The sequence below is a fragment of the Xenia sp. Carnegie-2017 genome, unplaced genomic scaffold, assembly GCF_021976095.1.
Source record: "Xenia sp. Carnegie-2017 unplaced genomic scaffold, XeniaSp_v1 HiC_scaffold_24, whole genome shotgun sequence".
Lineage (NCBI taxonomy): Eukaryota > Metazoa > Cnidaria > Anthozoa > Malacalcyonacea > Xeniidae > Xenia > Xenia sp. Carnegie-2017.
In genome coordinates this window covers 2,579,458-2,651,546 of record NW_025813487.1, presented here as the reverse complement: position 1 = coordinate 2,651,546, position 72,089 = coordinate 2,579,458, and the positions used below count along the sequence as shown (strand labels likewise).

Below are 72,089 nucleotides of genomic sequence, written 5' to 3'. Positions count from 1 at the left end.
GATTCTTGTAATTTTCGATGAAGTTCGTGGTGTCGTTTTGTTCTATATGCGGATGTTGCTTTTTTGATGGCTTCATTAATGGATTTGGCGTCTGATTGTGTCGTGTATGTTGTTACGGTTTCTCGATGTTCTTGTAGTTTATGACGGCAAAACATACCCACGGAAACAACCACACATTCGACTGGACAGAAACTAAAGTACTCGGACGCGCACAGACTAAACACGCACGCGAATTTAAAGAAGCTTGGTACAGTGAAGACAACGACACAATAAACTGACATATCGACATACCCATCATATACTCACAACTAAAGAAAAAGGACAAAAAAACTACAAACAACACCAAAACTAAAACACTACACTCTAATATTACTAACACCAATCATATTAACAACACACCAAAACCCATGGCAACGCATTTCACCCCATCCAATCACATTAATCCACCCACTAATCCAATTAGACGCTCTAAACGTCTCCAAGCTAAAAGCACGTGTAAATAAATATCCTCATTCTGATGAAGGCTCGAAGCAACGAGTCGAAAGCTCAATAAAAAATCAATTAAAATCCGGAGAAACTGTTATCTTTTATGTATTCAATGCCTGGATTACAAATTTTCAAACTTATAAAATCGACATATGGGATAGATATTCTCAGAAGAACAAGAAAATGGGAATTATTCGCACGTAAAGAGTCATCAACATTGGAGCAGCTTCACTTCCTACACAAATGTAAACAACAACGAATCCTACCAAACAGCATCAACTACCGACCACCATTAAAAACAACTCACGCCCAACAAATTGCACAATCAAACGGCCGCCGTATATTAAACGTCCTCATATCAGATGCCCACAACCGCTTACGAATCTACCGTCATAAACTACAAGAACATCGAGAAACCGTAACAACATACACGACACAATCAGACGCCAAATCCATTAATGAAGCCATCAAAAAAGCAACATCCGCATATAGAACAAAACGACACCACGAACTTCATCGAAAATTAAAAGAATCCAGATCTTACAAACAGCTCCATCCCAACACAAACGAATTTGTCACAAACATCTCGAACAAACCACTAACCGAACAGCAAACTAAAATTTTAAACAAAGGATTAAATTACAACTTTAAAGACGCGAACAAACTTGACTACGTTGCCGACCTGGAATCCGCTTTAAAATACACCAACTTAACAGACCAAACGAAAGAAGACATTCGTCACAAAATCACAAATAACCTCTGCCACAAACCACCTGTCACCCTAAACTACGAAGAACTACGAGCAATTAAAAACCTACAAAACGACGACCAGACTGTTCGAAGCAATACATAGGACAAACATCTAAGAAAATTGAAACAAGACTAACAGAACACAAAAACGCCATAAAACGACGAGATCCGAACTCACTACCGGCAGAACATACCCACGGAAACAACCACACATTCGACTGGACAGAAACTAAAGTACTCGGATGCGCACAGACTAAACACGCACGCGAATTTAAAGAAGCTTGGTACAGTGAAGACAACGACACAATAAACAGACATATCGACATACTCATCATATACTCACAACTAAAGAAAAAGGACAAAAAAACTACAAACAACACCAAAACTAAAACACTACACTCTAATATTACTAACACCAATCATATTAACAACACACCAAAACCCATGGCAACGCATTTCACCCCATCCAATCACATTAATCCACCCACTAATCCAATTAGACGCTCTAAACGTCTCCAAGCTAAAAAGCACGTGTAAATAAATATCCTCATTCTGATGAAGGCTCGAAGCAACGAGTCGAAAGCTCAATAAAAAATCAATTAAAATCCGGAGAAACTGTTATCTTTTATGTATTCAATGCCTGGATTACAAATTTTCAAACTTATATATATATATATATACAAACCGTACGTCCTGTGTCCCAAGTGCAGGAGTCACCATTTTAATATGGTGATAGCCGTGATGGCACATTGTATATACACTTTGTTTATATACAAACTATGTATATATATGTACAATTAACTGGCAACTTGTAACTATGTCATTTTTCTAATGATGTTTTAAATAAAACCAAAATATTGCCGCGTAATTGTTTGTTTTATAACTTTGTGGTTACATTATGAGTTACACTAGGTTACACTATTTGAGGTTACAAGATGCCTTTTACGGATTATGCTTATTTTTAACTTTTTGGTTCTAATCAGTTTTATATTTCTCTTTCAACTATTTTATCATATATATAGTTGTCCAAACTCTTAGGCTCCATATTCAGGTCATTTATGTCTTAAGAGTTGGAGCTGCTAGTACCAACATATTTAGTGTTTGTATTCGATAAAAATGGCACAGGTTTTAGCCACACTAACTTTTTCGTCTTCTCTTAGCTTATGGACAGACCTTTTGTGTTCACTATTCAATAAAAACAAGATTCAATTAGCAAAATTTTCATTTTGTGGCAACTTATTAAAGTGCCATAGTCACGTTTGCTGCTGTGGAGGTTTCAAATTGACGTAAGTTTCTAAGGAGGAAACAAATGTTTCCACTCGGTGTACTTTCCAAGATTTGCAGATGTTCAATTAAGAAATAAAAGATGTTTCTTGTGGAAATATTAACACCAAGGAGACCTTAGGAGTACTCGAAAGCAGATCAGGCAAAAACGTCTTTATATTTCTTTTATAAAATAACAATAATGTAAAAAAATAAATTCAAAGCAAAGGTTTTAATATTTCCTATAACATGTATTCATGATTGATTAGCAAATACTCTTTGATGGATTTAATTGATGAGGCTCAGCTATCAACCAATCAACGCAGGCGTTTTATTGTTTTTATTTTATATAATGCAAATTGAAGTTGTCAGTTGTCATTCGGGGAAGAAAAGAATACGAACTTCATTTATTTCTTCCACTATTATATTAAAGTGAAATGAATAAGGAGTGTTTCGAGGAGAACACACTGAAAACTAAGATGGAAATTATTTTGACGTAATTTCTTATTATAGAATATAAGATTTTTAGATGAATTTTCAGGCTTGCGATAGCTATTTCTTGTGGAAACGACCGCATGTAGTGATCCTGACATTACGAATAATTTATCTATGTAAAAGTTTTATCGTAACTTGACAATCATCACTTAGAGACTATTAGAGAGGACATAAATTCGAGAGCTTAGATCAAATGGGTGAACTACAAATGTAAAAACAGCTGCCCATTTACTGAAATTCACTGTTTTTAATTAAAAAAAATTCTTGCATGGTAGCAACAGTTGGTGTTAGCATAACTAATCATTTGCCATTAAATAAGATTCGTTCAATTTCATCAACATTCTTTCTATCTTAGCAACCTCCAGTGTTTGGCTGCGACTCTACGTCTGTTACGATAAGGAGCTTCACAAATTCTAAAAGCAATCGCATTGAAACAGATAGCATCACCTTTCTCGAGAATTTTTACGGTATATTGGCAAATTTCTGATTTGAGCAAACTCTTCACTCCTCTCGACACAGGTATGCCTGATTTAAACGAATTTTGCTATATATAAGTAGAGAAGTTTGTTCAAAGAACAAATTTTTTTAATTGTTTGAATTCAGATGTCTGATAAAATGAGTAACAAAGCGTTCAAAAATATACTGGCGATATTGCAAAAGTGGTTCTTGTTGCTCTTATGATAGCTACTAAGTTCGTCTATTCTCCCAGGATATGATTCGCACCATTTTAAATGTCACTATTTTATAGTGACATAGGATTTCTAGAGAAAAACTGCAGTGATGTGAGTCATAACAGGTCCCTGTTAGTGTTATATATTTTCTATCAACCGAAACTTGTACTTAACCTTCTAAGGGCCATATGTAGTGAAATACATCATAATATAACTACTCCATGCGGTCTACGTTAAAGAACTCGAGATTGACAAACTTTTAGGCGGACACACATAATGTGTGTAGCATCGTTTTATGACTCTCTTGTGGCCAGATGTTTTCTCAATTAAGTTTCGTTTCGTAGTTATTGCTCGCGCAAGTAATGGCCTTTAAAGATAGTTTTTCATTACGGTAGCTTCGCCCACGAGTGTGAAATCTGTTTTATGAGAGCGTTTGCCGCCCGCTGGATTTTATTTCCATTATTTTCGCCAGAGACGGAGGGAAATTTAAGCAAAACATGGCGGCTCTAAATAATCGACGACGACTTTTTCTGCTAATTCTTTTAAGACGAAGATTAAGAAAACAAAAATACAAGAAAAGATTTTGGGTAAGGAATATAATACAAAAAAGGAAAGAAAAAGGAGAATACCATACTCTAGTTGAAGAAGCTATGCTATATGACAAAGAATTTTTTTCGTTTGTTTCGTATGACTCTTTTCAAGTTTGAAGAATTACTGACCTTGGTTGCACCAAAAATATCACGCTGGCATGCAAGAAGAGAAGCTATTGGACCTGCAGAAAGGCTTTGCGTCACTTTAAAATATTTGGAGACGCCTTTAGAACTATTGCAGCAATTTATCGTTTAAGTGATACTGTTGTGGGACGAATTATAGGGGAGACTTGTAAAGCTTTGTGGAATGTTATGGCAGAAAATGGTTTTTTATCTGTTCCGAGTTCGTCTAAAGAATAGCTAGATATAAGTCAAGACTTTGAGAGAAGGTGGAATTTCCCGAACTGCGTTGGAGCGATTGACGGTAAGCATATCATTATCCAGTGTCCTTCACGAGCAGGATCTATGTTTTTTAACTACAAGAAGTTCCACAGTGTTGTCCTGATGGCATTTGTGAATAAAAAATATCAATTTACGATAGTTGATGTAGGCGACTATGGACGTCTAAGTGACGGTAGCGTTTTTCAAGTAGCCAACTTGGTATTGCTCTGGAACAGAACAAATGAAACCTTCCACACTCAAGACTGCTACCTGGGACCAATCTTAGTGTATCATATGACGTTGCTTTCCCTCTTAAAAATTATTTAATGAATTCCTATCATAGGTAGAGATCCAGTTCCCCGAGGGAATTGCAAATTACTGGTTCTCCCATGCAAGAAGAATTGTAGAAAATGCCTTTGGCATTGCCACCTCGCGATTCAGACTTTTCAGACGAGCAATTACGGCAGATGTTGACGTTGCAGTGCAAGCTACAAAAGCAATTGTAGCTCTTCATAACTATCTTATGGCTGACAGTTGTATTCCAAGTAATCCATATTGTTCACCTGACTTTATTGACCGTGACTGCAATGGCTCACTTAGACTAGATGGGTGGAGAAGAGAGAATGTCAATAATGGCGGAATTCAGGATGTAACACATATTTGATCCAATGACTATTCAATGCCATCAAAAAATATCAGAGACTGTTTTAGAGAACATTTCAACTCAACAATAGGTTCTGTGCCATGGCAAGTATGGGAAACTATTGAAAACTTGAGGGCAGTTCAATGAAGAAGATTAATATCATGATGAACATCGACATTTAAAAGTTCTTTTGCGTTTGAGATTAACTGCAGAACAGCCTCTTCAAGCTCGAATACTTCAGCAAATCGCAACGTAGTATGGTAAAGAGAATCAATACGAAAACGCAAAATCCCGATCTGGACTTCCTTCGAGGTCAGCAATACAACCCAAAATAGAGTTGCGAAGGATTCTTACAAAGTATAACCTGTCTGCCATGTTTTAGGGTTGTAGACTTGTAGGTAAAACAACTGGTTTATTTTGTTTTCATTATTAACGCATCAAGAAAATAAATTATGAACAAATTATAATGTGATTGAGTAAAATTTGATGTTTTGCGAATCACTAATAATGTTACGTCATCATAATGGAATGTTCAACAACAAAATGAGTTTTAACAGAAACTGTACAGGAAAAAAATTCGATTATGAAATTCCAGAATGGAATATGATCAAGACAAAATGCACATTGCAAAGGACAAAATGCGCATTAGTAATTGAAAATATAGCAATTAATTTTGGGGAGATCACCCTCCATAAGTTTGTGATAGAGCTTTTTGTTATCTTATCTTTATAAAAACAAGTCCTGTCCAAGTTTCCACATCATTGCCTAGAAGTCAATCAAATTTAGAAAATGAGTTGATGTAACTAAATTTCTCACGCACAATTCACCACGACACGATGTCCTTTGGCGTAATTTTTTTTATTATAATTATCCGACAGCCGATAAATTTATATATAAAGCCGTCAATGTGTCTGTGAAAATGCAAAGCCATACGACTTCAGTTTATCTTACCAGGTGTATTTAGGGCGTGGATTCAATTACTTTCTTCTTATTAGTCTGTTTGCTCGTCGTGGTCTCGTTGCTTCAAGGTCGATTTCTTTGAGCATAGTTTGAAAAGCCAAATAACGTACTAGCACGTTATACTTAGATTGCAAAAGCTTCCAAGTAGCTCTATGTGCAAGCATAATACCGCATTCATTAAGTTCTCGTAAAATATATTGTCTGATACGATCTTCATTAACAGCATTCCTGCGTCAACGCAACACGTACAGTTTCAACGAATTTAAAAGAGCACTACTTGAATTAGAAATGCTTTGGAATTTATCGTGTAAACTCAAAATAGTTTACTTCTGGTTGCGTTCATGTATTTCTGTTTGTGTTTTGCTTCCCTGCATGCACAAATTAATCTTTTATAAAGTTAAGTAATGGAAGCTGTTGTTTTTATGCAGTAAACGACCGTAGAATGTTGAAATTTAGCAAACATGGAAGGACGTTTGAAAACGTGAGACCTTATCGTTAGAGATTAGACTTTAAATTGGTATTGGTGAAACACAGTGTGTCTTTGTCGTAGACTCGTAGTGCAACACTTTCTTACTAACCAATGCTAACTTACGGTTACGTATTAGCAACAATGAGATGGATGTTAGTAACGTTAGTAACGTCAAGTTTTGAAAAAGTAACAAATGTTTAATTTATGCACGCCGCATGATCAATTACAAACGTGTAATGAATGAGTTAGTGGTCAAGAACTACTTGTAAAAGAGTTTGTATGCACTTCGTTTACCAGAAGTTATCTCAACTTGAAGGTGTACAATGACCACGACAAACAACATGGTACATGGGACAATTCTTTAATCCGGAACGAAAATCCTAAAATCGACACCCCACTAAAATTGCAATGTCAACATAGTTCTAACTTTCAAAACCAAAAAGAAATAACTTTTCTAAAGTTCTTGACATGTTTAGAAGGTTCGCTTTAGGGTGGTCATAGGAGAAAAACTTTGCATAACATCAATATTTACTGAGAAAATTACTATGTTCCATCTCTGGTGTTACATGATAATCCATAATCATGTAAATTATACTTATTATTGTCATATACTTAAATATATTATTAGTTAACTAGTTAGTGCTCTTTGTAAAATGCCTTACTCATACATGCATGTGTATGATAACCACAATAACAGGAAAAGCTTACGTATAGGACTCGGTCAACCTTCTGACCACAGACAACGTACAGGACGTGGTTAATCAACTGACCACAGTTTACGTCATTGTACGATCACTTATAAGTGATGAAACGAAAGCTGTAGTTATGTTGGTGCTTAGTAGAAGTCCACATCAGAAGAAAGCCTCATGTCAAAGAAAACGAACTATTTACGAAAACAACCAAAGAATCCAGATATATATCCAATCCATCAACGAAAGTGTCACTGAAAGCAGTTGTCTTATATAAGTTTGAACATTTAAACATTTATATTATAACGTTTATATCAAAATTATTAGTATATTAAATAAATATCTTAAGAATTGAGAACAACTTCTCCACAAGGTTTTACTCCTTTTGTTACGAGCAATTGAACCAAAAGCGGCCATTTTATTATTAGTCGGGACGTTCGTAACACAGAACAGTTATTTCCACAGTTATAATATACAGTAAATGAAGTTAACTTTGGGGAAAAAGGAAAACTGATCAAAATGAAACCTTGTAAGGGGGTTCGTTTTACAGTCAATTAAGGAATAAAGTAATTGAGGAGCATTCTTGATGTTTCTTATGTGGCCACAACACCTGACTTGTCAATTGTCACAATGACTGTAGACAACATACAGGGCCAAATTTAATGTCCTCTTAGGGGGCGCAACAAGGCCTAAAAACGTATAGTTTTTTGCCTATTTTAATCAATTTTGTAAGCTTTCTCCCACAGACAGGAATCGTTACTGGCATTGCATCTTATTATTAATCAAAGCTTAATGATATTTCTTTGTGGGTAGCCTGCTCACAGGCTAACCAAAATGTTATACTAAAAAATGTCCAGATGTCCAGGTGCTAGGATGGCGATTCACGAATTGACAAGACTACATGGCCATGATGCGTTACGGAAAATATTTGAAAGTATGAAATTAAGGAAATTCGTAAAATTTTACTGGCAATAGTTGAAATAAACATCTCAAAATATCATACAGGTATACTAAAAGTTAGTATAAATACTGAACAATCATCTACAATTCAAGACCTCCCGTAGGATTAAAAATAAAAATATAATTGTACAAAATTCTGTTGTGAAGATTTTTCATTGAAGCGGAAAAAAAATTAATTTTTTGTTAAAATTTTTGTTAAAATACTTAGCAGGTTTATTGAATCATTGACTGAAGCCTGTCTCTCAAGCAGACGTCAGCCTTGTTTCAGTCGTTTAAGTCAGTCGGCCATAGAGGGCGAGGTAATAAACTAATAAGGCGGACTCTTAGTTGGTGGTAATTGGAGAAAAATTATCATTTTTGTTGATAAATGATCTATAATATTTTGGTTATCATTACAAAAAATGACCGTCTGACTTCTCTTGTGATTTCTCATGTAGTTAATTAAATGTTGGTCATTTACGCTCTTCGCGTACCTATTTTTAATTTTCTAGTGGTTGCGCAGTCATCGGTAGAGTGTAATCAAAATGCAAAGGCTAACATAAAGTATTGAGACTCAATAATACTGTGACATGTGCTGCAATATTCGTTAGTTCAAAGGTGAAGGGGGCGCAAAATTGGCTTTAGCCCCCGCAGTCAAAATTGCACCACCACGCTACTGTTTATAATATAGGTTGTCGCATAATTTTGATTATAACTATCCGACAGCCGATAAATTTGAATATAAAGCCGTCGATTTGTCTGTGAAATGTAAAGTCATACGGCTTCAGTTTATCTTACCAGGTGTATTTAAGGCGTGGATTCAAATACTTTCTTCTTATTAGTCTGTTTGCTCGTCGAGGTCTCGTTGCTTCAAGGTCGATTTCTTTGAGCATAGTTTGAATAGCTAAATAACGTACTAGCACGTTATACTTAGATTGCAAAAGCTTCCAAGTAGCTCTATGTGCAAGCATAATACCGCATTCATTGAGTTCTCGTAAAATATATTGTCTGATACGATCTTCATTAACAACATTCCTGCGTCAACGCAGAACGTACAGTTTCAACTTATTTAAAAGAGCACTACTTGAATTAGAAATGCTTTGGAATTTATCGTGTAAACTCAAAATAGTTTACTTCTGGTTGCGTTCATGTATTTCTGTTTGTGTTTTGCTTCTGTGCATGCACAAATTAACCTTTTATAAGGTTAAGCATTGGAAGCTGTTGTTTTTATGCAGTAAACGACCGTAGCATGTTGAAGTTTAGCAAATATGGAAGGACGTTTGAAAACGTAAGACTCTATCGTTAGAGATTAGACTTTAAATTGGTATTGGTGAAACATAGTGTGTCTTTGTCGTAGACTCGTAGTACAACACTTTGTTACTAACCAATGCTAACTCACGGTTACGTATTAGCAACAATGAGATGGATGTTAGTAACGTTAGTAACGTCAAGTTTTGAAAAAGTAACAAATGTTTAATTTATGCACGCCGCATGATCAATTACTAACGTGTAATGAATGAGTTAGTGGTCAAGAACTACTTGTATAAGAGTTTGTATGCACTTCGTTTACCAGAAGTAATTTCAACTTGAAGGTGTAAAATGACCACGACAAACAACATGATACATGTGCCAATCCTTCAATCAAGGACGAAAATCCTAAAATGGACACCCCACTAAAATTGCAATGTCAACATAGTTCTAACTTTCAAAAACAAAAAGAAATGACTTTTCTGAAGTTCTTGACATGTTTAGAAGGTTCACTTTAGGGGTGGTCATGGGAGGAAAAACTTTGCATAACATCAATATTTACTGAGAAAATTACTATGTACCATCTCAAGTCAAATATAAAGTTTGCATAAACTAACCAATATTCCAGTGATGCCACTCCATTGAGTTTTTCGTGCCACGCATATCTTATTACGCATGTGATTACCATATTTGCAGCCTTTAAATTTCATTGTGTGAAAAATAGGATTGACAATATGGCAAACGGCAGCCAGTAAACTAACAGCCTGTTCACATGAACCCTGTAACAGGGACTCAGCGAGGCGTAAATGATTTTAAGTCATTAAAAAGAGTTAAAGCTTTAAGCGCAAAGGAAGAATAGCGTGGTTGTATTTTCTACATTAAGGACGCTGAATTTTTTTTATAAATTATAATTGCGTGCAGTTGATGTTTGCCATGTATTTATAATTTACAATGGTTTATTCAATAACAAAGGTTTTTTATAATAAGAACTAACTTATGAAATGAAAATTCATTTAGAGTATCAAAAATTGTGTCGTAATCATTGACATTCAAGTCCTGTCTTAGATAGGTGATTTTCTATTCCTGAGTTATAACTTGTAAAACTTTCTAAGATATAGCAGCAGTCCTTTGGAATTTGACTAATCTCAATGTTATTATGTACTCTGCATGAGGTTCTTATTTATGTATTTTTATTTCTATAACACTTGTTTTTGTCAGTGATGTATATTTAGTTATAGAATACTACTGTTTGTTAAAGAAGATCCTGACTAACTCTTCATCTTCGTTCGTTATTTAAATGTGTTTATGTAACAAAACTCATATGGATAAAAAGTTGATTTTTCAATAATGTATGAATTAATTATGATCACCATTTTTTAACTGATATGTATGTGGTCGCGTTTTTTATATTAAATTTCTCATCTTTTGTTAGGTACGTAACATGTAAAGAACTAAAGCAAGCATAATTTTGTCCACACGATCGTCGTATATGAAGTCTTATTTTTAAAACGAAGGTAATTTTACGTAAGTTAACCGAGATTTTGTATTTACATTTATAACTTAGCAAATTTGATACCAAAGCATTGCGTAGTATGAAGTATGACTATAAACAAATCAATGTTTATTTCCATTCCAAATGAAAATCGTTTGAATGATTTTATATGTGACTTTTAAAGCTATATTTAATACCACGACTGGAAAGTAGGTTTAATTTTTGTTTCAAATTATCCACTATAAAAATTGCCGTTCTTACACGAAGAAAAGGTTTGATAATAAATAATTCTGAGTCAGTGATGCGGTTGACATTTTACAGATGCTATGTCATAATGATTAGTATAGAGACCACCGGTTCTGACGCACTTCACCCCTGATAGTCTGCATACCCAAATCTAAGCTCCCCAGCCCTAGTTCTCTTACACAGTACGAAGTACTGTGTATACATGTGTCCCGACAAAAAATCGCACCGGTCCTGGGGCACTTCGCAGTTTGAGAAGGAGTATACACAAATCTAAGCGCCCCAGCCCTAGCTCGCGTACGTGGTTCACATATATAATAAGCACACAGTAAGCACATAGGTCGGCACAAAAATCGCACCGGATAATCAAAGACCAAACTCAGGACAACGGCAGGAGCCAACGACGGGCGGCCCATCCCCAGTGCCCGCGCAACCGGCCGTCGGGGGTCTATTATTTATTTAAACATAAATTCTCACATATTGTATATCCAAACATTCGAAAGCCATGAGGCAGAGCAAGAACAAGTGTGCGTGGTTATTATCCGGAAAGCTCACCACATGTGAACGAAGCTGCATGGGTGAATACTGCGGATTTCATATGAGGCGGTTAAGGGAAGGCAAGCGACTTCCACAACTATGTCGTAAGTGTGGGATCGTAACATAAGCAGAAAGTATCCTTTGTAAAGCCTGCGGTGCGAATAAGGTGCAGCATATGTTTGTTTATAAACAAAAACAAGCAAGAAAAACGTTTGCTAGCGACACTCGCCGAATTAATTTCGACATTTAGAATTAATTTTGATTTAGAAAAATATCTCCCCTAATGTATACCAACGAGATTTGCAACACTCGAGATGGATACTGTTGAGAAACTTCTGCAACTATATGACCAAAGTGTAATCAGCGGACACGCGCTCAACGCCTCTCTTAAGGCTCTTCAACCGCCCGCTGCCTCAACACCCACGCCAAGAAATGTCACTCCGCCAATCTCCAAGCCGTGCAAGCGCAGCCCCGTCGAGTCGACCGATGATGAAACTGATGCACACATCGATGAGCTTCTGGCTGAAATGTCATTGAGGCGCAGACCACAACGCCCCACAAGGGCTCCTCCCCCACCACCCACGGAACTTAAGTGGGATAAAACGAAGGATCTTCAACCGCCCGCTGCCTCAACACCCACGCCAAGAAATGTCACTCCGCCAATCTCCAAACCACGCAAGTGCAGCCCCGTCAAGTCGACCGATGATGAAATTGATGCACACATCGATGAGCTTCTGGCTGAAATGTCATTGAGGCGCTGTCCCCCACACCCACGGAACTTAAGTGGGATAAAATGAAGGCCTTCAACTATCATCTGAGAGCCTGGAAAATTCAGGTGCCAAAGGACACCCCTCCGAAAGCGACTTGATGGCTTTCCTCAAAAGCGCCCAGCCCCACATCGAACACAAACTTGTCGAGGAGCTATTAGCTCTACGAGGAGTTAAGTTCCAGTTGGCGGTAGAGGTTGAGCTTCGGAAGGATGAAGTAAATGGTACTGAAGTGGTTCAAGCACCAGTGTTCCGGACAAAGCAGATCACGCTGCTACAGGGGCATGAGATTCCGCAACCCCCACATGAAACCTTCCCAACTATCCCTGAGAGATTGGAAAATTCACTCGGGAAGGGTCTGGTAGATAGTGGATCGTGTCAAAACACTCTGGCTTGACATCGCTCGATACCAGCCTTTATGCGAAGGCTCACACCTTTCTCCACCGCGGTCAAGAATAAGAAGGCGATCTTCAACGTGAAAAACAAAGACGACGACCACCCCCGCTGGTCTCTAAGAGCAGGGCTGTTTCCTGCAGCTAAAGACCCGCAACAACCGGGCAAGTATCCCACTGAAGACGGCCTTGACTTTGTGGGGGTGAGCGCACCCACACCGCTCTCCCAGCTCGAACGAGTAGAGCGTCAGAACGACCTTGCTATCAACGTGTATGGTTGGGAAGGCGGCGTCGTTCCTTGCCGTTTAAGCAAAGTAGAGAGAGCTCACAAGATTGTGAATCTCTTCCTCGTCTCGGATTCGAAAAATCATGAAAAACACCACTACACTTGGATCAAGGACTTCAACTATCTTCTCAACCGGGAATCGAAGGATACCCACCAGCTGCACTTCTGTGAGCGTTGCCTTCACGGCTTCACCAGACAGGATTTGCTTGAAGAGCATAAGCCTGAATGTCGAGGCTTCAACCAGGCCGCAAGACATGCGCATCGCTAACCCCCGGAAAAAATGACAAAATCAGCTTTGAGCACTACCACAAGCAGCTCAAAGCGCCCTTCATAATCTACGCCGACTTCGAGAGTCTGGTTCGCAAAATCGAGGACCCCGCGCTTAACCCCAACAAGAGTTACACCCAGCAAACCTCCCGACACGAGGCATACGGCTACTCGTACATAGTCGTTCATTCCGACGGGGAAACGCAGCCGCCGCAGCTCCACCGATGGCCTGACGGGACCAAGCAATTCCTGAATGTGATCCAAGAAGAAGAGCGTAAGATGAAGACAGTGTTGGCTAACCCCGAGCCTATGCACATGACAGGAAAGAACTGGGGGAGACACAAGAAAGCCACAAACTGCCACTTTTGCAGCAAGCCCATCGAAGGCGATTCTATGCGAGACCACTGCCACATTTCTGGCAAGTACCAAGGTGCGGCTCAAAGTGAGTGCAACCTCAAGTTGCAGCTCAGTTTGACGACGACAACCATACTGATTGTCTTTCACAACCTGCGGGGATACGACAGCCATCTCATCATGCAGACTATCGCAAAGACTGAACAGAAGGTCACCTGCAACCCCAACAATGCCGTGAAATACATCTCGTTCAGTATCGGCCAGCTTCGACTTATCGACAGCGCCCAGTTGATGCTCTGATGTCTGGATAAACTGGTGGAAGCCAGCAATCGGCATAACATGCGCATCACAGCAGACTTAGAGCCAAACCCTAAGAGGCGTACTACTGCTCCGCAAGGGGATCTACCCCTATGAGTATATAGACGGCTGGTCCACATTTGACGAGGGGTCCTCCCGCCGAAGGAGGCTTTCTACAGCAAACTGTCCGTTAAAGGCATTGCCGATGACGACAATGCCAAAGGAAAAATGGTCTGGGACGCCTTCGGCTGCACAACCTTCGGCGACTACCACGACCTCTACCTTCGGACTGATGTTCTCCTCCTCGCCAACGTCTTCGAGAACTTCCGAAAACTGTGCCTCGAGCAATACAAGCTAGGCCCGGCCCCTTATTATACGAGCCCGGGTTTAAGCTGGGACGCTCTCCTCAAGCACACGGGGGTGGAGCTCGAGCTACTCACTGACATAGATATGCATCCGCTGTTCAGCACAGCCAAAAAGAAGATGCTGGGAAAATGAAGGACGAGTGCGCTGGGGCGCCTATCGCTGAGTTTTTGGGACTCAGGCCCAAGATGTACTCTATCCTGAAAGCCGAAGGTGTTAAAAAGCATGACAGGACCCCATCGTCTAAGCTGGCACTGTTTCGGTACCAAAGGGCACCACTTGGAGCTCCTCGCGCACAAACGTGCCCTTAGGTCAATCGCTCAAAAATACAACACGGGCTTCTTGCCCTCAACTACAGCCCGCTCGACCTGGTGTGAGGTCACACTCCAGATAGGATCGGTCGCCTTACGCCGTTCGCCACCTTCGAGGTCAACAGGCGCATACAAATACCGCAGCATAACATCCGATGGCAAGCGTTGCTCTTTGAAACCAACTGGACGAAGCGCCGGCGCAACGGGTTTAGCCTTAACGCTCTTCTTCCGAATCGCAAGGGAGGGATTTTCGCCCGTCAAACGAGTAGTTTCATTATTGAGCGCTTTATCCACCTCAGAAAATTTTAATACCCATTCTTTGTTTCGAGTTCTAGGCTCAGCCAGCTCGCGGTTAAACTGATAACCGAACAATCGCTCCGCCAAAGTTCGATTAAATCTTTCTACGATCCCCTGATCCCTATGAACTCTGACCCTACCCCGTCAAATCGCTTTGCACAGCCTCGCGGAACTCCGAGCCAGGGTCGACTTGTAAAACTTTAGGCCATCGAAGAGGCCCACGGGCATAAATAGACTCTAACGCCTTCTCAACCTGGGTTGCTGTCTTGTCTGTGATCGCCTGGGCCTCCTTATACCGACTTGCTACGTCGACGACCGTCAATGCGTATTTAAATGTGCGTCTTCCAACTCGATCGTGAAGCAGAAAAAAGAGATCGGCCTAGTGGATCTCATTCGGGGTGCTGATATCAAACTTAGGTCGTGGAATAGCACTTCGCGCTGGTGCGGGCAAATAGATCAGCCAGATGGCCTGTTTTGTTAGCCATTCATGAGCCACATCATCGCAGACGCCAGTCTCTTTAGCCAGCTTTGGGATAGCAGCAAGGCCCATCCAGTACCCTGCAGGACTGTAGTAGACCTCTGCGAGGCGTTCCTCAACGCTTCCGTCCGTAGAAACGCGACCATGCTTTGTCGGGACGACAGCTTTGACATTACGTGTCGTAGGCGACTTCTCTTCAGCTTCGAAATCGTCAGGAACACCGCCTGTGGTCAGAGGCACATAGTCGAGTACCTAATGGTCATTAGTTAGAGTGTCTCCGCCGAACATTCCAATTAATCTTTTTAAAAACCCCTCTACAGAACCCTCTTCTATAAACAACCGCCCCGCCAGAACAGCCGTTTCTCGACTCTGCACTGCAAACGTATTCGTAATCGTGACCCGCTTGTTAAAGGCCTCCAGAAAATACTTGCGCAGCTTGGGCTCTGTATATGCTTCCTCAATTTCAGCGAGCGCACGTCCAAAGCTATTGAAGACAAGCACATGCGTTCCAGTACAACAAACAGTTAGCCGGTGGTGCCCCCCTTCGACCGGATCATGGAGAGGGCAGATGTTGTCCGTGTTGCTGATGCAAAACTGCCCATTGTGGAGATGTGGTAGGCTGTCGCAGCTACAGACCCTAACGAACCGTTTTTGGTCTCGCTCGGCCTTTAGGAGGCTTTCGATGTCAACGCTCGAGATCGGGTAATCCATTCCTTATACTGAGCACAGCAGGAGGCTGTTGAGAGTCGCCACCAGGATGGCCCTTTACGCGGAGAATGCCGCGATCCCCTTCGCCCTCGGTGCGCTCAGCTCGCTGGGGAGAATTTCGTTGACAGTATCTCTTGGCGGGGGTATTCTTAACGGCAACATGTCTCACCACTCCGACGACTACCGGGTGGAATATGTGCCATCCCGCGAGCATCGACGGGTGGTGCAAAAAGATTTAGACTGGAAAGACTCACAAGACGACGAGAACAATTCGAAGAACACGCGCAGCGTCGAAGCGCGCAGCGCCTAGAAGAACAGCAGGGACACGACGGAAGACCACGGAGCAAGAGAAGAATTGCGGTTTGGATGAATTCAAGAGCATGCTCATGGATGCTGCAAAGAGCACGGGCAAGAGAGCAGCGAATCGTGCAAAATCGAGGGCCATTTCTAAGTTGAAATTGTCAGCCACAAGTTTGACACCCAATGTCCTTGCATCGGCGCCCGCTGCGGCTTCACGTTTCCATTCGCCCATCAGCAACAGCATCTCCCAGGCCTTGCGGGCCGCGTCCTCGACCCCGACGAGCGCCTACATTGGCCAGTCGTTAAACATTTAGAGCGGTGCATATCTTTCTAAAAAAGATTTTCGGCTGTTATTCCCCGCCCCCGGGTCAGTCGTCCCGACGCCATCACATGTGCCCGCGCCTTCTGTTCTTCCAAGTGTTATGGCGTGCGATTCTAGCACTGGTGGCGACAAATACCCCGCTATCCCCGGGCTTCATTTTCACAAAAAAGAATGGTTTGACGAGCTTCTGCCTTTACTCAAAAAATAGGGGGCAAAATGTTTTGCTCTTGGGTCAGAGCAACATGGGCAAGAGCTTCTTCATGAAACGGCTCCTTGCTCACGTTCGTCCAAAAGGCTGTACGTCATTTCGAACACCTCCGCTGGTCAATATATCCAACCTAACACGGTCTTGAAGCATTATTCCGTCATGCCTGAATTGATCGAGGATACGAGAATAGAACCGGAGTCCTACGTCATCATCGACGACATCCGCGTCATGAATCTCAAATGCGGAACACAGAGGGAGTGCCTCTATAAGTTCTTTACGATGTATAGCCATCATCTGAAATTGAACGTCTTCTTCCTCTCCCAGAGCTTCGACAACATAAAGGACATGAAGGTTAACACAACTTTCTCTATCTCTTCCGATTCACGGATAAGTCGAACGTGAAGCAGTTTCTTAATACGCTCTTCGACGGCACGGGCAATAAACCGGTTCTCTTCTTCAAACTGTACGAGAAACTCTTGACTCGCTGCGAGCGGTCGATCCTCACTATGGACTGCACCACTCAGCAATTCGCCTATTATTACGACGAAAATTCTATTGCGGTGGACTTTAAGTGAAAGCTTTGCCTTCTCCGTCATTACCAGAAAGTTTTTTAAGCTTGCTAGCAGCTTTGCAGCTTTTTTAATTGAGAAAAAATCTGACCAAGAATTACAGAAAGAAGTTCAGGAGGAATATCACCAGATTCTTGAAGAAAAAGGAACATATTCGAGTCCGGATCGTCGATGGTCTCCCACAGCGGCTTGAGCGAGTGCCGGATGGTTATCTGTCGGCCTTCCTCATCCTAAAGGCGCGGCGGTCCTCCAGTTTATCGAGAACCAACCCGAGCACATTATCAAACGCGCTAAGTCCTCTCTAATTGAGAAAAATCTGACCAAGAATTAAAATTAGAGAAAGTAGTTTAGGAGGGATATCACCAGATTCTTGAAGAAAATTGAACATATTCGAGTCCGGATCGTCGATGGTCTCCCATTGCGACTTGAGCGAATGGCGGATGGTTATCTGTCGGCCTTCCTCATCCCAAAAGCGCGGGGGATGGAGGTCCTCCAGTTTATCATAAACCAACCCGAGCACATAAGTCCTATATGGAGGTCTTGGTTTATCTCCCGAATGGGGCCCAAGCAAAGGGGACTGGAGCATCAAATCGCCACCGGGATTTCATCTCCTTCCTGTGTAAAGCATTGCAGTATATACTAACCCATCCCTTTGCAGGATCTAACCCATCCAAGTTGAGCTTGCTGATTTTAAAAAAACACCCAAGCGTAAAAAAAGCTCTATGCTGTATGTGAAGATACAGGCCAAGTTCGCGACAGCGTCGCTGATGTCCGTTTGAAAAACTAACTCCTGGCGCTCATTACAACCGCGCCTTCTCTCCAGACTCGTAAAGAGGGGGAGTTCGATCGCTTGCTGCTGCTCGTCTTTGGGCGCTTTCTGGCATGCAGAAGATTTCTGAAAAGCAACTATTTCACTTCGCGTGCGCAGCTGGTACAATTGTTTACGGAAAACCCTCAAGGGTTTGAAGCCAATCTCAGGGAGCCTCAAGCGGATCAGGATATGCGTCTTGCCATCGTGGCTGACTATCGCGTGCTTGCGAATAAAGTAAACCAACAGTTTCTCAGCAGGTATCCCTTTGAGGTGGTCGCTATCGCCATAGTCGACTTCGGCCATCCTCAGTTTCGCCTGATGAGGAGGACATTGCAGGAGATCAGACAGCATGCTCTTGCGGTACCGGGGTCAGGACAGAAGTTCGGTGATTTGGCGGCCTTGCTTGACACCTACTCTAAAACACCCGAGATCAAACTTATAAATTATGATCGTCATTTTACGCCTGGAAGCGTCAGAGTCAAGATGACTAGCGAGGCTGCCTTTATCAATGCGCTCCTCATTAACGGGAGCCGCATCACTAGCAAGTGTGTTGCTACATTGAACGCTCGAGGCCTTGTTCGCAAGATCCACTGAGCTTGATCCCTATATGGAAATACGCTTTGGACCGCCCCACCCGTACGCAGCTGGAGGTTGTTCTCACCTAAGCTCAGGCCGCCAAGCGATTTTAGTATCATCGTTCCGATAGAGCTGCGACGATAGTGGGACGCCCTTCTGCGCGTATTACTCTGCAGAGGGGCCGGCGTATGGTCTACGCTTGGCCCAGTTCTCAGCTCGAGTCGAGTGCTTCGCATGGGGATCGCGGCTGCTGTAAACGATGTTGCGACAGTCCGGCTGAAAGTGAATGATGTCGAAAAGACAACTTTCGAAGTGCGCAAGCCACGCAGGCTGGTTTCAGCTTTCACAGTTTTCAACCCTGCATTAGAGATTGACGCGGGGCCATTATTGGGTTTTCTTCAACATCTTCTACCGTAGGTTCGATAGTGACATTGCTATTGGAGCAGTATGACTTTGTGTGAGCCCTCCGCGCCCCTTCTGGTGTCGACGGCGCCTCTCTATCCTACGCTGCCTACTGCGAGCGATGCTGGAAATACGTACCGATTACAGGAGATTTCAGAGTTCGAAACAATTCAACTGACTCTTTCTCGAGTTTAGTACACACTCCGCGATGTCCTCTTCTTCTAGCACGAAGCCTTTCCAGTTTTTCCTTCTCTTCAGTCGACATTTTCGTAAGAAACGAATATGAGCGACTTAATTTCGTTAAAGGTGCCCCACGTGCATGACAATTATGATGAAATTGTACATCCATTTAATTAGCATACATGTGAGTGGTAATGTCAACTTTCATCAAGCCAAAAACCTTGTTTGCTAGTAATACGATGTATAATATATGCACGTGGCTGTTTAATTTTAAGAAAAGATGGTAGCAAACATAGCATGCTCATGTTTATAAAATGGAGACGTTTTGTCAAATCATGTAAGATGCTTATTGCGTTGTAAGCGAGTGACCATTTCATTAATGTTTTATTATATTAACAACATTTCATGAAAATTTGACATTGTTGAAGACAGAAATATATCTTTAACTTATTGTTACATTTTGTCACATATAAAACTTGCTAACATGTTATCACATTTTCTTTTTCAGTTTCAACTTGTATAGATATAGGTTTTACGAACACCTCGATCTACTCTCGCTTACGTAAATATGGCCACTTTATCTCATAAGGGATGTAGTATGCAGTTCCGCATATCCATCGTTTTTTGTTGTGGGTTTTACTACGATCATCTATCTTTACAAAATGAGTTTGTGATAAAATATGCTCCTGCATCTGAAACTACGTTTACTCATCAACCTGAAATAACGCCTACCAATAAATCTGAAACAACGTCTACTCGTCAACCTGAAACAACGTCTACTCATCAAATTGGAACAATTTCTATAATGAATCTAAAACAGTGTCTACTTATAAGTCCGAAACAACGTCTATCATTGCAATAAATATAACATCGTCTCCATTACGAACAGGTAAAATAGTTCTTTTGTTTTGGAGTAAATTTTTTGGTGCTTCACCCGCATCCTTTGAAGTAAACTTGCCAAAAGGTGACAAAGAAGGCGAATGTCCTGTGGCCTGTGAGGTTACATCAGACCATAAGCGAGCTAAAGAAGCAAAAGGATTTATTGTACATTCAAGAGATCCATATCCTCTACCTCCATCAAAAGATGTTCCCTGGATCCTAACGGGTATGGAAAATCCTGTTTATACTCCTATACTTTCTGACGGCAACTTTATGTCACAGTTTCAATTGTCGAGAAGCTATCGACTTGATTCTGATTTTCCTACACCACTCTTCACAAAGCCAAATTTAGATCCACCGGTTCCGTTTGAGAAAAAAACGGGAGGAATTATTGCTACTCTTTCCAACTGCGAAGCTGTCAGGACAGCGTATATAAGACATCTCATGGAACATGTTCATGTCGATTCCTATGGTGGATGTTTACATAATAAAGATGGTATAGTAGGACGCTGGGCACCAAACTTTAGAGAAGCAAAACAAGATGTGGAAAAATTATACAAGTTTGTTATTGTGTTTTTCAACCAAGATTGTGATTACTATGTTGATGAAAAATTCTTAATGCACTTAACGCAGGTGCAGTACCTGTGGTGATGAGCACGGATAAAATTAATGATTTTTGCCTGGAAATCTGAAAATGCCATTATCAATGTCCGAGAATTTAAGTCTCCCAAAGAATTGGCGGAGCGACTTAAGTTTCTAATGAACAACAAAACTGAGTATAATAAGTTCTTGGAATGGAAAGTAAAAGGCTTAGGTCATATTAACGACACTGTGATTGGAAGATTTTGGGAAAGTAAATTTAGACAATGGTGTTATGTGTGCCAGGGAGTATCGGATGGAAAAGGGCACAAAGAAGGTCTTAAACCTGACTTTTGTAAAACAAGAGAATATGAAGACTGGGGAATTACACCGTAGTGACCTTGGTACACATGACGGACTGGCCGCAAAGATGAATGAAATTATAGAAACAATTTACTGCATGTAAATGATATGTACCGAGTTAGTAAGGAATTAAAACGTTTGATATCTGCATTGTTTTCGATTTTGAGTATAAGAAAATTGGACAAACAATGTTCTAAACTCGTTTATTTTGTTTAGATGCAATAAGTTGACCAACGCATTTTGTACACTCAGGCCCAGTATTACGAAGGTACCTACAATGCTTTGTAGGAACAATTCCAAAAGTATTTATCTTAGACTTTGAAACCCGTGATGGTTTATTGTTTGTGATATCGTAACTTTTTAGAAATCTGGAGGCACCATTTGAATTTGGTCGTAACGCTTACCAACTTGTATTTGCTATCTTCTAGTAACAACACTTCCTTCTGTAGTGGTTCAGAGTTCGTTGAAAAATAAATTTTAGCTCGTCAATTTTATTCATAGTACTTTCAGAAAAACACTAGTAGTCATGAATTTGTAAAGAATATAATTTTAACAATGCACTTAATTATCTCTAAGATGCTTAGAAATGCAAATTTACGCCAAAATTTGTTGTAGTAATTTATCTTGACATTACCATAGATGGGCCACCTACTTTCTTTACCCATAATAGTTGCTGGCTGGTGCATTTTGGCCATAAAATTTATTTTGATATTGAATTATAGCTTTTGTTATCACATAATCAAAAAAGATAATAAACTAATTGCTTCCTCTTTTCTCAATCGATGCAAATATTTTAGCTATTTTTCGTTATCTCCAGAACACAGCGTGTGCTACTTTGTATTCAGTTTACTTAGGACTATAACGGACTATTTTCCATTTCATTTCATCGATTTGCACAACAAAATTTTGTAAATACAACTAACGTTGTGTTTGGTGCGCATAACCTTTCTGTTTTTTATTTTATTATGTTGAAATTTAACAGCTGGAGACATTACGCAAGCATAAGCTTCGCAGAAGTTGGCAAACATCAAATATAAATCGTTTGAGAGAATACTACACTGTGATGAGACTTGATGCACTGTGCTTGCATTTAAACATTTAAACCAGTGTTGATATGTATGTAGCAAATTGTCATGATGTAACCGTACTTATCTCACCTATCGTTTATATTATATTTCCTAAATTACGTTTGTACTCTGTAGACCATATATTCCTCTCAAAGATATTATTCAACAAGGCATGACATGTGAGTTCGTAATTATTGCAAGTGAATACTAGTAGCTTTTCTTTGATACAATAAATTTCACACGGGTAACAACACGGACTAATTAACCTAATAATACGAGATACGAATATACTGGATTCGTAAATTTAATGTGGAGAAATGAAGACATGTGGAGAAGGATTTACGGCAATTTACACGATGTACTTTGGGAAACTATGGAACAAATTAATATTTTGATAATATTACTTTTTGTGTTATATCACTCAGTACATCAGATTGTATTTTTATTTCATAATAAAAAAAAATCGCCAGAAAAGTTCCTGCTATTTTCCTACGAGTCCAAGATTTGGGGTGTATCACCCTATACCCTTCTCCCAGACGTATTGGCCCTGATTGTGCTGTCTGCATTGGATTTTAAAATCCTGCAACAGGGCCTTATTGCACTAACTCCATATTCACACGTATACATATTTTTAAAAATACGGAGATTTTTCCTCCGTTTCTGAACAGATTTGCGACCACACATAGCGCATTTGAATCGTTTCCACCTGTCCACACGTATGCACAAAACCGGACAAATTTGCGTCCACACATAGCGTATTTAAATCGTTTCCACCTGTCCACACGTATGCACAAAACCGGACAAATTTGCGACCACATAGCGTATTTGAATCGTTTCCACCTGTCCACACGTATGCACAAAACCGGACAAATTTGCGTCCACATAGCGTATTTAAATCGTTTCCACCTGTCCACACGTATGCACAAAACCGGACAAATTTGCGTCCACATAGCGTATTTAAATCGTTTCCACCTGTCCACACGTATGCACAAAACCGGAGAAAATTCAATACTTGTAATCTCTTAGCATGTGTATTTACTTGTAATAAGGGATTCTTCAAGCTTTTGCATCATCGAATTTGTTAATTACTCAACGATTTATTATCAAAAACATATAGAATACAAACGAAATACTAAGCTTTAATAGCTTACGACTACATGTTCTCAAATTCAGTCACATGACCATATCAATGACGCATGCGTAATTAAATTAATAACTAATTAATAAAATAGAGACTTTGTCGTGGTGACAAATCTGAAAATCGTTCTAAAGATCGCAAATATTATTGTGAATGGTAAAAGTAATAATTTAATAGTGAAATTAAACGACACAATGCATTTTTTGGGAGACCACTCCTTAGATGTCAACGTTTGCTAAATGAAAATTTAAAATCTACCGATATTTGTAAAGTCAAGAAAGAATGTACGTCATCTCCAAATGGGGAGATGACGCTCAAAACAAGGATAAATTGAAAACATAATACTTTTGTCGGCAGAGGACGGGATTAGTTAACTTAATCAAAACAGCCTCCATGACGCGTACTTAAAAGAATGAACAGCATTTCTTAATAATTCTAAAATTGTCGTAGGAAGTAGAATCAGCACAATGGGAGTTATTCAAGAGACGTTTACCTATCGCGGAGTCACATTAAACTAAATTATTTTTCTTACAATCACGTTTTGGTTGTTGTCTTGATGGAATCGTTCTATTTCTGATTGAAGTTGGTACATGATGTTTGATCCTATCACCTAACCTTTGAGACGTTCTACTTACACAGCGAACATCGCACACATATTTATATTCATAAATTACATTGCTTAAAAGTTCTGCCGGTAAAGATTCTTTTGGGGTGGGTGGTTGAATACTTCTTTTCAAAAATACCAAGTTAACATTGCTTGCAAAAGAAAATTCTCTGTAATATTCTTAGTTTTCCTCTCAATATCATCAGAAACCTTACTCATCCATGTAAGTTTAATAGACACAGGGTACTTAGCTGGTCCAAAAGTCCTATTCTGCTCATTTTTTTTGTAGATGAGAAAAGTTTATAAAGCATTTTTTCAGGATATCCATTTGAGAGAAATATATTTTTCAATGAGTTGAGATCACCCTCAATGAACTCCTCTTATGACAGTCTAAGCGTTCGCTTTATTAAAGATTTTAATAAAAAAATCTTTTCTCTGTGTGAAGAAGAAGATGAAAGCATGTGTACAATCCTGTAAACGTTGCCTTGCGATGAATTCTAAGAAGGAATTGGCCATTGCGTGTATGGACAAGAGCATCTAAAATTGCTAACTCACAATTTGATTCATGTTCAGACGTATAATTTAAAGAAGGGTGAAGAGAACAGAGTTTATGTAAAAATAATTGGTGATTTTTGTCGTAGCGAAAAAGGGAAAAGGTGTCGTCAACGTAACTTTTGTAGCACAGCACTTCTGGAGGTTTAGAAGAGGCAAACATCTTACACTCATAATAGTCGATGAAAATAGTGGCAACTATTGGTTCAAGAGGAGAACCCATAGCCACCCCATCAATTTGTTTGTACGTAATATCATTAAAACTTACTCTAGTGGCGGCTGACATTAATTCTCTAAACGCTTTCTCGGACATGTGTGGTACTGCCGTATCCAAGTGAAAAAGATTATCAACACAGATTTAGATGGTTTCTTCTAAGGGCACATTTGTAAAAAGACTGGTTACATCAAAAGAGCACATTGTCAGATTAGGATGAGCAGAAAGATCAAGTTGTTTGAGTTGATAAGTAAAAGTAAGTGAGTCTTTTAAAGCGTGTATTGAGAACTTCTCTAAAGCAGGTGAAAGTACAACTGACAGTTGTTTAGTTAACTCATGATGAGCTGAGTTGATCATGGCAAGAATTGGTCGGAGTGGAGCGCCCTCTTTGTGGATTTTGAAAAATCCATACATACGTTGTCTCTCTGCACCGGTTGGGCGAACTAAATTATAAAAATTCTCACTGATTTTATTTGACTTTCTTAACTCTAAGAGAAGTGTTTGTAATCTCCTATCTAGTGAAGAGGTTTTATCGCAATCTGGCAAGTTTCCAAGCGTGCAAATTTTTTCTCGTCGTTTAAAATGTCTAGCATTTTGCCATTATAGTCTTCCCTATCTAAAATCACTGCACCAGAGCCTTTGTCTGGTTTTCAAAGTACAATGTCCATATTCTTCTTCAAATTAGAAGGCGCAATAATATTTGCTTTCGTTAGAGAAAATTCTTTAGAATCAACCTTACACTCTGAAAAAGTGTGTGCAAGGCTTGACATCGAAACATTGAATTTTTATTCGAACCCTATGATAAAAAATTCGAACGCTTTCACTAAGCACTTGAAAAACATGAACTTTAAAACGAAGTGGCACGGATATAATATCAACTCTACAATTCCAATACAAAGAAATGCTTAACAAATTCGAAAAACAGCACGCACAAAATATTCCAAAAAAGTGCACTCGGTGTTCACGTGTTACATTTAGCTAATTTCAATATTTCAAGTAGTGCTCTAGTATATACAGGGGGTGCGTTCCTGAGTGAGATTTCTCAACGCGGAACGTCCAAGTACTTTGTTATGTTCGGAAGAGCAAATTCAAACAATGCTCGATTTGCACATTCTTTAGTTGACTTTTTATAATGGATCAGGGGAAGCAGATTAAACAATTATTAAACGCCATCCATATTTAGATGGTCTGATCCAATTACAGGGAACTAAGAGAGAGTTAGGAAAAGTGTGCGAAACGCGAGACGAAGGCTAGTATTTTGCACCGCTTTTCCTAACTCTAGCAACATTCCTAAGTGTTTGCATCATGCCATCAAAACAATTAAAAGCGTTGAGTAATTGTTTCTGAAAATAGCAACTAGAAGGTGGTGTTGTAACTGTTTTTATATAACCGGAAATATGACAGGTAATTCTCACAAGCGACTAACACAGCTGTATATGTATAGTGAACGATGGGCAGCGTGAATTACTGCCAAGTGTAAAAGCAAAGGGGCCACGTTACGGTAACTTTGCAACGTGAATCATTAACCTCGCAAATATTGTGCAATTCTATTAGCATCTACCGCAGAGATCCCACGAGATACTACGCATGCGCAAATTGGTCATTCTCTACCTTGCTCACCGCCATTACAGATGGCGTGTTTGGTCATATACGAATAATCCATAAAATAATTTGCCATCCTGCAGAGTAGAACGACAAAAAAGTTTTAAAAAACAATACAGGACAAAACACCTACATAACCACTGAGTTTGCGCGGCAAACTCTTTTTCTGTGGTTAGACAAAAATTACAAGAAGTCTTAATAAAGGGCCTCATTCCGATTTCGCAAATTGCGGGAACGATTAGTACCTCTCTTGGAACAAACCCTACAACACCTGCACCGACACCATAGGTTATCTGAAATGGGCTGTGCACATCTATTGTGCTTCTCGCTTCAGCTAATCATGATCTGAACATGTGCCACAGAGACTTGTTCAAAGTTGACCTTGATGAAAATTACAAGGCAATCTGTAGTAACAAAGAACCTGTTACTGCAGAACTGTTTAGTGAGGATTTAAAGGAACGCCTGAAAACAGTAAAAGAAAGCAAAAAGGCTTCACAGCAACTGACAAGCCAAAAACGGAAGCGCAACGATCAACGGTCGACCATCTCATATAATTCCAATGTACCTTTTTTATTCCAACGTCGGAGCGATCATTTGCGAAGCCAATCCCAACGACACAACTATAATCAAAACTAACCCAAGAGTAAAGTCGAGACAGGGGGGAAAACACTAGGAAAGCAGTGACTCCTCCTCTTGACCATGTACGTTATAGTAAACGCAAGTGTAGTACTTCTGTCATATCTGGGGGAGACAATTATCGTAGTATAGTTGCAGGCCGGATACAACAATTTATTGGGAAGTGGAGGGAGTTAAATCACGATCCTTCCATTTTATCAGCTGTAAGCGGATACAAGGTTGATTTTCTTATAGACCCAGTCCAGCTAAAACAACCCCACTCTACAAAAATCTTATACCTACCAAAGCATCGCTTTGGTTTGCTAGAGCTGGAGCTGTATCTGCAACTACAGCAGCAGGCCAGTTGGTTGATTGTTCGTCGTCAGTTTAAGCTTCAGACATTACATCACCATCGTTCATTTAACGTGCGGCATCATAAGCTTGCTTGAGCTCTTTTACGACAGGAGCAAAAGAATTCATCAAGCCAGTAAGTTGATCGACTTTCCTGTTAAGGTCGTCCAAAGTAGTTCTCCTGTCATTTCCTTCTTCCACGAAATTGTTGTTGTTGGCTTTAGCAGGGTGTTTATACTCGCCCCCGCCAGATTTGCTCATTTTCCCTTGTAGACGAGACCGTTTCTGTTGCGGTTCATTGTCTACTTTCACGTATCCTAATAAGCCCAACAGCGTCGGAGTAGGATGGTTATTCAAGAGCGTCAGGTCGTCTGCTTGCTCAATTGCTTCGCTGACTTGTGCCATTTGTTGTTGAATAGATTATCTAACCACAGAAAAAGAGTTTGCCGCGCAAACTCAGTGGTTATGGAGGTGTTTTGTCCCGTATTGTTTGCTAAAACTTTTTTGTCGTTGTACACAGCAGGATAGAAAATGATTTTATGGATTATTTGTATATGACCAAACACGCCATCTGTAATGGCGGTGAGCTACGTAGAGAATGACCAATGGGCGCATGCCTAGTATCTCTCGTGGGATCTCTGCGGTAGATGCTAATAGAATCAATGTTTATTTCCATTCTTAATGAAAATCGTTTGAATGTTTCTATAATTGATTTTTAAAGCTATTATTAATACCACGACTGGAAAGTATGTCTCATTTTTTGTTTCAAATTATCCACTATAAAAATTGCGGCTCTTACACAAAGAAAAGATTTGATAATAAATAATTCTGAGTCAGTGATGCGCTTGACATTCACAGATGCCATGTCATAATGAGACATTTCTTTTTAAATAAATTAATCTTAAGTAAACAGTACAATGTACAAATGTAAAGTAAAGATTAGGTTCCAGGGTCAAATGAACTCATGATAACGTATATATTTCATCATCAATCATTATTTTCAATATAATTACACTTTAGTAAACAATACAATGTATAAATGTAAAGTTAAGATTAGGTTCAGGGTCAAAATGAACTCATGATAACGTATATATTTCATCATCAATCATTTTGCACGTAATTTATTCTTAGATGAACTTTGATTTAGCATGCACACTGACAAACTGAAATCAAGATACTTGTTTTGTTTTCCAACGTGTCTAACTGTTTTAGTTACATGAATTAAATCGTGCAACAACACAAAGTCGAGAAATTTCACAGACTGTCAGGCCAGGCCCGCCGTGAGTTGATAGGCAAGGGGGTATTTTACCATGGGCAAGTAATATAATAGAGGCCGGCGCCTCCCCATTTGGACACATGAAAATTGCAAAATTGAAGTTTATAGAAAAAGTAATGAATGATTTGTGTATTATTTGTACTTTTCTTACGTTGTCTCATCATGCATAAAACATTCATCAATTGTTAAGTATTTAGAAATTCTCGTAGCATCTTCAAACGGAATCACGCTTTAAGTGTTATCAATATGAGCAGGCATGTGGCTAGGTTGTAAAATTTGGTGGAGCAACAACATTTTTTTGGGAGGGAGCAGTTGTAGACGTCAAGTTATACTGTATTATAACAATAACATAATTTATCACTAGTTAGTTTTTGTGGGTAGCTGCTGTGCATGCACGGCTAACCACTATGCCATACTGAAAAAGTGTCTGAGTGAGGCAGTGAGGCAGGCAGTGTTTGTTCGTCGTGATATCCTCGGCTGTGTCATCGGTGATAGTTGCATATGCGAACGATCACAAATAAAATTGTTTTAAGTAAAGTCGATACTTATGTTGTTCTTCAATTACCTGTGCTTTGGAGCGTATAATCTGCACTTTGTTTAGTGACTATAGTCAAAACCGTGCAGCTGAAAATATCATTCATTTATACGCTTTACTGGTGATTGCGGACGTCAAATATATCCTATGGGGGACTACTGTAGTTTAGCGGACACCTTGGACGCTGGCCCAAACCCTACCCTATAATCACAAGCAAAAACGAGCCTGCGGTTACAAGCGCTTCCGGCGTCCGCTGAACTGCAGTCTAGCAAAAATTTAAATTGGAACAGAATCATCAGCAATATAGTCCTATCAAAATGTTAGTAAGCAAATATTCATACAACACAGCAAACCAGTTTGATGTATCTTGTTAAAAGAATGACGTATCTTTTCATCACACGATTGTTAGACAAATAAGATATATTATTTATCAACTAGGAGTTACTATCGCAAGGTATATAGTGCCTCTTGCGTCGAGTAGGCGAAAATATTATTATTTTAAGTGTTTTTTCATTGTATCAAGTCTACTATTTTAATGCCTTGATGTAAGATCAATTACTGGGTCATGTCACTAGGCAGTGAACACAATTTTTATCGAGAAAAAGAAATGAACCACACAAGTCTTTATAAATGACTTGTAGTACTATTTTTAATTTATCCTTTTAACTTTTGTAAACATTTTGTACATTTTATATTATACCTTTTTTCACAAACTCATTCCTCATTTCTAGAATAAAAAATGGTTTCGCCACCTAATAAATTAAAGATTGAGGAAAATGGATCTTGTTGTTCTCATTTTGTACATTGCAAATTGATGCTTTTTGCACAAACTCTTTCTTCATTTCTAGCTTGAAAATGGCTTCACCGCCTCAAAAACTGAAGTTTGAGGCAAACGGATCTCGTTTAAGTAAACTTTTCATCAATAAAGGAACACAAGCTTTGAAAATAACATTGCAAATCATTATAAACCTTCAATCATCAAACTTAAAAGATAAACTTAATGATCCTTCTACAAAGAGTAAATTGACACCACTAAAATTCAAAGTCATCAGCCAGGAGCAATGGAACCTTCTTTACCCATTAACTGGCTCACCTGACATTGAACACTTTGATATTTCATTATTGACTGTCTTATTGCGTAACATATGTGGTCTAACAGCGCCACATAGTGGATGGAATAATCTTCCTTCCTCTTCAGATACTTCAATCTCAGCAAACATTGCAAGAATAAAGTTTTATCGAAACGAAGTGTACGGTCACATAACTACAACTAGTTTAAAGGACAGTCAGTTTGAGTACTTGTGGCAGGAAATTTCAAAAGCATTGGTTGGTCTGGGTATTCAACAAACTGAAATAGATGAATTGAAAGAAGCTCGTCTCAGTCGCGATGAAGCAAATTATATTGAAATGTTAAAAACTATGGAAAATAAAGTAGAAGAAATTAAAGAAAAGATGACTACAATAGCTGATGTTGTTGGAGTAAAAGAAATGTTGCAAGTCAAACTATATTCTGATCTCAAGAAACTTGGCAAGTGCAATTTCAACGGTCTTATAAAAGATCTTAACAAGAAATACTTGCAAGGCACTAGACAATGGTTATTTGAAAAACTCGACACTTGGTTTAACGATAGAAGTGAAGATGCTTCTAACGTCATGATTTTGATTGCCGGTCCTTGTGTTGGTAAAAGTGTGTTTGCTGCTGAGGTGTGTCGACGATATTCTGAAAAGAAGAAACTTGCTGCTTTTCATTTCTGCAGATATAATAGATCAGATTATAGAGATCCTCGAAAATTGATAGAAACATTGGCTAGTAGCATGTGTGATACAATATCAAACTTTAAAAGTAAACTGAATGAAGAATTACAGAGAAACAATTCCAAAGAATCGATCATCGATGAATTCTTTATTTTATTAAATAATCCATTGCATTCATTGGAAGGTCATGAAGCAATGCTTTTGGTTATTGATGCCTTAGATGAAAGCCAAGTTGATGGCAAAAGTGAGTTGTTGGAATTGATTGTAGAAGAGTTTGACCGACTGCCTAAATGGATTAAAATCTTCATCACCAGTCGTCCAGAACTTCCTGTTCAAAAAGAGTTGAAAGACATGAATCCTGTGGAAATTAAAACTCGTCCTCGTGATGAAAACAACGAAGAAGACCTGCACAAATATTTGAGACATCAGTTGAATGATCGGTTGCAGAAAAATCGCTACCTTCTTCAGTCATTAGTTAAAAAATGTGAGAGGATCATTTCTTTACGCTTATCACGCACAACTGAGCTTAAAGAAAGAAGAAATTGAGCTTACTTACGAAAACATTCAACAATTGGTCCCTAGTGGGTTAAGCGGTGTTTACACAAAGCAATTCAAAAGAGTAAAAGAATTGTTAACGAAGAAAAGTACCAGAAAATCTGTTATCTCAGAAACTACTTTCGTGCAATTTCTTGAATTGTTGGCTGCCTCTCGGGAGTTTTTACCATTAACTTTCCTGTTTAGCTATTTAGGTTTTTCTGATGACATCAAGTTTGAAGTCTGCAGTAAAATCATTGAACCGTTATCTCAAATTTTGCCAGTTTACGATGATTATTTAACCGTGTATCACAAATCTCTAATTGATTGGTTGAAATCAGATGGTTACGAACAGCATGAGTTTACTGTTGATCCAAAAAATGGTCATAAGTTCTTATGGCATGCTTGTGAGAAAGTGTTTGAACAAATTAAGTCGATGAACATTTTTGAAAATCAGATGGACACTGCTAAGATTAAATATGCTTTGAAGAATGGAGTCCACCATATGATAGAATGTCGCGAAAATGTTGACTTTTGCTGGGCAGTTGATGTCAAAGTGGTTTGTGCAAGGTTAATGGGTGTAGAAGACATTGGCATGCATACCATTGACTCTGAATTGCGTGAAATCATTAAGGAGCGGCGTACTTTCTTGAAAAAAGATGTACTTGAAGAGCTACTATTTCATTTATTGATGAAGTCAATGAGAATGAGATATAAGTTTGGTCATAGCTTAATTTATTTACAAATTATTGCAAACGAATTGATAGCAAAACGAAAGAAGATTATTGGCAAGGGATTTATTGAAAAAAGGAAAGTTTGTTTGGTTTGAGGATTTAGACTCAACATATTTAACAAACCATCATCATTTGACTGTCTCCTTACGTGCTAACGTTACATCTCTTTGTGTGTCGTCCAATGAAGAACTTCTTGCTGTAGGATATGAAAATGGTCAAATATATATTTTTGAACTTCCTGAATTCGAACAACGATTCACTCTTGACACTGCTCTCGATGATACAAGGTTAGGTAAGTTAAATGTAAGAAAAATTATGTCCCGGTATGACATCTATCACAATTCAACAACATCAAACGAATCGTGTTTTGTACGTGGAAACATCTGTTGTTGCTCCTTTTCACCTACAGGAAATAGAATGGTAACTAGTGATGGATCTACTGAAGTAAAATTGTGGGACGTTAACAATGGACGTTTGCTATCATGTTTACAGTCAGATGATGTCGTTAATCGTTGCTCTTTCTCAGATTCTGGTTTGTTTATTACAGCAAGAAATGATGGAGGTTTTCAGTTTAATTTCACTGCATGGAATTCATTAACTTTGCAAAGAATTGATCAACGCTGCGTTGTTGATTACCAAAAACTACAATGCACCGATAAATGTTCAGAGTTCTTTGTTACAGTCTTTGGATATCGTTCGTATGTTTTTCAATTCCCAAAGGCAATCGATATTTTTGCAAGAAAAAATAGGTATTCACTATCTTCAAATTCAAAGACAACCCACCATTATCGTAATTGTTTTTATTATCATACAAACCAGCTTGTAAAGCTTTCTGAAATCACTCAGTTGACAAAATACAACGATCAAGGCGAAATCGAGTTTTGTTTACCAAATGTTAGTTGTCAATGTCTTCGTAGGAATCTTAACAAAGTCCATCCCATCTCGTTTAAGGAATTTTACGTTCTGCCGTATTTTTCCAAGCTTAAAATTTTCAAAACTGATCATCTTTGGAGACCTTCATTTATCTTTGAGAAATTTAAAATTGAATGTTGTTGTTTTTCACCGGATGGATCTTTTTTAGCTGCTTTCGCTGTTGGTGACCACGTCAACATTCATATTTGGAGCATTGAGCGTTGCACTATTATTCAAACTGTACCAATGCAACTGAAGAATGCATTTGGATGTTGGTGGTCAGATGGTTTACTGTGGATTTGGGATGGTTCTGATCATCTTTTGAAGATGTCCACTTCCTCTGAAAATTTTGTAGATTTTTCTCAAGCAAAACAAGTTAACTTTGGATTTGAACCTAAGAAAATCTTAACATTTGGTGATGTCTTAGTTTGTAAAGACCATAAATGTTTTGTTCAAGTTGTTAAAATTACCAAGGGTAAGATAAAATGCAACAAAATGCTTCTTGTCGACAGTTTTGAATTGAAAGCAGCAGCTGTATCACCTGATAATTCGGTTATTTTAACTGTAAACAAAACAGAATACACACTGTGGAAATGGGGAAATAACAACTATGAACTTTACTTAAAACCTTGGCATACTGCAGAAATACCCATAACACCTGTCATTGAAAAATTTGTTTGGAAACAGATAACTGAAAATGATCTAGAGTTCAACTGCTGTATAAGTGATAGTAAACAAGCAGTCATAACATTTTGCAAAGGCATCAGATGTAAGGGCATTTATGTAATTAATGTTCACGAGAATGGTGATGTGAATGAGATTTTGCATGATGTCGGGAAACTATATTTGGAATCCAACCTAGTCGTACACAAATCTTATTGCATTGTAGTGTCTTTTGAGTCATTGCGTGCTGTAGATTTAAAAAGTGGTAAAGTATGCGCTAAATTTCGCGAAGGAGATTATTTCATGCCTAATATAACTATGCATTCCAACACAGGAACTTTAGCTTTGGTTGACAATATAGATTGCCGAATTCAATTTTTAAAACTTAATGTTCCTGAATAAATACATCAACTCCAACTTTAATAGTAAATTCAAAAAGCTGTTGAGAAAATTGAACATAGATGTTGATGGTCGTAAGGATGGTTGCTTGTTTCCACCTACTATAGTCTTCTACAGAAGAAGTATAATTATTCTACCAGGCAATCTTTAAGAAATTATGTATATTTACCACAAATAAATTTGGACCAATTTTGCAAAAGATCTTTTAAATTTATCGGTACTATTTCTTGGAATGTGTTCCTGCTATTAAAGAATGTAAATATTATCTAAATGTCCTTCTTCATTCAAACCACTACTTTACCGACGCTACGTTGACGACTGTTTTTTACTTTTTCATTCCTCCGATCACGTCCCTCTCTTTCTTGACTATCTGAACCGACAACACCCTGACATCACATTCACAGCTGAAGTTGAACAAAACAGAAAGCTCTCATTTCTTGACATTGATATCTCTCGCACTAATGGAAAATTCACCACTTCCGTCTACCGCAAACCTACTTTCACTGGTCTCTTCACCAACTTCCACAGCTTCATCCCTTACTTACAAACTTTCATTAGTCTCCTGCTTACTTCACTGCATCTTCAACCTTTGTTCTACTTACGAAAATTTTCATACACAACTCGAATTTAGCAGAAAGTCACTCACCAAAAACGGTTTTCCTTCAAGTATAATTGACCAAATCACACGTCGCTTCCTAAACAACACCTTTGCCTCCAAACCACCTGTCTTGACTGCTCACAAAATGCCCATCTATTTTTGTCTTCCTTTCACCGGCATACACTCCCTTCAAATTCGCACACAAATCAATAGCCTTTGTGCTGCAGCCTTCCACATATATCTATTAAATTTGTTTTACGCCATTCCCAACGTATCTCTTCTTTCTTCCACTTTAAGGACATAATTCCCAAACCTCTGAGATCTGGTGTAGTCTATTAATTCTAGTGTCGAAGCTGCAACGCTTCGTATGCGGGTCAAGCCACACGTCATCTACACCCCAGATTTTCGGAGCAAATATCCCCTTACAGGCAACCAAGTTTCCCACCCTGCGTTATCAAGCATTCTCGCTCACATTAACGCAACTGGACACACCCTTAACTTAGACGACTTTAAAATAATCTCCTCTTCCAAACATACTTATGAACTCTCCATTCATGAAAGCCTTCTAATCAATAAATACAAGCCTTAACTTAATGTGCAGGAAACTGCATTCCACTTAACCTCTTTTAATTTCTCTTTATTTTACTTCCTAACTTCCTTATCATATATCCATTTGACACCGCCTCCTTTAGTAGTAATTTAACACCTTTTTGTAAATATAATATCTTGTCTTAATATCCTATTTATTATTTTTCTGAAGATGTCTTGAGTAAAGACAAAACGTTACAATAAATTTAATTTTACAATTTGTTTTTTTGTCTATTTCTATGGCTCTAATCTGAACTTTATATTGGGCATTAATTTTTATTACACGAAGTCAAAATATACTTGACTCATTATTTAGTATTGACGTCATGTAATTTGAATGGTTGGAAAAAAGTGAGAACGCGTTGTACACCTGAGTGACCTTTCTCTATAATTTTTACTCTGCGCCCTCACTTAATTTCAGAAGCGTTAAAATATTTTAATTCTTATGTGTTTACGTTAACGTCAGTCAAGTAGCATTAACTTTATAGAGATAAAATGTAAGTACTGTGTATTTACTGGCGAAGTAAGAAATATTTATGGAAGAAATCAACAGGTCTTGTTATACTCTTTGTAATGTGAAGGATTTTACTATTTGTCACAAAGTAGTTTAAATTTAGAGTGGTAAATGTGTTCATAAAAAACGAATTTTGATATCTGTATTGTATTGGTTAAATATGGAGGTTACACTATAATGGAATGTTATAAATTTATTAAAGAATATTTTAAAACTTCAATCGTATTTATGAACATTTACATTGGATTATGAAAACTGACTTTATTCTATAAAGATTAAAAGAGGCAAATGCAGAAGAGGAGAATGAAAAAACATGATCCAGGTTTTATAGAACTTAAATGAGTTCATATGTGTTAAATTTTGTTTGAAATAATATGAAGTTATTATGAAGGATCACGGTGGTCTTTTTGCTATTTGAATACAAACAAAAGAAATCATCTTTAAACTAGGATTTTGTGACCAAATCTTTAGTTGTCAATATAAGAAACCACGTCTCGAACACGTTCAACGCGTTTAAATGTAAAAATCGTTAGAATCTCACGATTTCTTTTGTGTTTTAATGTCGTTATGCAAAGTAACGATGCATGATGTTGTGGAGTAGGTTTGGATTCATTAGACCTAAATGAATTTAGAAACTAGACTTTAATTTTGACCAAATCGTAATAGAATCTTGCAGTCATATCTTGATAAGTTAAGGTTGTAAGAATGGTTTAAGTTCGCTCTGATTGACGTCACCAACATCTTCAAGCCCAAAATCATAATGTTTGCGTTATTTAATAGGCTTAATAAATTTAATTAATAAATGATTGGCGTAATATCGCGGAAAATTGTTATTAGCATTCACGTATATTAATGTAGGGAGAGCATCGTTCTTTTCTTTGGCAACAATACGTTTTGTTTTCAAAAATTAGATTAGATTGATATCCGGTAATTTGTTCAAGTACAAACAATGAGTTTTAACACTCTAGAGACCGTTGTTGCTCACAGGCAACAATCACCAAACGAGATGCTTACGAAGGCCCGGCTCCCAGAGGATTAAACAATCATGTGGAACAAATACATATAATGACAAGCTTAATACTATTTATAAATATACCTTTCACTTCAAGCCACATATAAACCACGAGGCGTCATGGAAGGCAGATGTTGTTCATATAAGATGGAACAAGACTTTGCACATAGAAGACAAGTATAAAGATTTGTGATTGTGCCAATCAATATAAAGTTGTTGCTTTCAACTCTCCTCGAAGACAAGTTATTTGAAAACCACGATGTACAGATAAATACTATCAGTATCACATCCTAAATGTTGATAGCATCTGCAAAAAGAAATTTGAAAGAGGAAAACCCTTATAAAATGTGTGACACACGTAGCTACTTGTTTCGATATCATTTATGAAAATAGATCCTACGGCTGGAAACTACAAATGTAAGTGACTAAACTGACGATAAATTATTCTTTGTTTTCGATTTATCTCTATTGTTATTGTGAAAATCTCAATGGTTTTCATTGATGCTACTGATTTCTGGTTTGTTTCTTCAATATCACATTAGTTATAACTGAATATATGCAATGAATATGAATACACTAAATTTGTCATCTGTTTCCAATGCACTATGTGAATGAGTGCAGCTTTCATAGATTAAGGTGTAGACTTGCAATAAATGAGAACCGTAACTGTTTTTGCTCAATTTTCTACGACTCTCTACTATATTTTTAGTAGTAGAACCTCGGAGAAAACAGAACCTATAAACCCGATCTTTACCTTAACCCAGCAAGACATGACTGCAAGATTCAATTAATATTTGGACGAAATTAAAGTCTAGTTTATAAATTTATTATCGTCTCACGAATCTTAGCCTACAACATCATGCATCTTTGCTTTACATACCGACATTAAAACGCAAAAAATCTGAAGATTCTGATGAATTTTTTTATTTAGATACGTTGAAGGATAATTACTTATTGTCTTTGTAAAAGGTGAAGAGCTCCTAAGGAGCTAATCACAATGAAAAATTTTCGTAATACGAAAGCTAGGCCTCGTAATATGAAAGCTTTCAATGTAAAATGCTTTGATAACGATGTAAAGCCTTTGATCGTTTGAAACTTGTTACATCTTTCTAACTTAACCAACAAAAGCTATTCGTGCAATGTTGGTGAATGTTGTACCATTTGGATAGTCAAACAGAAAACATACAACAATTTGCTCATTCTCAATACATCTGATTAAGAATTTAAAAACGCAAACTAACGTCATATGTAGATTTCTTCATCATGAAATGTCGTATATGTGTTTTATATTCTCTAGCTTAGATTGTAGATCCCACATGGATAGAGTTGTGAAAGTCCGTTACCACCTGTGTCATTCACTTCAATTAGTCTTACTAGTTCATCATTTCTCATGTGTCATTGTGATTCATGGCCAAAATGTTCATTTGCAGTTTGGATTTTGTGGATGTCAGTTGTTTGTTCATATAATGATCATGGGCCCAATTGTTATATGAGCCCACCTAAAGGTGAGCAGCTGACATTCGTAGGAGATCAAATCTGCACTAAGCATTCTTTGAGTGATGATATAACTGGGGTATTGAAGTGATCCTTTTCCTCCGCTTGAAGTTACCTTAAGAGTGCATCGTAAACAGTAATCTATTAAAATGGTGATTCATAATACCAGTATCCCCTTTATTGCTTACGTCGATTACTTTGTGTATGGAATGGTATAAACATATTGAATGGACATTGCATGACGGCATTTGTATGTGTGAGCATTATTATTGAAATGATTGGACTATAATCTACGAAGATGGAAAACAAGCGAGTTAAAAAACATGATCCATGTCTTGTGGTTTTTAAGTTGAGTAGATAAGTATTAAAATTAACTTATAGCTATGAGTAACTGCAATGAGATATTCAAAACTAATCCTGATGGTCTATTTTTATAATTTGAACCATTGTCATGAAAAACACCCATATTAGCTAAAAAAATGTCAATAAAAGATGTCAATTGCTGTAAGAAAAGAGCTGGTTTTCACTCGCTTCTTTTTACTAATTTTATTAAACGTTTATAAACAAAATTGCAATGCTGCAAGTAGGGTTCATTGAATTTTTTAGATAAAAATGTGACAATAATATTTCTACTATATACACGTAAAAACTGCGCTGTAAAAAAAGGGGAAAAGACCTACTAAGATGCCTGTATCAGACGGACCAGGACAATGCTTGAAAATCAGGTATTAAAGTTTTGTTCTTTGCAAAATATATAATTTCTGATTTTAGTCATTCATTATGCTGACATTTATAATCTGTTTTTTTATAGAGTCGCTATGTCTGTAGGCCTAATAACTAGATAATGAATGTGCGATCAAGTTGGACAGAAGCACGAAGAAACAAGCATCCTTATTGAAAGATTCCCACTTGTGACTTTCGTTATGCTTACTATTAATCAGTATAACGCATTTTTAAATTAAACCGTTAAAAATTTCCGTAAAACTAAATTTTCACAATTGTCAAATTTTCGGACAAAACACACGAGTGAAAGCCAGCTATTAATAAAAGTCTTTTGTGATTGAAGAAATTTTGATTAAATGAAATCTAGTAGACATCAAAAATAATTTGTATGCAAGTCACGACGTCACTTTGGTCATTTCATTTTTCTTTGTTTTTGGTAGGTGAATGATCAGGTTCAACGAATTGAACGAATTTTTCATATGATTTATGTATGAGCTGCTATTAGTTTTTATTTTTCGTCTATTCATTGAAATTTGTGTTAACACTCTGCACTCTTTCATTTTTTGTTCTCTACTAAAGTTTTCGTTTCTTTTGTTCGAGCACAAAATATTTGCAGTGTCAATAAATAGGGTAGTCAGCCCACTTTTTTGTCGCCGCTTTTTTTGTCGACGCTTTTTTTGCCGCTTTGCAAATTTAAAATACGAACGACGAAGCCACGATCTGACTACGCTGCATGTTAAAGTAGATCATCGGGATCATTGAAAACAACAAAAATATGAAACATCTTAAAACAACAAAAATTTTACTAAATTTTTCTAAATTTTGATCTTTTTATTTATTGGAGGGTTTTTTACCGGATCCACCGGTTTTCCCTCCCATTTCGCTTTGTTTTGGAAAAAAAAAAGGGACAAAATTTGGGGCCAAGCGAAGTCATTTGTCATAACATTATTTATTGTAGCTATCATGAATATTCACGTTTTTTTTATTTCTCGGCCTTTGGGTATATTTCCCAAAACACTGCGTTAAATGAACATTATGGCTTACATTTTGAAAAAAATATGTACGCAATTTTTCTGCTCAGTCAGATCTTCTAAGACAAATATTTTAATCTACTTCATCAACCGACTCAGCGGGATAATAAAGATGATTTGATTAAATGAAATCTAGTATAGTTTTCAGTGAAAATTTTGATGATGGCATTTCTAAATTTTGCGAAATGTTATATATGACGCAAATGTGAAGATGTTAGCTAGTCACGTGACATGTATTATTAGCCAGAGACTTTGAACAGTGATTGTGGGAGTGTGACAATCCCTATCTTTTGACGAAGATGTGAAAAATTTGATCAAGTGAAAAAGAGATTTATCCTATTGATAAGAGTTATCCACCTTTCGTGCAACCGGCCCCTGCTGACTTGTGCAATTGATTACTTTAATATATAAGATCGTATTTAAGTAAGAATTTATCATATGAAGCTCAGTTGATATAACTTGTGAATTTTAATTTGAGATCAATTAATCGTTTTATGTTATTGTATGTTAATCATCCATGATGAATTCTTGTGATGACGTTAGAATCTCATGACATGGTATAAGATTATAGGACAGGAAGAAAGACATATACTGAAATAGAAAAAGCTCTTGTCATTTTCTGTTTCCAATACCTTTAAATTTAGGACTTAGGAGTGTTAAAGTGTAAGAGCAACCTTTAAGATAATTGTTAAAACTCTTTGCTTATTCTATAAATAAACACTTCAAGAAATACATGAAAAATTTGTAAATAGATTCACCACACGGTGACAGATGTCAATTTGCGCATCAGTGCAAGCTTTGATTACACCCAATTGCAATTGACCGTGCGGTGTGCAAAGATGAAATGTTTGTTACAGTTTTAAAAATTTAAATTATTAATCGCTAAGGCGTACAAGTTAAGTAATGGAAGCTGTAGTTTATATGCAATAAATTAAGCGAACGTAGAAGATGAACAATATGATGGATTTTAGTAAAGGTTATAACGTCAAGTTTTGAAACTATAACAAACGTTTAATTTATGCACACAGCACGGTCAATTGAAAACGTGCAGTGCACGAGATAGTAAGTAAATGTTTGTTTTAACGTCAGACGACAAAATAAGAAGTATATTTCTTGCCACAAATTCAAATACGCGCACTCCAAGTATATATACAGCTCAGTGTCATAAAGAAAAGTAAAAATCAATGCGAAAGATACAATTTAAAGAGCTATATTAATTACTCAATAAATTGCATAAAACCAACATATTTCAAGATATATATTGCCTAAATTTTTGTGTTGTATATGAAAATCTAAATAAATGAAAAAATATCCATTCCAACCAGACAAGATAAAGAAATTCGTAATCATGGAAAAGATTATACATTATTTTATTCATACATGTGTTGAATTCCATCGGGCAGAACACGATTTGCCAAACCTTAAACACCCAGAACCTGAACGACAACAATTCCCGTTAAAACAACAAATTCCATTCAACCAAGGACAACAACGGTAATTTTCAAACTCGATCTCAAAACTATGAACTGGACAACATTTTGTACCATCCGGACACCATTGTGGCACTCCATGAATTTTTCCACAACTTACACGATTTACATTCTAGAAGAAATTTGATTAATGATTTGAGTACATTATTTAAGTCATTTTTGATATAATGACACTTATTACATTTATAAATATTTCTATTTAGAACTAAGAATACTCAAAAAGAACATTTTTACTCTTATTGATATTCCAAGAATGAAAAACTGTGTGTTCGATAATAAAATCTTCGTTTTTTCCAAATGTTTTGAGCACATTACTTAAGTCGTTTTACAATTATAATGAGTAGCATATTTTACATTTAAAATAATATACTTTAAGATATTCTCGACAATGATTGATAGATTGCTGTGCGTTTTTTGGTAATTACCAATTTACCATGGGAAAATGTATAATTACAATGTAAAGCTTTGAAAGCTTTCTTTAAACAGAGCGTCTTTCGTATGCATGTTTATGTGAACTTGCTCTAGAAATTACACCATTGCCTTTACTAATGATTTCTATTTCAAACTGAAATATATTTTAGCTGTCTAAATTTTTCTTCTATTAACATTGCGATAATTAAAACTTTTGTTTGACATTAAAACTTCTCTTTTCTTAAAATGTGTGCCGAGAACAAGGTTTAAAGATCTAATTCCAACTAACAAGCTCAATATTAGAAAAATATAACAATTTTCAAAATAACTAGTTACATTGGAGGCGTACGGAGGCTTCAATCTCTGGCTGGATGTGTGCTGTACTTAGCCAAAATGTTACATATCTAAGTAGTCTTTTATGTGGAAATTTAAAGTCACATGACAATTGGTCAAGTAAAGTTACATTCTTTCAAGTCCGTAGCTAAAGATATTAAAGTGGTGTGTTTATTAGCTGCAAACACCAAAGACACAAGATTGAGAAAATCCAAGGTGTCTAGGGTTGAACCCTGGGGCAACTTTAATTTCCTGAAAATCGTCATTCACTGCATTTTGAGTACACTTTTTAATAAAACAAGAAATTAAAAGTAAACAAAGTGAAAATAATTGATAAAAGGCTTTTTTGTACAAAGTGAAAATAACAAGAAAGCACCTTTTCAAATGTCTTTAATTTGCCTGCCCTAAAGGCACCTACTTCTCAACCTTAGAGGAAGTGACACCCACCCCAAAGTCCCCAGCAGCATTCCCACGATCGATATGCGTTTGACCTCGTACTTTATTACACTCACTGGTTAACGTCTTGATTTAGCATCTGTATTTCTGAATGACATGTTGTTTGTAGTAGAATATCAAACGTTCGGGTTCATCATTGTAAGAAAATCATTGTTGAAAAAAAACAACTTTTGTATATGACGCTTTAGCGGAAACATTATTAGTAAATATCACAACTTTTACCGTTTTGAACCGCCTGGGGCTACTAAAAGTTGATCAGAACGCAAACGTTTGTCTACTTTTCATTAAATTTCTTATGACTTTTTATGATTATCTGACAAAAAAAAGACGTAGCAAGTAAAATATAAAGGTTTAGCTCTCTGACGCTGATTATCAAAATGCGTTTACTTTTTATTATAAGTTGTGTTTGTGTTAGGAAACCAGAATTATTAAGCCAGTGCAGTGAAGTCAGTGCAACAAAGCCAAAAAGCAGAACATCAAATTTATAAATAATTTTTGTGATCGACTGAGAAAATTTCTCTTGCTTTATAGAATAATTTTGATTGCTTTCATGTGACACACGTTGGTTAGTTCATGGTTATGGACTTTGCCCCACTCCTTATTATCAAATGTTTATGTTTGATAAATATTAAGACGACCAACCTCTTTGTACGTATTTTCCAATAATGATTTCGTCGGTCTTTCCTTCATTTGCTTGTATCGCTCCATTTTGACAAAATCAATAAAAACCAGTAAACACAACAGTATGTAAGCTCTTTTCATAGCTAAAACAAAATGATCAAATGTATTTCTTTTTTTACATATTACATTTTGTAGCAATAATGTTGAAATTAACTTTTCTTGTACTTCTTTTTTGTAACAAGTAAAAATGCAACAAAATAAAGTAGCAATAATTCTGTCTACTTATATCGACCTACTTTGAGGCTGTGGTGACTTGTGCAATGAAGTGTTTGTTGTGAGATCGTATTTAAGTAAGAATTGATCACATGAAAATCAAACGATATTCATGTGAATTTTGGTTTGAGATCAATTAATATTTTTATGTTGTTGTATCTTAGTCATCCATGATGATTTCTTGTGATGATGTTATAATCTCATGATATGGTATGATTACATGACTGGAACAATGTCATATAGTAAAGTAAAAATAGCTCTTGTTCTTTTCTGTAGCTAATGCGATAATACCTGCAAATTTAGGAGTTTGGAAGTGTAGTAACAACCTTAGTTGAAGACATTAGTAAAAAGTCTTCTGGTTATTCAATAAATAAAGCACTTGGAAAAATACATATAAAATTTTGTAAATAGGTTTACCACACCGTGTACATGCGACAGATGTCAATCTGTCTTTCAATAGATGCTTCGATAAGGTAATTCATCGTCTTAAATTATAATATAAACACAATGAAACGCGTGCGTTGATTATTCTAGAGCTGAGTTTGCATTAGCCAGTGCAAAGTACATCTGAGCTCAACCAATCAAATCAATCGAAACAATAAATCAGTCAAAGAGAATTTGCAAATTGATCATGAATACATTTAAGAGAAAAAATGGAAACGTTTGTCTTTTTCACATTATTATTAATGAATAAAAGAAATAAAAGTTGTTTTCGTGTTTGCACTGCCTTATGCAAACCTTGGAGAGGTTTGTGAGAACCTCGAGCACGTGCAACCCTTGACCTTTGGTCAGTGAACTCCATATATATATATATCTCTGGAATGATAACTACAATACATTTTATAGATATAAATTGAAGCCAAAGTCCTAGTCTCTTGCGCGGTTTGTATGTCAGTTCCAGTCCTTCAAAGTCGAATATTCACGCGGTTTGTACGTCAGTTTCATTCCCCTGAGTGCCAAACATACACGGCCACTATAAATTTGAATACAAACTGCAAAAGCATAAACATATAAACAACATCACGACAAACAACACACTAGGCCAACTCTTCGCAAAAGGTTATTTTTTACAGCTAAAACTTTACTACAGTGAGTTCGTTGTAACTTACAACTTGTAACGAGGAAAAGCCAACTGAAAATTACACTTTATGCTAAAAAGGCAATACAATAAGAAAATATGACGAGGAAATATTCAAGCATAAATTTTTCTTTCGTCGGAAGGTAAATTTTCAAACGGTGTCAGACAGTGTTTGTCTTTTTTTGTCGTTTCAATGGATTTAAAGATCTGTTTTTCCGAAGAAAAAAGAAACTTGAATATCCAGGTTCATAAAAAATGTTGAGTCTATAACTCGCATTTTACTTTTTACAGAGCGATTGTATCTTTCATCGATTTTGATAGTGCTTGAAATACTAAATGGTTGTCATCTCGATATCAGTAATTGAATATCCTTAAAGACTTTGATATGTTTTAAAGGAAAACCGCAGCGTAAAAGCATATCGACTAAGTTCACCTCACCCTGCTTCTCGATTTATCACTTTGATTCACTTTCCGTGAACCTTTTCATTCCAAAAATTTCGTTATTTTTACGCTCTGATCAAGATCCGAACTCTACCATTACCAAGGGACAAATGATTTAAAAAAATTAAAATGAACACGCGAGAGACTAGAGCCTGACGTGTGATGACGAATGATGACGACAAAAATTTTTTTGGCTTCAATTTTTGGCTTCGGTTATCATTCCAGTTATTCAAATGTCGAGTTCACTGCCTTTGGTCTCGGGCTTGCACTGATCATCTCTTATGTTCTCCCAAAGGTCTCCTCGGTTTGCATAATCCTGTGCAAACACAGAAAACACCTTTTATTTCTTAATTGAAACATTAAAACTTTTTTGAACAACGTGCAATGCACGAGATAGTTTGTAAATGTTTGTTTTGACGTCAAACTCAAACTAAGATTTTACGAATATTAATGTAGCACAGTTCTCATGCTTTGGATCAAAATTTTTAAATAGAATTACATAATATATAATATAAATATATTTATTTTTTCAAGTGTTTTGCTACCACAAATCACCCGTAACTTATTTACTAAATGTATGGAATTAAAGTGCTTTTACATGCTTTAACTGCCAAATTTGTCGGTGTTGATAAACTAGGAATTTAAACTAGAAAATAAACCAGGAATTTTTTATTATAGCTGTGTGCCGTCGTTTTTTTCATATATTCACGCTTCCATGAGCTAAACTAGAACGTTAATTGGGGTATATATTCATATGTTCAGCTCTGCCCTGCTGATTTCTTTTGTTTACGATGTTAAATTCAAAAGAAGTCAGCAGGAGCTGAATATATGAATATTTACCCGCCTCAATACGTTCTAGTTTTGCTCTGACGCTATCAGTATGTTATTTGAGAACTTAAATGTCGTTGTTAAGAAATCATCGTAAAAACGAGAAAATTGATTTTATTTTTATGCCTTACTACAATACAACATATCTGCATGCACTTTATCATTTGAATAAAGCAAACATGTTGGAATATTTAGAAAAAATACATTTAATCGAGTAATTGTGTATCATTTATGATTAAGTTGAAAACTGCAAACCATTCATTTTATTGTGAATTTGCATTCTGAAATGAATGACTGAAGTATATAACCTACGATGTTCACTTTTGATTTTATTCTAATATCTTGTGTTATATTTACATACTACGAGGCTGTTGCTTAAAGCAAGATCAATCAATGGCTTAGTCACACAGATCTAATAATACACTAGATAGTGCAACGGCTTACATTTCATAAGTGGTGGTTGAAGCCGGGCAAATTTACTTCCGGAGCCCCAAAGTAGTGAGAATCAATATGGCGTTGTATTAGAAAATATCTGGTGAAAGCTGATATCTTGCAATTAGTTGCCAGTCACGACGGTTACATAAACTGGTTTACTCTATTAATGAAAAAAATCAATGTGACCATAGTTTTTCAAGAAAAAGATAGCAGAATACGCCAATACATCGCCGTAAAATTGATTTCAAGTGTAGCTCGATTTGAAAGCATCAGCAGCGACGAAGGCTTAAGATACTGGAATTTGCACATCTAAATATCGTATCACAGCACAATCTGCCACAAAATGTTCAATCAAACGTCGTAGAATTATCTTCCGATATTTATTGTTAAGTAAAACGAGTTGGAGATAACAGTTTGAAAGATTTTTCACGATTTATGTAAAGTATATTGTTCACTGTACATAATTAAATATTGCACTGGATTATTGTACCAGAAATGCATTTTTCTGGTGTTTCTGGTCGGCAAACGAATATAGCTATTTCAAGATGTGAGTAATTAATACGTTCAGAAATTATTTACAGAAAGAATGTGAAGAGTCTACCTCGAAGAGTCTATGTCTTGCTTGTCTATGTCTTGTCTATGTCTTGCTTGTCTTGCTTGTCTATGTCATAGAGTCTGTCTTGCTTCTTCGGAATTTGTTTTATATTATGAGTCTACCTCTGTTACACCAAATTTTTTGTGAAGTATAAAATAGCAGGTCACTTGTGAAACTGTTGATACCACAGGTTGATACAATATACTCTGTCCAACACGGGGAAAATATTTACTTGGTAAAGCAAGAAGAGTCACCAGACTTGTAGTATTGACTGTGTTTTACACATATATATAAACAATGTATTGTCATAGTCTAAACCAGTGTATTATATGGCCACTGCCCACAGTGCTTAATGTACTGTTATGGTGATGTTATGCTACTGTTTTCAACATTTTTATTGTCTTTTTTACCATTCAGGCATGTATATGCATATAAAACTTTCTACACATTCTTGTTATTGAAAATATCAAACCTAAATTATTTATTCTGAGCAAAATATTTAATTTGTGCTTGTAACATGTGTCAATTTCTGACTGATTTTTGTAATATGCCTGTTCTATTACAATACATCCATAGATCGAGTATGATATCGCTGTATTTGCCACACGAACTAAGCCACACTATCGCAGATTGTCCTGTGATACGATATTTAGATGTGTAAATTCCAGTACTTAAGCCTTAGTCGCTGCTGATGCTTTCAAATCGAGCCACACTTGAAATCAATTTTACGGCGATGTATTGGCGTATTTTGCAATTTTTTCTTACAAACTATAGTCACAATGATTTATTTCATAAATAGTGCAAAAATGTTGATGCAACCTCCGCGATTTGCTAATAATTGCGAGATATTAACTTGGACCACATATTTTCTAACTTGCAGCTAAATCGAGAGATCGGAGCACAGACGTGAAACGTGTGAACCATAGATATAGTAGGTCCTACTATATCTATGGTGTGAACTGAAAGATAAATATTAAATGTCACCATCGTTACGCGCGCGAATTGTTTTATCGTCTTGCCGCGAAATACGATTTTACCCACTTTTGTAAAAAAACATCATCGTATGCGCATTGTCAACTTTCTTGTTCTCCTTCCATTGTATTGCTCTATAATAAAGCTAAATATCTTAACGTTTTAAGTTCTTTATTATTCGTGAAAAGCGGTATGTGGAATAACAATACGAAGGTATTGCAAGTTTAATTGCTTCATCACACTAAGCATATGCACATACATTAACTGAATTGCAAACACTACTTTCGCTGCAGAGTATGTCAGAATACATGAAACTACTTGACAACTGCCGTATTGGCAATATTTTGGAAATAATTGGTAATAATTATATAAATATCAGCAGTGTTGTTATTATAGTATTTTAAATTTATAATAAGCTTCTAAACATAAACATATTCTGACTTACCCCAGAACTTCCACTGCATTGCACTACATGCAAATTTTATGCAGTTATTTAGGTTATTTATTTCAGACCTTTGCAGTGCAATGGGGATGGGGGGTGCAAGCAACGTGAATATAGGCCCTGACATGACATAGGATTAAAGTCTTGCATTAAAAATTCATAATATTGAAATGGTAAGTTAGTTTTGTTAATTATATGTACATAATTTATTTGGAGGTTTTGTCTCTCAAATAAGCTTCAAAAAAGATAGAGCCCGTACTGAGCAAGCTAACTAGAGGTCAGGCTTTTGAGTCTTTGTTGCCAAAGATTGAGAAATGGTTTACCAAAGGTGTAAATTGCAGTACAGATGATGATTCAGTTGTTGATCCTTGCCATGTAACATCTATGCCAAGTATGGACCAGTTGCAACAATGGAGAAAAATAGTTGAGGCATCAAGTACAAGCAAAGGAGCATGTATCAACACATCACAAAGAAGGTGAGATATCAATTGCATCACCAATCTGCAGAAATTTCACACCTTAAAAAGCATACAAGTAGAAGTCGAAGAGGAAATTGCCTGGTTTTCACAACCATTGAACAAACCAGACAGGGTGGTGGAACATCCATCAGCTGCTTCAATTACAGCCTTTCAGAAGCTTTTGTACAGAACCCCATATAGTGAGATTATGAAAGAACGAGAATTGTCATCCAATGAGATGTCCAGGTTATGTGTTGACAGATGGGTGTCAAGTGACCACATATGCTGGTTGACAACAAACCTAAACAAAAAGAAAACAGATACATATTATGTGTACCTCAATGGAACAAAACCACCCACAACAGCCCAACACCATGATAAAGATGAATTCATTTCAAAATTCTGTTTTGCCATAAATGTTGGTAAAAAAAGCAATGGCAACACATTCCTTGGAGATGATTTGCACCGGAAACTATTGGGTACTTTGCTATACTAATGACAAAAACATTACATATTCATTAGGCTGGCAATTTCCGAACACTCTTCTACACATTTTAGATAAATTCATCAAGGCACATAATATTTGCGACAGCATAGCCAACTACTCAGTAACAATGACACATGATCCTGATAGCAGATGCCGGGTTAGAGGAGGACACAAGTGCACAGACAATTGTTCGAAAGCATATCCATTCCAAACATACAGGTTGTATCTTAAGAAATTTGGCAATTCTTAAAATTTCAATGTCTGATCAGTAGTGCTAATCCCAGGGGTGTGTAAACAAGTACAATCAAATTCATGCATGTGTGCGTGTAATATCACCTCTAGTTGACAATGTTTTACGCATTAAAAAGCTTAGAATAATGATCAGGCATTGGAATTACAACAATAGATCAATTTTCCCTGAATAATACAATTGATATTTAAATTGGCATCCACACCTCGAATGAAAATTAGCAGCTGGGAGGTGCCACACATGTCTGTTGACTCATCCATTGCCACAGAAAAATGCACAAAATTCTTAGCATGGCTGGCAATTTGCTCCATTAGGTTTGTGCTCATGTCTCCAATTCGCCGGGCAACAGTATTGGCACCCAATGTTATAGTTTTAATAACATTAGATTTTTCCGGACAAAGTTCATCCACAATCTCTAGCAAACAGTTTTTTACTATCTCACCATCTGTAAAAGGCTTGCCATTTTTAGCGAGAATATAAGCCACTTTAAAACTAGCCCCCGTTATCAACTCATTTTGTTTTGATGCTTTTGTGCAAATTGATCTTTGAGAATTAATGGACTGCTTTAACTTTTTAAATTTCTCTTCACGTATATTTCCTTCAAACCGTGAGAAGGTTCGCTGGTGTTTGCTTTGGTAATGGCGGCGCAAATTGTATTCCTTCAATACTGCAACACTCTCATGACAGATGACACACAATGCTTGATTCGCAGATTCGATGAAGAAGTATTTTACACTCCACTCTTCTTGAAATCGCCGACATTCATCATCAACTTTTCTTTTTCTTTTATCGGCCATTATGAAGCATTGAAATATTCACGTTATCCTTCAGGGGCCGGTTGTATAAAAACGTAGTTAACTTTAACTATAGTTAGCGCTAACTACCGTAGTTAACTCCTTAACTGTAGAAACTTAACTGCTCGACTTAACTGCGTTGCACAAAACGTAGTTAGTCGGACAGTTAAGTAACTGCGTAGTTAACTTGCGTGGAAATTGCGTGGAGTGTTGTTTACATTAAATGACATAAAGTTTCATCAATTTATGCTTTGTAATGGCGGGCAAGTGAACTATAAAATGACTTTAAAATCATGAAAAATCTCTTGGCTTATGTAAAAATCTTAAAATATGGCAAACTATTGTCGTTTTTACGGATGTTGATGAAGCGAAAAGAAAATTTAATAAAAGATTCACGATGACATGGTAACGGGATTAAATTGTAGCATATACTTTGGACTTTTCTCAAGAAAATCGACCCTTATCTTCTGTGTAATACAGTACGATGTTGACGAAAGATATGAGTCTCGGCAAGGACTGCTTTCTTTCATATACCAATTATATATAACGGACTTGGGTAAACGAAACAATGAACTCTTCTCAAATTATTCATATTGTGTTCTATGTGCAAGGATTTATATAATTGAATGGCCTCGCTTTTACAGAATTTAAAACTGAGAGATTGGGGGTAACAAAGGAAAAGGGTCGTTTCGTTTCTCTTTATAACAGCTGAGTAAAATGCTTGAAAGAAATGTGTTTGTACAGACATAAGTGACACATATTTGTAAAAGATTACAGTGATGGACTTTTTTATTATTAGAAAACATTTCTTTGAGTTGTCATAGTTAGTAGCCATGTAATCTAGCAACTGTCTTTTATCGGCTTGTGACATGTTATATTCACAGCTATACACAAAATAGTTATTTGTTCTTAATTCTACCTTTCAAAAACTGAGTTATAAAAACTATTGGGTATATTTGTTAATGAGCCTTAGCTGTTCTGTTCTGTTCTGTTCAGGTGCCATGCATGATGCATGCTTGGGCTACCATGTCTCTCCAACGTTGACGGTTACGAGCACAGGCAAAGATTTCTGCAGTGTTGGCGATTCCGGTAACTTTCTTAACTCTGTCCAAATACGTTATGCGTTGACGGCCTCGTGCTCTTTTCCCTTCGATTTTTCCTTGCAGCGCAACACATTCCAGGCCTTCCTTCCGAACTACGTGGCCAAGAAAACGAAGTTGTCTCTCGATTATTACGGAGAGTAGTTCTCTCTTCACCGGCTCTTCTCATAACCTCTTCATTTGAGACGTGATCAATAAATGACACTTTCAACATCCTTCTCAAAAACCACATTTCTGCTGCTTCTAAGTTTTTCTCCAGGTCAGCAGTTAGAGTCCAGGCTTCACAGCCGTAAGTCAAGATTGACCAAATGTAGCATTTGAGTAATCGTATTTTGAGTGGCATTGATAAGTTTCGGTTGACAAAGATGGATCGCAAGTCTTGAAATTTCAATTTTGCAACAGCAATTCTCTTCTTCACTTCCTTTTTGCATCTCACATCGGTCGTCAGCAGACTTCCAAGGTAGTTGAAGCTTTCCTTCTCCTCAATATGGTCGTTGCCAATTCTCAAGTAACAGTGGGGCTTTTCTGCAAGTTTGCTGACTACCATCGATTTGGTTTTATCACAGTTGATAGTCAGGCCCATTTCAGCGCTCGCTTCCACAACCTGGTCTAACAGTGCTTGCAGTTGTTCTTCAGTGGTTGCAATCAAAACAGTGTCATCCGCATAACGAAGATTATTGAAATTCACACCGCCAACCTTCAGTCCGACCATGTCTATGATGGTGCGGAGGATCATCTCACTGTAAAGATTAAAAAAGTCGGGAGATTGGACGCAACCTTGTCGTAAACCACGCGAGATTTGTATCCAAACCGAAAGAATATCTTCCACTCGGATGGCCGCTTCCTGATTCCAGTACAAATTTCTGATCAATTGAATGTCTTTCCCATCAATGCTGAGTTCTTGCAGAAGTTTCAGGAGCTTCTCGTGCTGAACTTTGTCGAACGCTTTAACGTAGTCGATGAAACATAGGAACACCACTTGTTGATGTTGAATAGCCCTCTCACAAAGCATCCGAAGAGTGAAAATGGCGTTCCTTGTGCCTTTATCGGGCATAAAACCAAACTGCTCATCTGCGATCACAGGCCGCAGTTTTGTTCTGACTCGTTCAAGAATGATGGTGAGGAGAAGTTTCACAGAGTGGCTCATAATACTGATGGTACGATGAGCCTTAGCTATGGAACTTTTATTCATGCCTTTGTGATTTATTAGCCTCTTTTTGTCTAAAGCTTGGGAGTTTTATTTTTTTTTCTACTTTTTAAATCATCAAACAGTAGCTAGAGCTCTCTGCCTCTTAGAAAAATATTGGCAGGCAAGATTGTATGTACATTAAAAATAAACATTTTTACATAGGAAATATATGTAGTATGCATCTTGGTAAGTATTTGAATAGCTTTAAACAGCCATTGATACTATCAGTAATAGTGTATAAAAGAGAAAGATATTGTTTTGCTAATCATTGAAAGAAATGTTGTTAGCCAAAAAAATTAATCATTGTTTTGTGACGAGACATTTAGTCACAGGTATGACTGTATGAGCAAAAGAAGACAGTCATAGACTTTTTATTGATAGACTTGTTAGCAAACATTTCTTAAAGGTCATCATAGTTACAATGTAATCTCACGACTGTTATGACATATCTTTCCTCTGTCATTAAAATGTAATATAAGCATATAGAATAAATATTGTTTCATTTCGTCTTCATTGTCATTTCTATCCTGTTAAACTCATGTCATTTTGTTTATTATAGATTTTGAGTGTCCCCAGGTACATAGAATATTTCCTCTTAACTTATTTAATTTAAAATCTATTCTCAAAAATATTTTTGTTGGAATAGCTTATAAAGTCTATTTGTGCATTGTATTGAACTTTATTCACAGGCGAAGAATTATTATTAGAAAACATTTCTTTGAGTCATCATAGTTAGTAGCCATGTAATCCAGCAACTGTCTTCTCTGCTTGTGACATTTTATATTCACAGCTATACAAAACCCTTTTTTGTTCTTAATTTTGCCTTGCAAAAACTGAGTTATAAAAACTGCTGGGTATATTTGTTAATGAGCCTTAGCTATGAAACTTTTATTTATGCCTTTGTGATTTATTAGCCTAATCTTTGTCTAAAGCTTGGGAGTTTTATTCATTTTTTTCTACTTTTTAAGTCATCAAACAGTAGCTAGATCTTTATTGGCAGGCAAGATTGTATGTACATATTTAAAATGTACAAATAAAAATTTTACATAGGAAATACTTTATGAAATATCAATAAAACCCACTAATTGACTGTCATGTATATTTTCTTCTTGTATAATAAACAATATGCAATGGATAATGTATATATATCTAGCAACATGGACCTTCACCATGCATGCTGATGAAATGTTTTATGTATTTAAGAAACTAACATCATTGTATCTCATGCAGCTGATACACAAAAGAGTAGTCATGAATAAAAACTGCTGTAAAGGTCATGTATCTATATGTATTATCATTGGTATACTTAGAACAACATTTATACTGTAGTACCTATTTGTTTTAACATAATCTAGCTTATTTTCCATAGAGCAAAGAGTTTATATGATGCATATGATATTCAATCAAGCAAAATGCATAGGGAAAAACCCGCAATTTGAATATTTGATACATCCAAGGCTATAGGATTCATTGCTCGAATAACATTCTTTGTTTTTCTTGTCATTGAATGAATTGTACGTATTTGTAAGACAATGTCAGCGAGTTATGTGCACTAATCTTAAAGAAGTAGCTCTATCTCAATTGAGAGTCTCGCTTATGAGTTGCAAAGAGCTACCGGACGCAAAAAAGACAATACAAAATGCAATTGCTCTTGTGTAAAAAAGGATTTGTTACGTGGATAAATTGTTGGCTGTTTTCGTCAGCAAAACTTGGGATGTTTACAGCACTGACGAATGTAGTACATTGTCCATAAAGCTCTTATTCTAAAAGCCTTTGCCATGGAAGATACATATGTGATTAAAAACTCAAGGTAAAACCTTTTTGATCAACAACATCTCGCCCATAATTGTCTTTGAGAAGCTAAGCCGCCATATTTAACTGTTTTTTGAAAAGTTAACTATGCTCCATAGCATAGTTAACTTTAACTACCTTTTAACTGCATTTAGCGCTAACTACTTTTTTATACAACCGACTTAACCGAGTGGTTAAATTTAACTACTTTTTAACTGCAAAAAGTGTAGTTAAAAAGTAGTTAAAGGACACATGCAACATAAAATTCGGATTGTTATTTTTGTACTTTACATAAAGGTATAGCTCCAACTAATAGTTCACCAAAGTTTGAGACTCAAAGGATAAATATTTTTGAAGATATGGAGCTTTAAAGTTGATGCTTTCCTGATAACGTATTAAAAATGCCCGACGAGCTAACGACGGCTACCGATGTCGTTGTGACGTAATAGTTGACATAAGCTAAACGCGGTCAATTGCGCGCTTCGTTCAAAATATACTTTGCCTGCATTAACAACACGATAATTTAGCATTGAAAATATGGTTTATTGTGCCGCATTTAATTATAAAAACGGTTCTTCTAAGAACCATCAAACGCAGCAAAAGGTTTCTTTTTTCGTTTCCCGAAAACAAGCGCATGCGAGATATTTGGATTGAAAAAATCCGACGCAAAAATTTGAAGCCAACAAAGAGCTCAAAATTGTGCTCGCAACATTTCGAGAGTTCGTGCTTCGTGCAAAATTTTGAAGCGATGCAATCAGTAGGATGGACAGCAGGACGGCTTCGCCTTAAGAAGGATGCTGTATCCACGATTTTTTAATACTCTGTGGAACCCACAAGTGTAGCCATCTAAAAGGAAGCAACCAACAAATGTTAGAACTGCATTTGAGAAGAGACGAAGGCAAGAGGTGATTATTATAGTTATATTTAGCAATATTTGTTTACATTTATCAAAAACTAAGCTATAGAGCATTACCAAATTGAGGACAATTTTATAATTTTAGATTATTGACGACGTTCTTGCAGAACATGACGACTTTCTTGTAGGCGACGACCACGATGTGTCGACATCGGATCGAAATGTTTGTGCGTTTTACCTCAAATGAAGTTTGTCTAAGATAAAGATGTCAAAATATATGTAGACAGCGAAACAAAAACATATACAGTGGTAACTAATTCAGACTAATGTCGTTTGATCTTTTCTTTATTATTTTAACTCATAGAAAATTCCTTAACGTACCTTAGAAGCGCAATGTGAAATGCCAAGCAGCCATAACAATCCGTCCGCAAAAACACGTAAGGTCAAGAACCACTCAAACAAAGTGCCAAATATGATAAGTAGAGCTATAGACTTTCCATTTCGGCCGTTTTGATTTTTGTGAAAAATCCAGCAATACGATAATTTTATTTAAAGGTTGAGTTAATTTCAACAAAAAATCATAGCACACAGACGACGTCATGTGAAATTGAACATTTTGAGGACAGCGCTGTATGGTCTGATACAGAAAGCACGTCGACGATGAGCAATAGCTACAATGGATCAGACTCTCACTCGTTTTCTTCACTCTCAGGCATAGGTCCAATGTCATGTGTGTACACGACCATAGCTGTTTTTTACGACAGCTTCGTTTCTACACACTGTGGCAAACTCTTCCTCTTGTGTGATACAAATATGATCGCCATGTATCAAAGGATCAGTATTGTTTACCTCTTGGCAACATATACTTCCCGTCCTGTACTCATGACAACACAAAAGCCACATTCGCACCTAAAAGATAAAAACATTGTTTTTACTTTGGGAAAAACAATGAAGCATCAATAAAATGCAACTAACCGTTCAACATTTCCAATTCTGTGAATGTATTTATCTTCGCTTTCCGATGACGGAGAATTGTCATTACTATGACCACCTTGCGCGTTGGCCAATAGCTCAAACATGTAAGGTTGTACCTCATTGTTATTGATGACAATATCATAATCGGCATCTTCTTCAGAAGAATCCATTAATTTTTGTTAAATAAAAAACAGTAATAGCAAACTACCGAAAGCCGTGCAAGCACTGCGTGCAAGTCGTAGAACGATATAAGAACGAAGCTTGTTTACGTCAACTATTACGTCACTCTTTCCCAGTTCCCAGACTTAAAAAATCTCACGGCGTTTTAGCAATGGTCATCGAATATCGTGTTTTTACCGATTATAACCCTAAATATCTTTTTAAATATTTCGCGGACGACTTTGAAACTTGGTACGTCTTATTTTCACACTATAGGCATTACAATAAAATAAAGTTGTCTTCTAGCTTGCATGTGTCCTTTAAGAGCTTTATACAACCGGCCCCAGCTTTTTAAATTTCACAATGTGCTTGAAACGGAAGTAGGAAGTTGGGACAAAAATTGACGTAAGCCACTCTTGCTTGTTGGCTTGCGTCATAACGTGAACTTTGTGCACAAAGTTTAATTTGTTGAAAAATATTATTTTTTTTCTTACGTGTCTCTGCGGGCCGGATTGAAAGGCCCAGCGGGCCGCATCTGGCCCGCGGGCCGTAGTTTGGAGACCCCTGGCATAATGTATTGTGAATTTCAGACGATTTTTATTGTTTAAAAAATCACTTCTTTTAACACTCGCAGCGAGTGCACATAGAAAATGGACAAACCATGAGTAAGATTCTGATGGCCAAAATGAGTCGGGTTGTCAATTCTCAATTCTCATCGTCAAAATGTTGTCAAAATGAAGACGACCACAACATTAGTTATTCAGAATTTTAAAGTTTTGGTTTTTCTCGACCCAATCCTCCACCATTCACAGTTGCTCCGCATACTTTCTTATAGTCACGTGATTAAATGGAATGAAACATGGAAAGATGGCGGAATTCCAGTGGAATAGTAATTCATAGAGATGCCTTAGTAAGGTTTTATTTTCATTCCTTTTGAACTTTTAAATCATTCAGTCATGCAGAAGAACGTGAAAACAAAGAACGTGTTCCTATCTGGTGCTTTACAAAGAATTCTACTCGATAAAGAAACAAAAGTCTCATCATTCACAACTAAAGAAAGCTTGCGAAACGGCTTTAGGTATAAATCCATAAGTAATGATTGTAGTTATTGCTGATGTATTTAGATTCTACTTGCTCTATGTTTTATGCATTGTCAACCAGTTTCTGCATTCGCTATCAACAAAACATTAAGTGTAGTAATCCCTCATTCAGGATGTCAACGAACGCTGTCGATAGTATCTTTAAAATTGCTCAATGTATGATTTGTACTTTTTTATACGTGACAAACAGTTATTTTTTAGTGTCAATCGCTTTTTCATGTTCTTCTGTTTGAGTTATATGTATATATGTTTCTGGAGAAATGTATGTCAACGTGTGCAATGAATATAATGTGGCTGTGTTCAGGAATGTTGCTTTACAAAATGATCTCTTTATGATTTTGATCTATTCTAGAGGAAATAAACGCTGTTCAAGGAAATGAAAAATCTACAGGGTAAGTTTAATTATGTAAAGTTGTCCAATTTTCTTTCCAACTTTCCAATTTTAACATGACCAAAATGAGTTATTAACCTTGAATCTTAATTATTTCACAGTTATATCCAGACTACGCATGCGCACAGATTTGCTAAGTTTTATTGTTCAAAAGTTAGATTTATAAACCAGAATGTTGGTTTGATTTATTTATAATAAAATCTTCAGGAATGTTTCTTCTGCAACTCTACCTCCACTACCTGGTCAGCAAACATTCATTACAGCAGATCAATATTTTCTTCCTTTTGAGTTGGCTTGTCAAACAAAATGTGCCAGGATTGTCACCATTGCACTTGACTGTATACAAGTAAGTTGAATTTTTTTGATGTGTTAGGACACTTGGAGTCTTTAGTTGTAAGAAATAGATATAATATTGTAAACTCTTTCATCGCATTGTTATTAAGTTATTGCAATTTGATAGAACAAAATTAGTTCCTATGTATTTTCTTTGTTAGTTACCTCCTAAATTTCTCCTAGAAATTGTCAATATTGCTATCCTTATGTATCAACAGTACTCATCCCCAAGCCTCACAACTTCACTTGTGTCTTTTCACCACCATTTTGTATTCCTTCACAAATCTAGGTCATGTATTTTGCTTCTATAAATTGGAGTATTTCAAACATTCTTTTTTTATAGAAACTCATTGCTTATGGTCATATTGTTGGCGATACACCAGACTCCATTGAACCAGAGAGGCGTTTAATTGACAGAATTATCAAGACTATTTGTACTTGCTTTACCAGTATAAATACTGATGTAAATGTTCAAATACAAATTATAAAGGTATTTATAAAAAGTAATGTCAAACTGTTAAAGTATTTAATGAGAGAAATGATATATCCTTGAGGAATTTAAAGAGGGTAATGACATATGTATCCCTATGTTTTTTACATTTCATGTGCCATGAGTTTTTTAAATATCACATTGAATAATTGGATTCCAACAAGATTTAAAAAGTCTATGTGTTAACTGTGAACAGTTGAAAATGATCTTATTTTTATAATGTGTATATTTTTATTATCTATATTTACAGGCTCTTCTAACAGCTGTTACATCAAGTACTTGTGAAGTTCATGAAGGAACTTTACTTCAAGCAGTTAGAACAGTTTACAACATTTGCCTTGCCAGTAAAAGTCTTATTAGTCAAACAACAGCAAAGGCAACACTGACGAAATGATAAGTCTTGTGTTTCAGAGAATGGAAAGTCAAGCTGTAAGTTTTGTTTTGATGAACATAATATTTTTGTATCATATTGTACATCAATAGACATGTCAATGTTGATAATATTGTATCATATTGTACATCAATAGACATGTCAATGTTGATAATATTGTATCATATTGTACATCAATAGACATGTCAATGTTGATGATATTATATCATATTGTACATCAATAGACATGTCAATGTTGATAATATTGTATCATATTGTACATCAATAGACATGTCAATGTTGATAATATTGTATCATATTGTACATCAATAGACATGTCAATGTTGATAATATTGTATCATATTGTACATCAATAGACATGTCAATGTTGATAATATTGTATCATATTGTACATCAATAGACATGTCAATGTTGATAATATTGTATCATATTGTACATCAATAGACATGTCAATGTTGATAATATTGCATCATATTGTACATCAATAGACATGTCAATGTTGATAATATTGTATCATATTGTACATCAATAGACATGTCAATGTTGATAATATTGTATCATATTGTACATCAATAGACATGTCAATGTTGATAATATTGCATCATATTGTACATCAATAGACATGTCAATGTTGATAATATTGTATCATATTGTACATCAATAGACATGTCAATGTTGATAATATTGTATCATATTGTACATCAATAGACATGTCAATGTTGATAATATTGCATCATATTGTACATCAATAGACATGTCAATGTTGATAATATTGTATCATATTGTACATCAATAGACATGTCAATGTTGATAATATTGTATCATATTGTACATCAATAGACATGTCAGTGTTGATAATATTGTATCATATTGTACATCAATAGACATGTCGATGTTGATGATATTATATCATATTGTACATCAATAGACATGTCAATGTTGATAACATTGTATCATATTGTACATCAATAGACATGTCAATGTTGATAATATTGTATCATATTGTATATCAATAGACATGTCAGTGTTGATAACATTGTATCATATTGTACATCAATAGACATGTCAGTGTTGATAATATTGTATCATATTGTACATCAATAGACATGTCAATGTTGATAATATTGTATCATATTGTACATCAATAGACATGTCAATGTTGATAATATTGTATCATATTGTACATCAATAGACATGCCAGTGTTGATAATATTGCATCATATTGTACATCAATAGACATGTCAATGTTGATAATGTTGTATCATATTGTACATCAATAGACATCTCAATGTTGATAATATTGTATCATATTGTACATCAATAGACATGTCAGTGTTGATAATATTGTATCATATTGTACATCAATAGACATGTCAATGTTGATAATATTGTATCATATTGTACATCAATAGACATGTCAATGTTGATAATATTGTATCATATTGTACATCAATAGACATGTCAATGTTGATAACATTGTATCATATTGTACATCAATAGACATGTCAATGTTGATAATATTGTATCATATTGTACATCAATAGACATGTCAATGTTGATAATATTGTATCATATTGTACATCAATAGACATTTCAATGTTGATAATATTGTATCATATTGTACATCAATAGACATGTCAGTGTTGATAATATTGTATCATATTGTACATCAATAGACATGTCAATGTTGATAATATTGTATCATATTGTACATCAATAGACATGTCAATGTTGATAATATTGTATCATATTGTACATCAATAGACATGTCAATGTTGATAATATTGTATCATATTGTACATCAATAGACATGTCAATGTTGATAATATTGTATCATATTGTACATCAATAGACATGTCAATGTTGATAATATTGTATCATATTGTACATCAATAGACATGTCAGTGTTGATAATATTGTATCATATTGTACATCAATAGAGATGTCAATGTTCATAATATTGCATCATATTGTATATCAATAGACTGAAAATGAAAATGAAGAAAAGGATGATAGCAATAATTTTAAATCAGAAGAAATCAGCAAAAGGAGGAGAAAACTGACATCAATCCTTTACCAAATGGTGAAATCCATCATGGCGACGATAAAGTTGAAGGTGTGAACGGTAAGAAAGAAATTCTACTTGGTTTTGGAAATTTGAACCTCCCCCCTGAAATTGTCTGAGAAGATAATCAACCACCCTGTGCAAAAAATTGTCTACGTATTTCTTTTGTTTTCAAAAACCGGCTTTACGACGATATTGCTGACCAATCCTTATTTTTCAATATTTTTGATGGCTTTCATTTACAGATAGCGAAGTCTCCGTTTCTTCCACGGAAGTTAAAGATAAGGATGTTAATGATACAGTTATCATGAATGAAGAATCAATGGTTGAAGAGAAGAGTGTAAAAGATGTTGTTGATGGTGTCAGTGATGCTGTGAACGATGACACAAAACAAGATTTAGTCGAAACAACAGTTGACACTAATGTCTCGGAGTCTGTTGATAAAGAACAGCATTTAAATGACTCAGACGCGTTGAACAATGCTGCTGTAGATGACTTGCCTTCTAAGACTTTTTCAAATGACAATACAAAAGACAATATAGGTGAAGAAAGTGAAGAATCAGTGAAGATTGCCAAAAAAACATCTCGATGGAAGTTCAAATGTTAATGACGAGTCCGTTAATGGCGATTCCCCATGTGTGACCCAGGTACAAGATGTTAGTGATCCATCTGAAACCAAAGTAATCCCACCAAATAGCGTTGATGTTGATTCAGAAGCAAAGACAAATAACTCGACAACTGGCGAAGTTTCAGAGCCCAAGGAGGATGATGGGAATGAAACTGCACGAAGTTCCGTCTCCGAGTCTCAGTCTGATATGCCCAGCGAGACGTCAAGTGAAGGCAAGCCACCTCAACAAAGATTTTCTCATATCACCCAGAAGGATGCATTCTTAGTGTTTAGGTCCTTGTGTAAACTATCAATGAAACCGCTTGCGGAAGGACCGTTGGATCCCAAGTAAGTTAGCTACAGTTTTTTGAGATGTATGTTGATAATGTATGAAACTCTCATTGATCATAAGTCACTTCAAAAAAGTGGTTTGTGCTAATTTATATTGTACTATCAGTTCATGTCATCATGAATATCTTTACTACAGAAACTTTGACTTTTTTTTGATTCTAAGATACATGTATCAAACTGTTCGTTTATATCTTCTTTATCCAATATTACTTCAGAAGGAAACCTAAATCAAACAAACTTTATTTATACTATAGATATCTCTAACTAAGATCATAATTGTTCTTAAAGATCATGCAGTAAAGGTCATCTCTTATTGATATAACTTTATGTACTACATAAACAAATTGAACTCAACTAAATTGACCTGACATATAAAAGAAAGCTCTATCAGTACTTTTTTAAAGTAAGATTTTAGCATTAGCTTTTAAGATTTACTCGCGATAAAAAACCTTTCATTATTTTCAGATCGCATGAGCTCAGATCTAAAATTCTCTCACTGGAGTTGCTGTTAACTTGTCTACAAAGTGCCGGACCTGTTTTCCGTACTCATCCAATGTTTATCAACGCTATAAAACAATATTTATGCGTCGCATTATCAAAGAATGGCGTCTCATCTGTTCCTGCTGTGTTTGAACTATCGTTGGCAATCTTAAATTATAAAATAAACACAATGAAACGCGTGCGTTGATTGTTCTAGAGCTGAGTTTGCATTAGCCAGTGCAAAGTACATCTGAGCTCAACCAATCAAATCAATCGAAACAATAAATCAGTCAAAGAGAATTTGCAAATTGATCATGAATACATTTTAGAGAAAAAATGGAAGCGTTTGTCTTTTTCACATTATTGTTAATGAATAAAAGAAATAAAAGATGTTTTCGTGTTTCCACTGCCTTATGCAAGCCTTGGAGAGGTTTGTGAGAACCTCGAGCACGTGCAACCCTGGACCTTTGGTCTCGGGCTTGCACTGATCATCTCTTATGTTCTCCCAAATGTCTCCTCGGTTTGCATAATCCTGTGCAAACACAGTAAACATCTTTTATTTCTTAAAGGGGAACTCCACCCAAAAATAATGTTGGTCTTAAAAGTTCCATTTTTATGCAAAGGTTACTATATTTTGAAATTTTACATCAGCTATTTTATTTTTGACAAAATCGCGTCTTCAAGTGCGCTATTTGAGCTGTTTTGAGGCTTAGCAGCGTGGGCACTGAAAGCGTCAGCGGAAATTATTTTGACGTCATATCGTCAAACCGATTTGGAGTTGAGTTTACAACAAAGTAAAATAATAACGCACAGCCTAGCACAAAAACAAAACAATCGCTTATAATGGCTTTTTTGGAAGAACCTCGGCCTAATTCATCAATCGATAGCGAAATGGAAGACAATCCAACAAAGAATATTCGGCCATATCAGTTTGAGCCCGAATGGCCGGCTGATGAACACGAAGAAGCTCACCAGTTTGAGGATAACGAAGAACAGGAATTTTTGTATATAGACGATGAATCTCGGCGCGACAATCTTGAATGGTGGGTAGTAAAATGTTATATTATTCTAGACCATTGTTTCTATCTCAAAAGTACGTTTTCAGTTTTTGAAGTTGACCACGTCCACACACACATAATACTTTAGATTTTAAAGTTTTTATTGTAAGATACAATTTTTGTTGAAGTTTTGACATTTACTTGTCAAGATCCTTTCTTTTAACATATTCAGGTGTCAATGTGGTAACTGCCAAATAATGGATAATAACGAGGAATGTTTATGCTGCAAAGAGATTTCCAATATTTGTGACAAAAATTTAGAGGCAGTAGAAACGAATGAGACCACCGAAGTCCCTTTGTGCATTACACAACATCCTGGTTTTGAGCCTGTTTGTCTTAACAGGTGGGTTTTACAAACAGCTTGGTACCTGTACAAGCAGCAATATGAGGTAGCATATGATGGGCCCGAAGACAAACTGTACCGCCATATTGCATATAGACAGTTGGCAAGATGGTGCTGGGGTGTCTTGGGTAGAGAAGTGAGAGTCATCTTGCCATCATGTGCAGTTACTCGCATTAGAGAAACATTTCCTCCACCTGGCCTTGCAGAGGAATTTCAATTTGAAGGCTTCCACTATGCTGATGAATGAAGTATTTTATTATGATATAGGTATACCCATTACAATTACTTTGTATGTCAATATTAAAGTGGCATAGCCAGCTCATTTATAGGTCATGCTATGCACATTTATTATTATTAATTTATTACAAAAAAAACCAGATTTACAAAGAAATGATTATAAATGTGGCTTGGCTATTACACTTGTTATAATATAACTATAATTAATTACATGAATAGTTTGTGTACTGCAGTGGTGAAACTAGCTATAGCAAAAGGTTTTGCTATGTTAATATTTAAGAATGAACATTTTTTAAGTAGTACAAAAGTTGTCTTCACTGATTCAACGTCATATTATATGGGTAAGGCAAAACCTATTGCCATAGCTAACATCACCACTGACATTTTATGCAAATCTAGACTGATGTTCCTTTACAAGTACTTCTTTCCTGGGTGGACATGATTTAGAAATGTTCTTTGGAAGATTCTCGCCATGATGTACAAGTTCAATCTCCTCAGTTTTGCATGCATTCACAACCTCCGCAAGTAGTTTATCAATGTAATGGTACTCTTTCTTTTCTTTCATTGCTTTTACAACCCATTGCTTCTGTGTTTTAGCAAAAATCATTTTGTAACGGTCTTGCCCTTTGTTTGTCCCTGACTTAATAACTGCTTTATCACGTTTAATATTGTTGTTGTGATCTAATGCTGCTAACTGAGTGCGGGCTACCATCCCAGGAAATGAAAATGCTCGCTTTGGGCAATATTTCAGTAAAGGGAATGGTAAACCTCCAACTCTCCTGTGTGACAAAACTCAGATAGCTTCCAGGTCTTTTAGAAGCCTCTTGTCACATATCACCTTCTCTGCAGCGATATATGCTTGTGAAGTAGGAGATAACCACTTCTTCTGCTTTGTTTCTTTTTCTGTTAATTGTTGGTGGCAACATTGATGAAAATATGTGTTCCCCTTCCAGAAATGCTTGTTGGAAATGTGGTTAAGGACAGACTTCCATTTTTCCACCAATTCTTCTGCATTCTTGTTACAACTTGCAGAGCACCACCAAAGATGATTAGAAATGGACTTAATCCAATGGGTCAAGTCATCATTTCCTTAATGTTAGCCTTCTTTGTTAGTTTTTTTGTGACAGATTTAGACAAATGCCACACATCATATTGGTGATCAATATGAGGGTGTTTGTTTTTCATAGCACTGGCAATCGAAACATGTCTATCTGTTGTTATTACTAACAGGAACTAGCTTTTCAACTTCAGACAGACATCTTTCAAATGCTTTTTTCTCCATAGCATTAGAAGAACTGACTTCAGTACTTTGCACAACATTAAAAGTTACTATCTTACCAGAGTCAGCCATCATTGTATAAGTACCATACTTGGCATTATGCCCTGGGCTATCACGTTCGTTTAGTTCGTCCAAATTGATCTGCACTCTGATTCTTAGTTATAGAATTTTGATTAAGAAAGAAGTACGACTTTTCTTATCCAATAACAACTCTACTGCGTAGTCTCTAATTTTACTTCTATTTATACCAATGGTTTCGTGCGTAGGAAATAAATTTTCGTCCCAAATGTGACTTAAAAAAGGGAAATTATGTACAATAATTAGGAAACTATAAGTTCTTACTTTACGTCAAGGAAACTACACCTTAATTCTATGCACGAAAGGCTATTTTTACAATGGTTTTAAGTAGGATTATTTTCTAACCGTAATGAGTTACACAACCATGTTTATTATTATTCAATGTTTATTAAGGGCAATAGATTGGTTTCACAACAGTGGAAACTGTTGTTAAGGTTGAATTCGGAGGACAAGCAAACGGCATTACGCACAGTTTCCACACAAAGAAACCTTCGTATTTTTTAAAAAATAATATTAATCGACATTCAAGTTCTATATGTAGTGCGGAAACTGTGCGATAATGGCCTTTATGGATGTGAAACCGTTCTATTAAAACAGAATACAAATAACCAGCTCAATACTTGCATGTAAGCTATAAAGTTGCTTGTGTATATACCTACGAATAAAAAATTCTGACGTTTCGAAAAGAAACATTTTGTGATTAGGAGAAGCATTTTGACGCAAGTTTATTATGACTGTGCAATGACTTTACATAAAGCTTTGAGGAGCAATTGACGATATGACGTCAATACAAGCCGCTGACATATTTCTGCTCCCACGCACCGGATGCCCTAGCTGCAGCATTTCAACTCATTTTTTGTGAAAATATTGAATCAAACAAACAAAAAAATTGCCGCATATTTATTTTCACGGGACAGACAAAGTTTTAAGACAAACATTATTTTTGGGTGGAGTTCCCCTTTAATTGAAACATTGAAACGTTTTATAACAACGTGCAATGCACGAGATAGTTTGTAAATGTTTGTTTTGACGTCAAACTCAAACTAAGATTTTACGGATAATAATGTAGCACAGTTCTCATCCTTTGGATCAAAATTTTTAAAAGAATTACATAATATATAATATAAATATATTTAATTTTTCAAGTGTTTTTTATCAGAAATCACCCGTACTTATTTACTAAATGTATGGAATTAAAGTGCTTTTACATGCTTAAACTGCGAAATTTGTCGGTGTTAAAAATAACCAGGAATTTTTTATTATAGCTGTGTGCCGTCGTTTTTTTATATATTCACCCTTCCATGAGCGAAACTAGAACGTTAATTGGGAGTATATATTCATATGTTCAGCTTTGCCCTGCTGATTTCTTTTGTTTGCGATGTTAATTTCAACAGAAGTCAGCAGGGCAGAGCTGATATGAATATTTACCCCGCCTCCAATTACGTTCTAGTTTTGCTCCTGACGCTATCAGTATGTTATTTGAGAACTTAAATGTCGTTGTTAAGAAATCATCGTAAAAACGAGAAAATTGATTTTATTTTTATGCCTTACTACAATACAACATATCTACATGCACTTTATCATTTAAATAAAGCAAACATGTTGGAATATTTAGACAAAAAATACATTTAATTGAGTAATTGTATATCGTTTATGATTAAGTTGAAAACAGCAAAAACCATTCATTTTATTGTGAATTTGCATTCTGAAATGAATGACTAAAGTATATAACCTACGATGTTCACTTTTGATTTTATTTTAATATCTTGTGTTATGTTTACATACTACGAGGCTGTGGCTTAAAGCAAGATCAATCAATGGCTTAGTCATCCTACTAGTTATGGTATTGCATAATGTATTGTGAATTTCAGACGATTTTTCTTGTTTAAAAAATCACTTCTTTTAACACTCGCAGCGAGTGCACATAGAAAACGGACAAACCATGAGTCTGATTCTGATGGCCAAAATGAGTCGGGCTGTCAATTCTCAATTCTCATCGTCAAAATGTGGTCAAAATAAAGACGACCACAACATTTGTTATTCAGAATTTTAAAGTTTTGGTTTTCTCGACCCAATCCTCCACCATTCACAGTTGCTCCGCATACTTTCTTATAGTCACGTGATTAAATGGAATGAAACATGGAAAGATGGCGGAATTCCAGTGGAATAGTAATTCATAGAGATGCCTTAGTAAGGTTTTATTTTCATTCCTTTTGAACTTTTAAATCATTCAGTCATGCAGAAGAACGTGAAAACAAAGAACGTGTTCCTATCTGGTGCTTTACAAAGAATTCTACTCGATAAAGAAACAAAAAAGTCTCATCATTCACAACTAAAGAAAGCTTGCGAAACGGCTTTAGGTATAAATCCATAAGTAATGATTGTAGTTATTGCTGATGTATTTGGATTCTATTTGCTCTATGTTTTTATGCATTTTCAACCAGTTTCTGCATTTGCTATCAACAAAACATTAAGTGTAGTAATCCCTCATTCAGGATGTCAACGAACGCTGTCGATAGTATCTTTAAAATTGCTCAATTGTTGTGGCAAACAGTTATTTTTAGTGTCAATCGCTGGTTCATATTCTTCTTGAGTTATATGGAAATAAACGCTGTTCAAGGAAATGAAAAATCTACAGGGTAAGTTTAATTATGTAAAGTTGTCCAATTTTCTTTCCAATTTTCCAATTTTAACATGACCAAAATGAGTTATTAACCTTGAATCTTAATAAATTCACAGTTATATCCAGACTACGCATGCTCACAAATTTGCTAAGTTTTATTGTTCAATAGTTAGATTTATAAACGAGAATGTTGGTTTGATTTATTTATAATAAAATCTTCAGGAATGTTTCTTCTGTAACTCTACCTCCACTACCTGGTCAGCAAACATTCATTACAGCAGATCAATATTTTCTTCCTTTTGAGTTGGCTTGTCAAACAAAATGTGCCATGATTGTCACCATTGCAGTTGACTGTACACAAGTAAGTTTTTTTTGATGTTCAAAATAAACGATTTTAAAATTGCTGCATAAAGATATTATATCTTTTCATTTTAAATTTTAATTACTTTTCTTACACTGAAACAATCATTACTAACTGATAATCACCTAATTGAAAACAAGGCATCTTACGCCCCGTCCACACGTATCCGGATTCATTCGTTTCCCCAAATATTTTTTGCAGTTACACTTATCGTCCACACGTATCCAGCGAAAACACCTACTGTAACTGCAAACTTTTGAACGGTCTCCAGATTGGAAACTTTTGAAAACGCATCAAATCCGGACATGTGAGGACATACTGTAACGGAATGATTTCAAAACGATGACGTATATCGATGAAATATAATTTCTACCTACGCACCGCTGCCCTAATCCAATCCACATTTATCATGCGTTATCCTATGCATTAAAATGGCGCCAAAGTCATTTTTTGATTTCAACTGTCCTATTTTCGAGCAATGTTGCGTTTATGCGATTTATTTTTGCCGCCTTAAATTATCTAACGTATTATGGAAAGAGGGAGAGCAGTTTTGATACGGCTCATTTCAATGCCAGTTGTCAGAAATGTGTCCTTAAACATTTTGTTATTTTATATTCTAAAACGGATCTCAGTAAAGATCCACTTCATCATATGTCCACATAAAAGCTTCATTCTTACTACTTTTTTTTTAATATCTTGATGCACTAGCTTTGTCGGATATTTCGACATTTTATAGCCAGTTCATTATTCGTATTAGCGCATGCTCTGTAAGTAATAATTGGGTATTTGTATCGTTTTCGCGGCTACGTGTGGACACACAAAAACGCATCAAATTTGCATACATGTGGACGCGTAAAGTTTTGAATCCGGAACAAATGTTTGCAGGTACAAATGAGTCTGTATACGTGTAGACAGGACCTTGAATTCACTAACATAAATAATCCCTCGTGGCTTTGACTATGTTCTAAGACGGTTAGAGCTTAATTACTTGTGTCTTATGGGATTAAGAGACCCTCACATTAAATAAAATTTACTCTATTTAATCCTTGGGACTCTTAATCTCATAGAACACACGTGATCATGCTCTAACCCTTACCACAATGTAAGAATATACAGAAGAGTCACTCGTGTCGGAACCTTTGATGATTTTGTCCTCGCGCATGTCGTGCCGCGCATGGTGGCCGCCATAATTCCAGCCAGATGATTAAGGTTTTTGACTTTTTTCAAACCTTTAACTTGATCCGAAGTTATTTCTTACGTCAAAACATACTTGAATTCATTATTCAGTATTGACGTCATTTAATTTTAATGGTTGGAAACAAGTGAGAAATTCTAATTATCTGGCTGAAATAATGGCCGACATGAGGACGTGTTGTACACCTGGGTGACCCTTCTTTATAATCATTACTCTGTAGCATTGTGCTGTTAGTAGTCACACGAATGTAAACATTGTGAACAGATTTGGCCACTCTGTGCCCAAATCTTTCAATCTTTAGTTGTCAATATAAGAGACCACGTCTTGACCACGTTCAACGCGTTTAAATATGAAAATCATTTTGAATCTTACGATTTCTTTTGCGTTTTAATGTCGTTATGCAAATTAACGATCCATGACGTTGTAGAGTAGGTTAGGACTCAGAAGACCTTAATCAATTTAGAAACTAGACTTTAATTTTGACCAAATCTTCATACAATCTTGCAGTCATATCTTGATAAGTTAAGGTTCTGAGAATGGTTTATAGGCGTTCTGATTGACGTCACCAACATCTTCAAGCCCAAAATCAATATTACCACAGAATAATGACTATACAGAACGGTCACTCAGGTGTTCAACGTGTCCTTACAACGGCCATTATTCCAGCTATTTGATTAGGGTTTGTTACTGGTTTCCAACCATTAAAATTACATGACATCAATACTTAATAATGAATTCGAGAATATTTTGACTTTAGAAATGACTTTGGATCATTTTGAAGGTTGGGAAAAAGTCAAAAACCCTAATCAACTGGCTGTAATAATGGCGGCTACCATGCACGGCGCAACATGCCAAAGAATAAAAATATCAAAGGTTCCGACACGAGTGACCTTCTGTATATTCTTATTCTGTGATAATATACTGTGAGAATGGTTTAAGGGCGTTCTCATTAACGTCACCAACATCTTCAAGCCAAATTTATAATATTAGCGTTATTTAATAGGCTAAATATGTTTAATTAATAAATAATTGACGTAATATCACAGAAAAATGGTCAATTGTTACTAGCATTTTATATATATTAATGTAGGGAGAGCATAGTTCTTTTGTTTGACAACAATAAGTTTCGTTTTTAAAAATTAGATTTGATAGATACCCAGTAATTTTTTCAAGTACAAACAATGTATTTTAACTCTATAGAGGCCGTTGTACCTCACAGGTAACAATCACCAAACTAGATGTGTAAGATCTTTTGAAAAGGCACGGCTCCCAGAGGGTTAAACAATCATGTGGAACAAATACATATAATGACATGCTTAACACTATTTATAAAGACATCATCCACTTCAAGCCACATATAAACCACGAGGCGTCATGGAAAGTAGATGTTGTTCATATGAGATGGAACAAGACTTTGCACATTAACGACAAGTGTAAACATTTGTGATTGTGCAATCAAAATAAAATTGTTGCCTTCAACTCTCCTCGATGACAAGTTATTTGAAAGCCACGATGTACAAATATATACTATCAGTATCACATCCTAAATGTTGATAGCAGCAGCAAAAATAAATTTGAGAAAAGAAAACCTCTATGAAATGTGTTACACACGTAGCTACTTGTTTCGATATCATTTATGAAAATAGATCCTACGGCTGTAAACTACAAATGTAAGTGACTATCTTGTGAAAATCTTAATTTATTGATGCTACTGATTTCTGGTTTGTTTCTTCAATGTCGCATAAGCTATAACTGAATATATGCAATGAATATAAATACACTAACTTTGCTATCTGT

The 72,089-nt window shown here is 36.3% G+C and overlaps 5 protein-coding genes and 1 long non-coding RNA gene across 7 annotated transcripts; 5 read left to right on the top strand and 1 right to left on the bottom strand.

The window, feature by feature from the left end:
- Window positions 1-20,548: 20,548 nt before the first annotated feature.
- On the top strand, window positions 20,549-21,715 carry LOC124451942 (alpha-(1,3)-fucosyltransferase 11-like; the record flags this gene model as incomplete). Its single annotated transcript, XM_047002541.1, is given in 3 exon segments — window positions 20,549-21,227; window positions 21,230-21,299; window positions 21,301-21,715. Coding segments are annotated over 3 exon segments (1,047 nt in total), but the record flags the coding sequence as incomplete, so codon positions are not given.
- A 19,838-nt stretch (window positions 21,716-41,553) lies between these two features.
- LOC124451549 lies at window positions 41,554-44,141 on the bottom strand. Its single transcript, XR_006950510.1, has 3 exons — window positions 44,084-44,141; window positions 43,809-43,930; window positions 41,554-42,078 (listed from the first exon to the last, which is right to left on the bottom strand). It is a non-coding gene; the product is annotated as an uncharacterized LOC124451549 (long non-coding RNA).
- A 13,582-nt stretch (window positions 44,142-57,723) lies between these two features.
- LOC124451308 (brefeldin A-inhibited guanine nucleotide-exchange protein 1-like) lies at window positions 57,724-59,618 on the top strand. The gene is made up of 5 exons (XM_047001928.1): window positions 57,724-58,002; window positions 58,363-58,402; window positions 58,609-58,747; window positions 59,078-59,224; window positions 59,475-59,618. The coding sequence occupies exons 1-5, from the start codon at window positions 57,867-57,869 to the stop codon at window positions 59,616-59,618; spliced, it is 606 nt and encodes a 201-aa protein (XP_046857884.1). The 5' UTR covers window positions 57,724-57,866.
- Window positions 59,619-61,557: 1,939 nt separating this feature from the next.
- LOC124451305 lies at window positions 61,558-63,292 on the top strand. The gene is made up of 4 exons (XM_047001926.1): window positions 61,558-61,565; window positions 61,649-61,740; window positions 61,926-62,635; window positions 63,104-63,292. The coding sequence occupies exons 1-3, from the start codon at window positions 61,558-61,560 to the stop codon at window positions 62,285-62,287; spliced, it is 462 nt and encodes a 153-aa protein (XP_046857882.1). The 3' UTR covers window positions 62,288-62,635; window positions 63,104-63,292.
- Window positions 63,293-63,883: 591 nt separating this feature from the next.
- Window positions 63,884-65,063, top strand: LOC124451536 (P2X purinoceptor 7-like). 2 transcript variants are annotated; one of them, XM_047002198.1, is made up of 2 exons: window positions 63,884-64,161; window positions 64,520-65,063. In XM_047002198.1, the coding sequence occupies exons 1-2, from the start codon at window positions 63,962-63,964 to the stop codon at window positions 64,764-64,766; spliced, it is 447 nt and encodes a 148-aa protein (XP_046858154.1). In that variant the 5' UTR covers window positions 63,884-63,961; the 3' UTR covers window positions 64,767-65,063. The 2 variants fall into 2 exon arrangements, with proteins under 2 accessions (XP_046858154.1, XP_046858153.1); XM_047002197.1 differs by having other exon boundaries at window positions 63,885-64,161; window positions 64,349-65,063.
- Window positions 65,064-68,479: 3,416 nt separating this feature from the next.
- On the top strand, window positions 68,480-71,876 carry LOC124451541. Its single transcript, XM_047002203.1, has 3 exons — window positions 68,480-68,752; window positions 68,959-69,097; window positions 71,493-71,876. Exons 1-3 carry the CDS (start codon window positions 68,610-68,612, stop codon window positions 71,571-71,573), a joined length of 363 nt encoding a protein of 120 aa, XP_046858159.1. The 5' UTR covers window positions 68,480-68,609; the 3' UTR covers window positions 71,574-71,876.
- The last annotated feature ends 213 nt before the right edge of the window (window positions 71,877-72,089 follow it).

What these genes read in the sequence shown, in the direction of transcription:
- LOC124451308 (XM_047001928.1), top strand. Translation starts at nt 57,867, where the DNA reads ATGCAGAAGAACGTGAAAACAAAGAACGTGTTCCTATCTGGTGCTTTA. An exon ending in GGAAATGAAAAATCTACAGG is followed by an intron (nt 58,403 to 58,608) that starts GTAAGTTTAATT and finishes TAAAATCTTCAG; the next exon opens with GAATGTTTCTTCTGCAACTC. An exon ending in TTGCACTTGACTGTATACAA is followed by an intron (nt 58,748 to 59,077) that starts GTAAGTTGAATT and finishes CTTTTTTTATAG; the next exon opens with AAACTCATTGCTTATGGTCA.
- LOC124451305 (XM_047001926.1), top strand. An exon ending in TAAAGTTGAAGGTGTGAACG is followed by an intron (nt 61,741 to 61,925) that starts GTAAGAAAGAAA and finishes TTTCATTTACAG; the next exon opens with ATAGCGAAGTCTCCGTTTCT.
- LOC124451536 (XM_047002197.1), top strand. Translation starts at nt 63,962, where the DNA reads ATGGCTTTTTTGGAAGAACCTCGGCCTAATTCATCAATCGATAGCGAA. An exon ending in CGGCGCGACAATCTTGAATG is followed by an intron (nt 64,162 to 64,348) that starts GTGGGTAGTAAA and finishes TAACATATTCAG; the next exon opens with GTGTCAATGTGGTAACTGCC.
- LOC124451541 (XM_047002203.1), top strand. Translation starts at nt 68,610, where the DNA reads ATGTCAACGAACGCTGTCGATAGTATCTTTAAAATTGCTCAATTGTTG. An exon ending in GGAAATGAAAAATCTACAGG is followed by an intron (nt 68,753 to 68,958) that starts GTAAGTTTAATT and finishes TAAAATCTTCAG; the next exon opens with GAATGTTTCTTCTGTAACTC. An exon ending in TTGCAGTTGACTGTACACAA is followed by an intron (nt 69,098 to 71,492) that starts GTAAGTTTTTTT and finishes TTAACTCTATAG; the next exon opens with AGGCCGTTGTACCTCACAGG.